Raw genomic sequence first — 72,089 nt, forward strand, 5'->3', positions numbered from 1 at the left:
TCTCTATTTATTGTTTCATAGAGCTACTTCTTGCTTTAAGACTGGCAGCCCATTAAGGTACAGCTTGTACTATAGACCCTCCATATGGACCATCTTGATGATCTACATAGACTTTGAACCCGCTATCGTGGACACTGGCGTGTGGATATATTTTAAACCCACACAAACAAATCTATATACGCTTGCTATATAGACACGATTCATTGTTCACTTAATATTTGAATATTTTAACTCATTGCATTATAAATTACCGTATTTTTATTTATTTTTAAACTCACAGTGAGCGCCATATCATCCTCCTTTACTTTGTTATGACATCATTTGCATGGTTTCCTATGGGACACATTCACATCTGAAAGGGTCAGGGACTTTTAATGCAAAATGGTGCTTTATTGGTTCAATATACTTCAATGGAGAAGCTGCAGAAAAGAATGTAATGCGTTTTTGCAGCAATTTGTGTTTTTTAATCTGCCCAAAAAAAAATGCAAATTGCAGTAAAATCCTGTGCGCAAAAATCAAAACGCACAGCAAAAAGCACTGCAGAAACAGATAAAAAGCAAACTGCCCAGGTGTGTACCGAGCCTTATGCTGACCTCACAGATCAATTTTCAGATGAGAATATTCAGGCGAAAAATCTTTGTACATTTGTTGAATGAAAGAATTTTGTTTAAAATTTTCACTTTTTTTTAACATTCTGTTTTTAAAATGGATGCAATTTCTGAACAAAAACCACATACACTGTCTGAAAATGCCTCTGACTAAGAAGTTTTCTATTATTTGCAAATTTTCCCGTCACTGTGGTCGAAAAATAAACATCAATTTGACCCACTTTTTTTTAAGGTTATTAATCGATTAATCAAAACAATAATCAACCAACTAATCGATTATGAAAATAATCTTTAGTTGCAGCCCTAGACAAATGCGACAAAAAAAAACGGGAAGACATAAATATTTACAAAAAAAAATTAAAACTCATAGCATCATTAAGTCCCGGATTTAAATATGTTTTTAAATATATTAAATATAAAGATGTTTTTACATCTTAAATCATACCCTGAGATTACTTTCAGACGATCTAGATCTCTTAAGGATAACTTGATGCAGAGCCACTACACCCCCTCCGGGGTTGCTTTAAATGAATCCAACAAGGGCACGCGGCCCTGCCATAAATGCAACTTTTGCAAATATATACATGCGGCCCGATCAATTACTTTGCCCAATGGCCGAATCTTTAAACCTAATTTTTCTGTCAATTGCCAGTCCGTCGGCATTGTATACATTATGCGAGTGCGATGCTTTTTACATCGGCAAAACAAAGAGACCCTTTTTTGTCGTATTAGCCCTTGTACACACGGTCAGACATTCTGACAACCAAATCCGTCGGATTTTGTCTGACGGATTTTGTCCGAAACTGTTGCATACACACGGTCCGACAAAGTTGTCAGGAAAATCCGATCATTCAGAACGTGATGACGTTATTTTGTTATGACGGGACTACGTTCAGGCTAGTAGCCAATAGCTTTGGTGTAGGAATTTGATCTGAGCATGCGTGGCACTTTGTCTGATCGGAATTCTCTACACATGATCGGACAAGGTCCGATCGAATCATGTTGTCGGAAAATTTTACTGACAAGTTGGAAAACTTGGTCCGTCGGATACTCCGACGGAAACAGTCCAATGAAGACCACACACAGTCGGATTATCTGCCAAAACGGTCCAATCAGACACATTCCGTCGGAATCTCCGACCGTGTGTACAAGCCTTTAGAGACCATGTTTCTCTCATACTAAAAAAATGCATGGAAACCCCAATCAGTCGCCATGTTGGTATGAACCATAATTTTGACAGCAGGAAAATGCATTTTTATGCACTAGAACATGTCCCAACTGGCCCGAGAGGAGGTGAATATGACAAGATCTTCCTCCAGCAGGAGGCCAGGTGGATATATGATTTGTCAGCACTAAATGATGCTATGAGTTTTAAATGTTTTTTGTAAATATTGAGGTCTTCCTGTTTTTTTTGTCGCATTTGTCCATTTATGATCCATGTACCCAATGCCTAAATTATAAGCTTGATCACTAAATTCAACAGGGTTTGATCACCCGATGTGCTCTGAACAGTATTGGGTAGGCCACATGGACACCCGGGGCACAGTTGTGGCGGGGCAGAAAATCGGCCGCTTGCTCACACTGTGCCTGACTTGAGATTTGGGATAGTTTTGAGCAGTGGATTTATGATGTGATATAATAGCACTCTTCAGAGTCAGGGTATCTAGAATTGAAGAGGATATCCAGTATCTAAGATGGCGCCGCCGTCGTAGGAAGTGTATTTATGCCCTTCTTCCAGTTTACCACAGTATCAGGTCGGGTGCATGCGCAGTATGGGAATATGACGTGGGATACGTCACTCCTGGAAGTTTTTCTTCAACACAGATAGGTTGATGGTACGCATGCGCAGTACCATGTGTATAGTGCTGTATGCACCATCACGCCTTATCCAGCCAATCCCCTGCTCCAGATGCCCCCTTCTCCTTATGCGTCCGCAACCCGGCGGTGACATCAGACGGTTGGGAGAGCTATTTAAATGCGGTCTTTTTACCGCCAATCTTCTGCTTCTGTCAATGCGCCAGTGGGATGCTATATCTATTCACCCCATGGTTTGTCAGTCTTTGAACATTCACCACAGCAGGTATGTCAAGGGTTTATGTTATGTTGTCTCTGTGTATATGATATATGCTGGAGGTCAATGATGAACTACCCCTTACTACGTGATTTTATACACTTTATAGAAATACTGCCTGAGGGCTTTCCATATATTGCCACTCCGCCAATGAGATCAAGTTGATATCACATGACTAAAACAGGCTTATACCCACAGACAAGGATATTTTCCCACATAGAATTTATCTGATTCTATGCAAATAACCAGGTAATAAAACCATTTAATCTATATATGATTTAAAGGTCTAATGACAGTAGATTGTGATATATCTACCTTTGAATCTCTATATAGATCATTATCAATAGCCCTCCTGTGGCTCCCTTATTCAGACATATTGGTGCTTGATTCCAAACCCTGCTTTCAGTGTCAACCATCGGCCTGCGGCCAAATTTTGTGAGGCAATTGACGAAACTGGCTTTTGTTGGTAAGATCATAGATGGACCTACGTTTTCTAAAAATGCCCAAATTATTTAAATATATGAATACTATATATTGATATAATTCTATTATATTCAATACCATGGTTACTACCAGAGTATGTTATCTTATTAAGTTACTGTCAATGGTAATGTATTTATGATATATTTCTTGATTTATATTTTCTTCATTGTTTTTAGTTTATCCACTAAGGGTACCTTTAACTCCTGAGGAAGCTCGGAGGAGCGAAACATGTCAAGTGGTATACTCTGTAGTGATAAATGATACATTTTTTTGTTCCATCATAGAGTACTGATGTGGATAACTTTTTTTTTTTTAATTGTGAATATTTTGTACTTTTGTTAATGAAATAAAAATGTGTTATTTTATGATATATACTCTGTCAATACTCATTCACTATATATTTACACAGCACCTTTAAAGTCCCGGGGTTCTTGCTTACCCCTTTTCCCCATTTTTATTTTTCCCTTATTGCTGGTGTTGTTCTGTTTCTGTAACACAGGCATCTGCAGCATTTATAGGTGGTGTAGTGTGCCTCCTGCACAGTATACAGCTGAAGGTACCCCTTATTGATGGTGTTGTTCTGTTTCTGTAACACGGACATCTGCAGCAGTTACAGTGACAGTAGGGTGCCTCCTGCACAGTATAAACCTGAAGCTACCTGTCACGATCGTCCTGGCGTCCCGGTCGCACATGGGAGAATTACCCACAAAAACCAGTTGTCGAGAACCCGTCGTTCCCCTTTGACGCGTGTTAGCGCGAACGGACGCACTTGAGTGCGCGTCGGCACGAACGAGCGCACGCGTGTGCGCGGGGTCACGAACGGGCGCACGCCCACTCGCGGAGGCACGCTGACTTGTCGTGCGACCGTTTTGGTGCCCTAAAGGCTTCTTAAGGTCTCTGCTCCATTCCCTTCTTGCTGTCCAGTCTACAGCGTGTTCAGAGATTCTGCTATTCTGTTACCTGTTACCCGTTGCCTAGATTCCTGTGACCCGGCTTGTTCTTGACCACGATCCGTTGCTGCCTGCCTTCGACTACCTGCCTGTCTGACCACGTCCCTGCCTCGTCCCCTTGTACTGTGTTGACCGCCTGTTGCCGACCCGGCCTGTACCCGACTCTGCTGTTCCTGCCAACCCGTTCGGATTTCCTGTGCCTGCTGTCTCCGCTGACGATCGTCTGTTTGCCAGTCTATCCACTTGTGCCTGCCGTCACCAGCCGATTGTCATCAGCCTTATCTACCTGCTGTCTGTGTGCTGCTGACTATCCGGACTTGCCTCTACCTGCTAGGCACTTGTGCCCTCTGAACTTTTGAATCCCTGTTACCACCTCCAGGGGTTCTTGAGCCAGGGGATACGACGGGCCGCTCCCTGCATTCCGGGCTCGCCTACTAGGTACGTGACAGTACTGGACAGCCATGTCCGAGCCTGCGCAGGGAGCCTCCCCCATGGACGAGCTCTGCCGCCACCTGGCTGGCCTTACCCAGGCAGTGAAGAGTCTACAGGAAGGTTATGGCAGATTGGAAGAACAAGTCCAGGCGCTATCTGCTACCTCGCCAGCTGCCCCAGGGGCCCATGCCCTACCATCAGTGGTGATGATGCCACCCGAACCCAGGGTCCCAACTCCGGAACGATTTGCGGGCGACCGGAATAAGTTCAGGGCCTTCCGCAACTCCTGTGAGCTCTATTTTGCCCTGCAACCAAGGACCTTCTCCCTCGAGGCGACCAAGGTGGGGTTCGTCATTTCCCTATTGACAAACGAACCTCAGGCCTGGGCACACCGTCTACTGGAACGAAAGGATCCGTCCTTAGACACCCTAAACACCTTCTTCCTGGCGATGTCTAGACTTTACGAGGACCCCCAACTTGCTGCGACCGCAGAGGCAGCCTTACACGCCCTGCAACAAGGTCGCAGGCCAGTGGAAGATTACGTGTTGGAATTCCGACGTTGGAGCGCTGACACGGACTGGAACAATGCAGCCCTGCGATACCAATTCCGCATGGGTCTGTCTGAGCCTCTGAAGGACGAACTGGCACGTGTAGGCATTCCCGAGACTTTGGAAGCTTTGATAGACATTTCGGTCCAAATTGACAGACGTCTGAGAGAGCGCCGCCAAGAGCGTTCCACCGCTGCTACTCGCCCCGTCTGGATGTTGCCACGAGTGCCCAGCTCCGCTCACCCAGCTCCTTCTGCTCCTGCCACAGTCACACTGGATCCTCCGGAACCTATGCAGCTGGGGCTACTCCGTCCATCCCTGACTCCAGAGGAACGTCAACGTCGCCGGGCCGGTAACCTCTGTTTGTATTGCGGAGAACCAGGACACTTTGTTCGCACTTGCCCAGCTAAGATGCGTAAGTGCCTCTTCATCCCACCTGTTCCCTCACCTGTGTTGTCTGATAATACCTCTCACCTGGCTGTTCCTGTTCTTTTGCAGCTTCCAGGAAGGACTATCCCAACCCACGCAGTTATTGACTCCGGGGCGTGTAGTGGCTTTGTAGACTCGTCCTTCGCCCTGAAGAACAAGATTCCCCTTAAACCTAGAGAGAAGGGGCTTTCGGTATTCCTGGCCGATGGGTCTACCCTGGAATCAGGACCAGTGACTCAGGAGACTGCCCCCTTATCTGCTACCATTGCCGGGACTCACCAGGAATTTTTATGTCTAGATGTCATTAAGTCTCCTTTGTTCCCCATCATTCTAGGCATGCCTTGGTTGAGAGCACACAACCCACGCATCGACTGGGCCACTGGGATGATTGAGTTCCCTTCGGTCTATTGCCTCCAGCATTGTGGCCCAGCTGTTAACAGGGACCCTTCGGCCCTCCTCTGTTTGGAAGCAGACGCTGAAACCCGGCAAGCTGTACCCAAGGACTATCATGATTTCCTAGATGTTTTCAGTAAAAAGGGGGCCGAAACCTTACCACCCCATAGGCCATATGACTGCCCTATTGAACTACTTCCCGGGGCAGAGATCCCTTTCGGAAGAATCTTCCCTCTATCCGAGTCTGAACTGAGTACCCTGAGATCCTACTTAGATGATAACCTTGAGAAGGGATTCATCCGACCTTCTACCTCCCCGGCTGGCGCAGGGATTCTCTTTGTGGAAAAGAAGGACCATTCCCTACGCCCATGCGTGGACTATCGGGCATTGAACAAGATCACCATTAAGAATCGTTACCCCCTGCCATTGGTACCCGAGCTTTTTCAGAGACTAGGTTCTGCTAAGATATTCTCCAAGCTGGACCTTCGGGGTGCCTACAACCTCGTCCGTATTCGGAGGGGTGACGAGTGGAAGACTGCCTTCCGTACCCGCTTTGGGCACTTCGAATATCTTGTGATGCCGTTCGGGTTGTGTAATGCCCCAGCTACATTTCAGCACTTTGTCAATGACATTTTTAGAGATTACCTTGACCTATTTGTAATTATTTACCTCGATGACATTCTGATTTTTTCCCCCACTTTAGCCGACCACCGAGAACACGTCAAGAAGGTCCTGACTCGTCTCCGTCTTCACGGCTTGTATGCTAAACCCGAAAAATGTGTCTTCGAACGGCAGAGCATCCAGTTTCTCAGCCTGGTCATTTCCGTAAGAGGGATTGAGATGGATCCCCAGAAGATCTCTGCAATCCAGGACTGGCCTGCCCCTTCCGATAAAAAGGGGGTTCAGTGGTTTGTGGGGTTCGCTAATTTTTACCGAAAATTTATCAAAGGATTCTCTTCTATCATCTCTCCCATTACCGGATTGACCAGACAGGGTCAGAAGTTCCGATGGACCCCTGAGGCGCAAGAGGCCTTCAAGATCCTGAAGGATTTGTTTGTATCGGCCTCCAATTTAAAACATCCCGATCCCGCTCTACCATACATCCTCGAAGTGGATGCTTTGGAAATAGCAGTTGGGGCGATACTTTCCCGGAGGCAGGGGCCCAAGTCCTTACTCCACCCGGTCGCTTTCTTCTCCCGCAAATTGTCGGAGGCGGAGAAGAACTACAACATCGGTGATCGCGAGTTACTGGCAATAAAGTCTGCACTTGAGGAGTGGCGCTATCTTCTGGAGGGTGCCACCCACCCGATCCTGGTTTATACAGACCATAAGAACTTGGAGTACCTTAAGACAGCGAAGAGACTGAAACCACGTCAGGCCAGGTGGGCACTCTTCTTCTCCAGGTTTTCATTCCATATCACCTACCGTCCCGGATCCAAGAATACCAAGCCTGACGCCCTCTCCCGCATGTACAGCCAGCCGGAGAGTCTGCCACCTACGGATACCATCCTCTCTACGGGGAACTTTCTTCTGCTCCAGGGGGACATAGTGTCTCAAGTTAAGCAGGCTTCCATAGGCACAACACCTCCATCCGGTATCTCGTTGTCATCCAGTAATGACCTCCTGTGGCATGAGGACAAGATTTTTGTTCCCCAGGAAGTTCGGACTCTGGTTCTGGCCTCCTGTCACGACCACCCATTGGCCGGCCATTTTGGGGTATTCAAGACTTTGGAGTTACTCCGACGTACATTCTGGGGCCACGGATGAAAGACGACTGCAAGAAATATGTGGAGGCTTGTGTCACCTGTATTCAGAGTAAGGGCAGCAAGTCAAGAGCCTGGGGTCTGCTGAAGCCACTGCCTGTTCCTGATAGACCATGGAGGATGATCTCCATGGATTTCATCGTTGAGCTACCCCCTTCGGAGAATTATTCAACAATTTTCGTCATAGTCGATAGGCTCACCAAGATGGCCCACTTCCTGCCTATGAAGGGCACCCCCTCAGCCACAGAGACAGCCAACACCTTCATTAAGGAGGTTGTGAGACTCCATGGCATTCTTGCCAACATCACATCTGATAGGGGGGTGCAGTTCACCTCAAGGTTCTGGAGAGCGCTCTGCGGAGCTCTGAAAATCGAACTTTGCCTGTCCTCAGCCTACCACCCGCAGACCAACGGCCAGACCGAGAGGACGAACCAGACGCTGGAGCAGTACCTACGTTGTTTCTTGTCCTTTTCCCAAGACGACTGGGTCTCGCTTCTGCCTTTGGCTGAGTTCGCCTACAATAATACAATCCACTCTGCCACCAAGCAATCCCCATTCTTTGCGAACTTTGGCTTCCACCCACTATTCCTGTCTGGCAATCTCCCCGAGTGTTCGGTACCAGCGGTACAGGAGAACTTTAACTTCTTTGAAGTAAATAACAAACTTTTGCAAGAAACCCTGACCAAGTCACAGGAATACAACAAAGAAGTGTTCGACAGAAAGAGAAGGGGGGAGCTGGATCTCAAGGTTGGGGATCAGGTCTGGTTGTCCACCTTGAATCTTAAACTGTCTTGCCCCTCCAAGAAGTTGGGCCAGAAATTTGTGGGTCCCTTCCCGATCAAGAGGAAATTGAATAATGTGGCATTCGAGCTCAAACTTCCTGAATCCTTCCGGATCCATCCAGTCTTCCACGCGTCACTACTCAAGCCTGCCCCGGATCCTTTCGCTGACAGAATTACCAGTCCTCCAGAACCCGTGATGGTCGATGGGGAAATTGAATTCGAGATTGAATCCATACTGGACTGCAGGAAGAGACGGAACCAGATTCAATTCTTAGTCAAGTGGAAGGGGTACGGACCTGAGGAGAACTCCTGGGAGCCAGAATCCAACATTCACGCAAAGAGACTAATCCGTGCCTTTAAGAACTCCTACCCGAGTAAGATGGCTCAATTGGGCATCCGGAGGCTGCCCCTTGGGGGGGGGCAATGTCACGATCGTCCTGGCCTCCCGGTCGCACACGGGAGAATTACCCACAGAAACCTGTTGTCGAGAACCCGTCGTTCCCCTTTGACGCGCGTTAGCGCGAACGGACGCACTCGGGTGCGCGTCGGCACGAACGAGCGCACGCGTGTGCGTGGGGTCACGAACGGGCGCATGGCCACTCGCGGGGGCACGCTGACTCGTCGTGCGACCGTTTTGGCGCCCTAAAGGCTTCTTAAGGTCTCTGCTCCATTCCCTTCTTGCTGTCCAGTCTACAGCGTGTTTGGAGATTCTGCTATTCTGTTACCTGTTACCCGTTGCCTAGATTCCTGTGACCCGGCTTGTTCTTGACCACGATCCGTTGCTGCCTGCCTTCGACTACCTGCCTGTCTGACCACGTCCCTGCCTCGTCCCCTTGTACTGTGTTGACCGCCTGTTGCCGACCCGGCCTGTACCCGACTCTGCTGTTCCTGCCAACCCGTTCGGATTTCCTGTGCCTGCTGTCTCCGCTGACGATCGTCTGTTTGCCAGTCTATCCACTTGTGCCTGCCGTCACCAGCCGATTGTCATCAGCCTTATCTACCTGCTGTCTGTGTGCTGCTGACTATCCGGACTTGCCTCTACCTGCCAGGCACTTGTGCCCTCTGAACTTTTGAATTCCTGTTACCACCTCCAGGGGTTCTTGAGCCAGGGGATACGAAGGGCCGCTCCCTGCATTCCGGGCTCGCCTACTAGGTATGTGACACTACCCCTTATTGCTGGTGTTCTGTTTCTGTAACACAGGCATCTGCAGCATTTACAGTGGGTGTAGTGTGCCTCCTGCACAGTATACAGCTGAAGCTACCCCTTATTGCTGGTGTTGTTCTGTTTCTGTAACACGGACATCTGCAGCAGTTACAGTGACAGTAGGGTGCCTCCTGCACAGTATAAACCTGAAGCTACCCCTTATTGCTGGTGTTCTGTTTCTGTAACACAGGCATCTGCAGCATTTACAGTGGGTGTAGTGTGCCTCCTGCACAGTATACACTTGAAGCTACCCCTTATTGCTGGTGTTGTTCCGTTTCTATACCACAGGCATCTGGAGCAGTTACAGTCGGTGCATTGTGCCACCTGCACAGTATACACCTGAAGCTACCTCCAATTGCTGGTGTTGTTCCGTTTCTATACCACAGGCATCTGGAGCAGTTACAGTCGGGGTATTGTGCCACCTGCACAGTATACACCTGAAGCTACCCCTTATTGCTGGTGTTGTTCTGTTTCTGTAACACAGGCATCTGCAGCATTTACAGTCAGTGCATTGTGCCACCTGCACAGTATACACCTGAAGCTACCCCCAATTGCTGGTGTTGTTCCATTTCTGTACCACAGGCATCTGGAGCAGTTACAGTCGGTGCATTGTGCCACCTGCACAGTATACACCTGAAGCTACCCCAATTGCTGGTGTTGTTCCGTTTCTATACCACAGGCATCTGGAGCAGTTACAGTCGGGGTATTGTGCCACCTGCACAGTATACACCTGAAGCTACCCCTTATTGCTGGTGTTGTTCTGTTTCTGTAACACAGGCATCTGCAGCATTTACAGTGGGTGTAGTGTGCCCCCTGCACAGTATACACCTGAAGCTACCCCAATTGCTGGTGTTCTTCAGATCCTATACCACATTCAGGCAGCTGCAGTAATTAGAGTCGGTGTACTGTGTCATCTGCTCAGTGTACACCTAAAGCTACCCCAATTGCTTATTGCTTTCCCATCTCCCTGCAGGCCATTACTATGTCTGGAAGGCCAACAAGGAGAGGCAGACAGTCACGAGCCAATAAATGAGGGAAAGCAGGCTCTGTGTCTAGAGACAACAGTGCTGGTCATGGACGCAGTGCATCATCATCAGCACGGGGCCATGGGACACGCTTGTCCTTATTTTAGGCAGCTGCACGTGTTGAGCCGCATCATGCTGAAGACTTGGTAGAGTGGATGACCAAGCCCTCCTCATCCTCTCTCACCCAGGCTCAGGGTACTAGCAAAGCAGATGCCAACGCATCCTCTTCCCTTGTCTGAATGTCATCAGTCACTCCTTCCCTAGACCCACCATGTCCTCCTGAGGAGTCCTCCAAACTGTTTGAGCACAGGGTTGGGTACATGCTCCAGGAGGATGCCCAGCGTTTTGAAGGCTCTGATGATACCCAGCTAGAGGAAGGCAGTAGCGTGAGCGCAGAGAGAGGGGATGCTCAAAAAGGACAGCAATCTGGCAGTCAGGTTCCACCAGCTGCAGCATACTCCCAGGTTTGCTCCAGTGATGAAGAGGAAGGGGATGATGAGGTCACTGACTCCACGTGGGTGCCCGATAGGAGAGATAAGGAGAAGGAGGAGGAGTAGGCACATCTCCAACGAGGCAGGATGCCCTCCAGGGGCCAGCTTAAGGGCAGCACACCGACTGAATTATACGCAGAGCTCCGCCTGTGCAGGGCGCTGCCTCTGCGTGTTATTCCAAAAGTTCTTTGGTGTGGGACTTTTTTGAGATGAGTGCATCAGATCGCACTACTGCTATTTGCAACATATGTCTCAAGCGTATCTCGCGTGGCCAAAACATCAGCCACTTGGGCACCACATGCTTGACCAGACATATGTTGACCTGCCATGCAGCTCATTGGCAAGCGTGCCTTAAAGACCCACACCAAGGAACAAAGCGGACCTCTCTTTGCTCCTCATCAGCTGGGATCTCCAACCCCACTATACCTTCAGTCCTCTCTGAAACCTGCACTGAGAGGAATGAAGGTGTAGAATTAGGTGTGTCACAGCCAAGTACTTGTGGGCACTCTGCTAGCAGTACACCGACGTCCAATTGTACCAGGTAAATTTCCCTACGCCAGCTGCTGGACCGTCGAAAGAAGTTCACTCCCAGCCATCCACATGCCCAGTGGTTGAATGCTAGCTTGGCTAAATTGCTAGCACTTCAACTGCTGCCTTTTCAGTTGGTAGACTATGCCCCCTTCCGTGAGTTTGTGCAATGTGCGGTTCCTCAGTGGCAGATTCCCAAATGCCACTATTTTCTCACGGAAGGCGATTCTGGCTCTCTACCGGCATGTGGAAGGCAATGTCCATGCCTCTCTGGACAGGGCGGTCAGCCACTGACTCATGGTCCAGCAGGCATGGACAAGGACTTGCCTATCTTTCACGGCCCATTGGGTCACTCTTCTGGCAGGTGGGAAGGATGCAGGACAAGGTGCAGTAGTGTTGGAGGTTGTTCCGCCACCACGCCTCCAAAATGCCACTACTGGTTGTGACACACCTCCCTCCTCCACCCCCTCCTCTTCTTCTTCCTCCATGGCCTCTTCCAGTGCTTTGTCCTCGGAACCAGCGTGCTCCGTAGGCGTTCAAGGGGCTACGCAAGTATGCAGGCAAAAAGATGCCATGCCGTGCTTCCGCTAGTTTGTTTGGGGGACAGGAGCCACACTGGGGCAGATATTTTGTCAGCTCTGCAGGGGCAGGCCGAGAGGTGGTTGAGGCCACACCAGCTTAAGCCAGGAATGGTGGTTTGCGACAATGGCACCAATCTCCTCTCCACCCTCCGACAGGGACAACTGTCCCATGTGCCCTGTGTGGCTCATGTCCTTAACCTGGTGGTGCAGCGTTTCTTGGGCAGGTACCCGGGCTTACAGGATGTTCTGAGGCAGGCCAGGAAAGTCTGTGTGCATTTCCGCCGATCATTTAATGCCAGTGCTCGGCTGGCTGAGCTCCAAAAGGAGTTAAACCTGCCCAAGAACCGCCTTATATGTGACATGCCCACCAGGTGGTACTCAACGCTGGCCATGCTGCAGCCGCTGCACATGCAGAAGAGGGCCATCAATGAGTACCTGTGCGACTATGGCACCAGGACAGGGTCAGGGGTGCTTGTTTTTTTTTCATCACGCCAGTGGGGCATGATCAGGGATGCATGCACTGTCCTGTCACCATTTGAGGAGGCCATGAGGATGGTGAGTAGTGACAGTGCATGCATCAGTGACACTGTACCTCTTGTCCACCTGTTGGAGCATACGCTGGGTGGAATAATGGGTAGGGCACTTGAAGCAGAACAGAGGCAGGAAGAGGAGGACTACCTTGTCTCTTAAGGCCCCCTTTATCCAGACAGTGTTCCTGCTGTCCCACCCATCACACAGGAAGAGGATGAGGAGGAGGAGGCTTGTGTCGGCATGGAGGTGGAGCCTGGCACTCAGCATCAGCAGTCTTTTAAGGATGATTTACAGTCCCAAGAAACACGTGGACTTGTACGTGGCTGGGAGGAGGTGTCTGCGGATCATGTTGTCCTTAGTGAAGCAGAGGACTCCGGACCGAATGCCTCAACTAACCTACGCTGCATGGCCTCCCTGCTACTGCAAAGCCTGCGGAAGGATCCTCGTATTCTTCAGATCAAGGAGAGGGACTGGCTGGCCACTCTCCTTGATCCACGGTACAAGGGTAAGGTCGCGGACCTTATCTTGCCGTTGCAGAGGGAGCAGAAGATGAAACATCTCCGGGAGGCCTTGCAACGCGTTCCTGGTCCTGGACAACGTGTTGCTGAGGCTTTGGTCAGTCACAGAAGGAGCGGTGGAGAAGGTGGCTGCCTGATCGATGCGTTCAGACAATTTTTTAGTCTGCTGCCCCAAGGTATGATCGGTTCCAGCAACCATCACCAGTGTCTGATTTACATGGTGTAGGAATACCTGGGGGCAAGGTCAGATTTGGACACCTTTTCCCACTGAAAATTCTCTGGTTTACTGGGCCTTCAAGTCTGCCAATTAATCTTGCAACTACCTAAGGGTGTGCTGGCCCTAACCCTCTGTCCCCCAAAAAAAGGTTTGTTAAGAGAAATAAACTTAAATACTGTACACCCACCATGCCTCATAACCCACCACATACAGAATGATGTCAGCTATCCCTGGCCCTGGAGGTTCTCATTAGATCAAAGGAGGCATGGGACCTTGCTACACCTACAAATAGGGATGCACCGATACCTGTTTTTTAAGAGCGAGTATCAGTAACTATACTGGTGCTCGAATATTCGCTGATACCAATTACTACATTCGTAATGGAGATATCACATTCGTGACGTGGCAAATTATGAAATCTCTCAATGCTGCGCATTCTCTTCTTCTTTATAATGCTATAATAATGAAGCTGCTTTACTGGTGATATTCACAGAGTTCTGGCAAACCTATTTCTTTTTTTTTTCTAGTGATCTCCAGAATAATATGTTTATTTTCTAGGGATCTCCAGAATAATGTTTTTTTTTTTTTTTTGTAGTGATCTCCAGAATAATTTTTTTTTTTTTTAGGGCTGGGAAAATTAAATATGAATTCCTCGATTAATCGTTAATTTTTTTTGATCGATCAAAATTATTTTGATCGGTACTCACCTTTTTGCCAGCTTCCGGGTCTTCCGAATGTTTCGTTGAGAGAGATCCGGTGACGTCACGGACATCAATGTAACCGGACCCCCTTCCCCAAGTGCCTCCATCTGCTAATGAAGGGGAGGGGAAGGAGTCTTGTGATGTCAATGTCCGTGATGTCACCGGACAGCCTGGACAGTGATGGTAAATATGGATGTGGTTAACTGGGATCATTCAGTGAGCTAAGTGTAGGCAAATTTGATAACCTCTGTTTTTAAAATAGTTGTAAAAAAAAACAACAAAATGTAAACACTCTGGTATATCTGTGTGACTGGCTAAAGTGATGCCTACTTGCCTACTATAAAGTGACTGACAGTCAATATACTAGATAAGTTTTATAATTAAATTTAAACTAACTTTCTATGTTTTTCTTAAAGTTTAATAAAAAAAATTACTTACGTTAGTGCTACAGTTTGAATTTAAAATGTATTTGTGTGAACTGTGAAGTTAAGTCATGGATTGTGGAAACTAACTAGTGTCGGGTGATTGTATATACTGACTAATGCAGAGTTGCAATGCAAGGAGATCAGCTAAAAGTAGGATCTGTATGTGCATTATAATTAATCAAAATTAGTCGATTAATCAGTTAAAAAAGAATCGATTAATCAAACATGAAAATGTTAATCAGTAACAGCCCTTTTTTTTATTTTTCTAGTGATCTCCAGAATAATATGTTTTTTAGTTTTGTGTGCCAAGTTACCACAACACCATTATTATCTTGTATTTTTTAACCTCAAAGATACAATACAGATACAGATGTTGGTGTCCCTTGTTAATTTGACATTGTATTTTTGAAATGTAGCTGCCTACTTACAAACAAAACTGTCCTTTTTGAAGTAAAACACGTAGCCAAGTATTTGTCAAACCAAAACATTTTTTATTAGATAGGGAGCACAAGGTCATATCAAAATAAAGAGGAAGGTAACGATGGAAAAACAGCTGGAATTGGTGAAGCCTTTGTACCCCAGGGCAGAAATCAATTATTTGACTGTCCAATAGGGATGGGCTTTATGTTCGGATCGAAAATGAGTTCCACTCGAACATTTGGCTGTTCGCCTGTTCACTGAATAGTGAACAGTTTGGGGTGTTTGCGGCAAATTTGAAAGCCGCGAAACACCCTTTAAAAGTCTATGGGAGAAATCAAAAGTGCTAATTTTGAAGGTTAATATGCAAGTTATTGTCATAAAAAGTGTTTGGGGAGGAAAACATTTTAGGGAGAAGTGATTTTAATAATGCTTAAAGTGAAATAATAAAAGTGCAATATTCCTTTAAATTTTGTACCTGGGGGTGTCTATAATATGCCTGTAAAGTGGCGCATGTTTCCCGTGTTTAGAACAGTCTGACAGCAAAATTACATTTCTAAAGGAAAAAAAAGTAATTTAAAACTACTCGTGGCTATAATGAATTGTCGGTACATAAAAGTTCATTAATAAAAACGACATGGGATTCCCCCATAGGGGAACTCCTGACCAAAATTTTAAAAAATGGCGTGGGGTTCCCCCTCAAAATCCATACCAGACCCTTATCCAAGTGTCCCTGGACAAGGTAATTCTATTATGAAACGCATAGGGTGGAGCGACGCGCTAACGTCACCTCTTGTCTACTGCTGGAGATCCAGGAAGGACGGGTTTGTTCTTGTGCGTCCGGCCAGCGCACTCGACTTAGGGCTCGTGCTTTCTACATTCTTGTAAGTGCAATTGTCTTTTAATTTCTCAATAAATCATGGGTTTTATGCTATTGGAGCCTCTCATCTCTTTTATATAATACATCATCGGGCTTGAGTCTATTGGAGGCGGATTGAGGAGTATGGGGGTATTACACCATGGAGTTTGCTTTTCGGGGAACACCTACAGGAAGGCTTGAGTACTGAGAGTGACACATATCCATCGAGGCTTTCTGTGACATCCTGTAAGGGGATGTCCTTTACACTTCAAAGTATTCAGATCGCCGTTTTCGGCGATTCTGAATAGTGTTATATTTTTAAATCCGGCGCCATTGGCAGCCGAGTAAACGGGAAGTGACGTCATGACGTCGCTTCCGTGTTTACCATTAGGAGACTGGAATGAAGCTGCTTACGGCTTCATTCCAGTTCCTCCCCAGCAGCTGGAGGCATAGGATCTTGCATCGGTGCTCCAGATTGAACGGGAGCACCGGTAAGGCCGCGTACACACGCGCGGACTGTTCGCCCAACTTTGTCCGTCCAACAGTTTCGGCAAACAGTCCGCTCAAACTTAGCATGGACGGACATGGCCACACACGACGGACGAACAGTTTGCTGAAACCGTGCGCGATGACGTGAACGGCACGTACGACGGGACGAAAAATACGACGTCCTATACACTGCAATGCAACCTTCCGACGTGGAAATCCTTTCTGAGCATGCGCGAGACTTAGTTGGCCGAACAAGCCTACACACGAGCGAACAGTCCGCTGAAACCTTGTTTCAGCGGACAGTTTTTCGGAATTTCCGTAAGACCTTGTTCGTCCAACTGTCCGCTGAAACTGTCCGCTGAAGCCCCACACACGAGCGGACTGTCCGCCCAAACACTGTTCAGCGGACAAGGTTGGGCGAACAGTCCGCGCGTGTGTACGCGGCCTGAGAGCGACGGGAGGGGGGCGCCCCCCCGCTCCTCCGGAATAACAGCCGAGTGGCTTTTAGCCGCATCGGTTGTTATGGCTGGAAAGCCGATCGCCCACTCTGAAAAACTGTACCGGGATGATGCCCGCATCTGTGTAACCTCCGGAAGGCGAGTACGCACATCTGCGTACGCTCGGCGGCAAGGGTTTAATGTCTTCTTCTTTCTCTGCTTTTTCTTCCATCTTCTTCTGGTCTTCGTTCGGTGTTCTTCTTCTTCCTCCATCTAGTTCTGCTTCTTCCTCCGGTCTTCTCGTCCGGCATCTTCCTCTGGCTTCTTCTTCTCTGCTTCGTCCTCCGGATGATCCACCTCAATGGGAGTCTTCTGCTGTGAAGCTTCTGTTCAGGTGACAGCTCTTATATAATGGAGGGCGGGGCCACTCGTGACCCCGCCCCCTCGGATGCACGGGGACTTCCCTATGGCTTTTTGTCAGGGGGGTTGCGTAATCGGGTGACCCCGCCCCCTTTGACACCGCGGGGCTGAAAAAAAGTAAGTAAGTATTTGTCTTGTGTTCCTATTATTACTTCCATGCTGGTCCATGTTCTTTTCTTTACTGTTGTACAGTTTAAAAGGCCAATTAGGAATCATTTGTGAGACATTAAACATCATTCGTCCAACAACTATTACAATGTTTTGGGAGATGCATTTGTTCAGGCCTATTTGTATTAAAATAAGTTCATTAGATTGTTGTCCAGATGCGTTTGAAACTTTAAAGAAGAAGTAAACCCTGATGAGTTTACTTCCTCTTTCATTCCCTGCAAAGGTAAAGCATAATGGACTACTATGCATCGCATAGTAGCCCATTATGTGTCACTTACCTGACACAGGAGCCAGCGAAGTCACCGATGTCCCCTGTAGTCCGGCGCATCCATCTTCTTGGTGGGTCTCGCTGCTCCACCGCTGTCATTTGGCGAAGTCGCGATTACGTCACTCCCGCGCGTGCGCACGGGAGCCGCCACTTTAGGCATATCGCCGTTGAGTGCATGCGCCGTAGACAGCGGTGCCTGTCTTTCGCCAAATATCTCCTAAACTGTGTAGGTTTAGGAGATATTTCTTGGACCTACAGGTAGGCTTACCTGTAGGTCAAAGTTGGTTGTAAGGGTTTACAACCACTTTAATGAAATGTCAACTTTGGTCAGTGTCAGGAGAGGACACTCAGCAGCTGTTTACGCATCTGCACGCAAGAGCTCTAGTGTGGGACACCATGACAACCTTGTTATGGTGTCCTACACTGGTGCTTCAGTGGATACTAGGGGTCTCTCCATGTGTGAAACTTTCACAAAGGTAAGGTAAGTATTCCAGCCTTTGAAAGGGAAAAAAATCATGTATTCAGCTTGGAACTCTGACAAAACAGACAATTGGAAAACACTTCCAAGCAATGTTTCATATTACTATTTCTACATATCTGTCTGCTAAGTATACCTTTTTTGTATTCACATAGGGGAGAAAAGAAGAGGGACATCTGGGGACACCAGTAACCCGGCACCTACTGAACATCCTGAAGAAAAGCAACTCACCACACACCCTGAAGATGTGGATGCTGATGTGCTTGAAGTACTGGGTGAAGTTGGAGAAATGGTGACGACCACAGGTCAGTGTCTGAGACCACAGCTTCAGGTAATAGATTGATGCCTGCATATTTTTAATACATGGTGTGTTTTTTTTATTTTTAGGGGATGTGGATGTTGTGGAAGAAGAAACTCACTTCAGCGGTGCAAGTGCACAAATCCTGATCAGTGAGATCATGGTTTGTAATCATGATCTGTAACAAATGAAACATTCATGGTGTTCAAAAAAGACTGAGCAACATCATAGATATATTGGGAAAAATCGAAACAAAAATAAAATTTTATAGTTGTCATTATGTTGTATGTGTTTTTACAGTTTTAAATGAATCGCAAAGCCAAATTTTGAAGATGTACACAGTGTGTCAACATGTGCTATCTCCCATCATGGCATATCAATGTACATGTTTTGTGGGTGTAACCCCTTCCTCCAAACTAATGTAGGTGAGAGGAAGGGGTTGCACCCCCGAAACATGTCCATTGATCCCCCATGATGGGATCTAGCATATATTGACACACTAGGGCTTATTTCAAACAGGCTTGTGATTACTCCCGCACATTGAAGACAGGAAGCCATTAGTTCAAGATCTTGGACTTTTTGGCTGACCCTACACTGACAGGAGTGGTTAATCCTATCATTGGGAGTTCTCGCAGTCACACTGGGCAAATCCAGTTCCTGCCCTCTGTTATTTGGTGCCTTGTTATCTCAGAGATTACCATCTGTCCCACCATTTAACAACTATATTGCAGGTCAATTCCATCCCTGCCACGTCCCCCTCATAGTTCATTGGTGATCGGCTCATACAAGAACCATTGGCCTGTTGTAAACCATCTTAAAAGGAGTACCATCCGAGATATTGATATACCATGAGAAGGTGGAGGAACTGGGCACAAAGCGATTGGAGATGGAGATACTACATGCACATAACCCCTTAAGGAAAAATGGATCCTGTGAGTGGGGACCCAAAGGGGGTGAACACGGAAGTCACTGGATTTGTGTGAATAAGCACCAAAGTCACCTTTCTCTGATTCGTCTGTAAATCTGTTATAAATCGACTGAGCACTTTATATCCACTTTGAAGCTTATAATTTGCACATTGCACCTTAATGGAACTTTGAGTACTGTATTTGCAAGACTTTTGCACATTTTTTTATACATTTTTGTACTTTTTTGCACATTTTTGTATTTTTTTGCACATTTTGCATTTTTGGCACTTTTTGGATAGTATATGGACTTTAATGTCACATTCAATATATCAGGGGTCTCTTCTCTTTTCTTTCTTTTTTTCACATGGAGATACAAATTGTGGATATAATGAACTTTATAGGAACACTCTGAATGAGGAGTTATATATCTAACACTAGATTAACACAGTCATTATTTTTATTTTTACCTTTATTTTATTTAGATTTTTCTGTGCTTTAAAGTTTCCTTCCTAGTGCTTATAGTTATGTACCACATCCCTTTGGTCTAAGCTATCCCATTATTAAATAATGCTTTTTATCAATAGGGTGTATGCAGAGAACGTAGGGTGTCTGTTACTGCGTTCTTTCTGTGTTTTCCCTTTGGTTATCATCATTTTTATATTTTAACACCTACTGCATACACACCCAATATAGGGGAATACTGTAGAAAATCTGAGTACCTCAATTTGGACATTGTAGCCTGTCAAAGATAAAAGGAGAACAAATCTTTAACCACTTAAGGACCGCCTCATGCCGATATACGTCGGCAGAATGGCACGGCTGGGCACAAGCATGTACAGATACGTTTCCCTTTAAGTGCCCAGCAATGAGTCGCACGCGCACTCGTGACCCAGTCCTGAACTCCGTGACCGTGGCCGTGGGACCCGCGGACACGATCGCTGCTGGTGTTCTGCGATTGGGTCACAGAGCTGAAGAGTGGGGAGAGCTAAGTGTAAACAAACCTCTCCTCGTGCTTTCTAGTGAGGCTGTTACTGATCGTCTGTTCCCTGTTATAGGGAAAGATGATCAGTGACATCACACGCAAAGCCACGCCCCCTACATAAAAAAACACACACACACACTTAACCCCTACACTGCACCCTAGTGGTTAACCCCATTCACTGCCAGTGACATTTTTATAGTAATCAGTGCAATTTTAATCACACTGATCGCTGTATTAATGCCAATGGTCCCAAAAATGTGTCAAAATTGTCCAACGTGTCCACCATAATGTCGCAGTCACAATAAAAATCTTTGATCGCCGCCATTACTAGTAAAAAAAAATTATTAATAAAAATGGCATAAAACTATCCCATATTTTGTAGACGCTATAACTTTTGCGCAAAACAATCAATAAAGGCTTATTGCGATTTTTTTTTTTACCAAAAATATGTAGACGAATACGTATCGGCCTAAACTGAGGAAAAATTTTTTTTTTTTATATTTTTGAGGGATATTTATTATAGCAAAAAGTAAAAAAATATTGAATTTTTTTCAAAATTGTCACTCTATTTTTGTTTATAGCGCAAAAAATAAAAACCACAGAGGTGACCAAATACCACCAAAAGAAAGCTCCAATTGTGGGTAAAAAAGGACGCCAATTTTGTTTGGGAGCCACGTCGCACGACTGCGCAATTGTCAGTTAAAGTGATGCAGTGCCGAATCGTAAAAAGGGCTTGGTCGTTTAGCTGCAAAATGGTCCGGGGCTTAAGTGGTTAAACAGTACCATTTGAAAGTATCCAGGAAAGCACTTGCACTACATGCTTTGGTGAATTCATCCATAAATATAACCACAAATGAGGCAAGTATAGTGTGTAAGGGTTTGGCAAAGTCAGCAGATAGAGTATTGGTATTGGTTGACTTAGCGGTTGAGAGTTATCTTGATATAGCACAGTCTTACCCCAAAGGGTCCCAACGCGCTTGGCGGAGTCCCTGGAGAAACCCAGGGACTAGGAGGAGACAGCAACAGGAAAGCAGCATGAAAAAATTGAACCAGAAAGGCTACACAGGAAAAGCTTGTGTGAAGAGCCAAGTCTTCAATTTCTTGCAAAAGTCTAGGATGGTAGGGGCCTCCTGGAGATCGGCAGGGAGGATATTCCACATCACGGCACCCTGGTGGGAGAAAGCTCGACCACCACGCCGGGTCTTCTTAGGCATAGAGATGTGGAGGAGGTCTCTTTTGCTCGATCTAAGTGATCTGCCCAGAACTCATTTGTGGAAACTTGTCAGGAAAACCTTTCCCGCAAACGTCTGAGTGGTGTGAGGGTCGGAAGAATACCTGTGCGCAGGAAAACCAATAGCGTGATAGGCGTACGCGCGGCGGTTTTTACGGCAATTGGCACCAATGGTGCTATTTAAAGGGGATCTTTGCCTTGCTGTCTTGCTGCCCGATCAACAGCGTTCCTGTGTACTCTGCTACCCTGTATCCGAATCGACCTGATCTGTATTGAACTTGGCCTGTTCCTGACTTCTCTGCTTGCTGCCTGCCCCCGACCTTGGCTTCTGAACCTGACTATTCTCTTGGACTTCGTTTTGGTACCTGATCTGCTCGCCTGTGTTTGACCCGGACTGTTTAACTATTCTGCAACCTGCCAGTTACCTGCCTACCGCTGCTGGACTACAGAACACCTCCCTGTTTTCTGCTGTATCCGGCCGGAGCCTTCTGCTGTGTTCTGCTACTACCTGCATCCTGCTGCTGGACTATAGGACTCCTTCCCTTTGTCCGCTGTATCCTGCTGCCACCTGCATCCCACTGCTGGACTACAGGACTCCTCCCCCGTTGTCAGCTGCATTCTGCCCGCGGCCTGCATTCCGCCACTGGGCTACAAGGCACATCCCTGCTGTCCATTGCTTCCGGTTGGAACCGCCTGCTGCGTCCTGCTGTCATCTGCATCCTGTGGCTGGACTACAGGACACCTCCCTGCTACTAATGGTCTCCTGCCTTCTAAACGGGCCATCCAGTCAGGCGCTCATGCTCCTTTGTGCTCCCGAGCCCCTGCACTCCAAGCTCTGCCTTAAGGTACGTGACAAAACTTGAACAGAGTTAACTCGGAGCAAGGCTTCTCCTGATTTTAAACATGATACAAGTTACTTTAAACAGAGTACGATGGTAAACCGGCAGCCAGTAGCCTTGCCGCAGAATTCTGGAAGAGTTGAAGCCTCTGCACTATTTTCTTTGGCAATCCCAAATATAATGAGTTGTAGTAGTCTAGGCAGCTGCCTATCATGGCACAGGTGATGGTTTTCTTGTCTGGTATTGAACAACACCCTCAGGAGTTTTAGCTGCCAGTGGCATGCACTGACCACCTTATTTACCTGAGAGACCAGGGTTAAACCTGAGTCTAAGACGAATCCCAAATCACGAACTTGGGAGGCCGCATCCGGAAGAGAACCAAATGCAGGAGGCCAAGGTGGAATATCTGGAGGAATAGCCAGATCACTAAAGGTGATCACTTCAGTTTTTCCACCATTGAGTTTCAAAAAATTGGTGGACATCCATATGTTGGTGGCCCCCAGACAATTGGCAAGTGTGTCATCAGCTGGCTGGTTCCTAGAAATCCTCAGGTAAACCTGGGTGTCATCCGCAAATACATGGTACTGGACGGCATGGGCCTTTAAGAGGTCAGTAAGAGGCCTCATATAAATGTTGAACAGCAGAGGAGACAGAGCAGAACCCTGTGGCACTCCGCAGTCCAAGGCGGTGTTCTTAGAGTAAAAGGAGCCAGTCTTGACTCCCTGAACTCTGTCCTTTAAAAAAGAGGCCACCCATGCTAAAGCCGACCCGCTCATGCCCAAAAATGATCTCACCCACTCCAGTAATATTGTACGGTTTATGGTATCAAACGTGGCCGACATATCCAAGAGAACCAGTGCTACTGAGTCACCTCTGTCCATACTGTGAAGGACATCAGCATAAACACAGATGAGGCTCGTCTCTGTTCCGCCGACAGGTCGAAATTCGGACTGGAATTCATCCTAAAGGTAGAAAGACTCAAGATAAGCCTGTAGCTGGATAACCACCCAGTGCTCCATCACCTTTGCCACAAAAGGCAAGTTGGAAATCGGCCTATAGTTGCCCAGGATGGCAGGTTCCAAGGTCGGGTTCTTCAGCAGGGCCAAGACCACGGCCTGCTTCAGAATGCCCGGGATGGTGTCTGTCCTGAAGCAGCCGTTAACTATCTCCCCAATAAAGGTGGCAAGAAAAACAGTGGTTCTTTAACCAAACTAGCAGGACAAATATCCAGGGGGAAGGAAAATGGTCTCAAAGAGGCAATTTCCTCATTCACCTGTTCATCAGTTACCGGTTGGAAACAGGACAGTCCAGGGGCCATCACTGTTCGGGCAGATGTCGTCCTGCACAATCTCTGGCCTGATGATATTGTCTCTAATGGTCTTAACCTTAGAGACAAAGAAGTCAGCAAGCTCCTGGCACCAATTCTGTGACTCCTTAGGAACAGAGCTGGTTAACTCAGAAGGGATCTTAAAGAGTTCAGCCGTGCTGTTGTCTGCCTCCCTAATTCGCTCCTGGAATTAGGTCTTTTTAGCTTCTCTTATAGCCCTCTTATAAAAATAGAGGGCCTTCAATTGCAGCTTTTTATCATCTTCCAGATAGAACTTCCGCTAGTGTCTCTACCTGGACGGAGCACGTTGTTTGGGGAGCCTAAGCTCCTTTGTGAAACATTGCGGGCTCTTGCTCAGGGGACGGGGGTTGAATTTCATCCTACGGGGTGCTACCACATCAAGGACCACTTCCTGGAAATTACTCAGCTTCTCTGCAGGATCAGCCAGCTCAAAAAAGATTGACTGGTTGATATCCTTAGCCACAAGATTTCCAAATCTGTTGGGAGGAGGGAGGGTTTAAAATGAGTTTGGGCCCCAAAAAATAGCCTCTTGCACTCTGCCTGAATTTAAAGCCAACAATAACATTTGGACACATTTTAGGGGGTGTTTAGGGTAAGAACTAAAATTAAGCTGACAAAAAAACATTGTTAATTTACTAGGCTAGGTGTGTATGGGCCCAGGATAGCATGCTGGGGAGGTTAGTGAAGGCAAATATGCATGACGTACAAAAAAGCAGCATTAAAAGCTTACAACATGCATGAGGACAAAGAGGACATTCACAACATATTACAATCATGGTAATTATGGAATGAAAAAATTAATACAATACATTAGCAAACATTAAATACTGATGTGATGTTAAAGGATAAAACTTACCCGAATATAGTCCTTCTGCAGGACTGGAATAATGATTCCCAGAGCCTGTGGGGAGATCCCAGTCATTAACTTGATGTCCTGGAGACTTTTCCCCATTGCCAAGTACCGCAAGCTGGCGACAGGCCTTTGCTCGGGAGAGATGGCTTGCTGCATGCAGGTGTCCTGCTTAGTAATATAAGGGTACAACAAAGCCAATAGACGATGAAAGACGGGGTCCGTCATCCAGAGATAATTCCTGAAATCATCAGGATTAGTCTTCTGGAGCTCCCCCAGCAAAGGCATATGACAGAATTGGACATGATTAAGCAACCAATTCTTGGTCCAAGAACTCCTCCTCCCCCTGTTCATGAACTGGACTTGGGTCATAGCAATAACCAAGTTAAACAATAGCATGATCTCTCAAATGAGAATGCCACATGGCTAATAAACGAATGGCTGCTCAGAATTAGCTGACAGAACGCAATGAAAATCAGAAACGACCAGACAAGCACACACTGAAAATCAGAAGCGAGCTATAAATAGAACGCACTGAAAAAAATAAATGCTCTGTCAGGCATGCATTGAAAAACAGATATGAACTGACAAACACAACCTGAAAAGCAGAAACGAACTGAAAAGCACGAGGCTGAAAAGCACGAATCGTCACTCACCAAACTTCTACTAACACGAGATTAGCAGAAGGAGCCCAAAGGGTGGTTCATGACTATTGAACTTAATTTTTATGGGCTCGTTGTACGTCTTGTATGCCACTACATTTGTAATTGTTGGCCAACATTTGTGTGACCGTGTGTATGCAAGACAAGTTGGAGCCAACGCTCTTTGAACAAAATTCAACGTTTTTGTTGTCTTAAAGTACGATCATGTGTACGGGGCTTTAGGGTGGTCTGAAATACGTTCAGGGTTAAAGGTTGTATTGCTGCACTAGATATGTCAGAAAGTGTCTTCAGTGCAGTAGGGTGGGTGAAGATTTGAGAGCAAATTTTTAATAAAATGAGTCAGATATGGTTAACCTTGATATTGGCACACATACACCAAGCACAGGTGTAACTGGATGGACTAGTGTCTTTATTCAACCTTACCAACTATGTATCTATAAAACTATGAAACAGGACTACCAAATACCCACTGCAGATGTTACTATTAAAATAAATACAATATATACACTTTTTTGGATATACGTTAGTTTGGCAAGGGGTTGGGTTTGGGGGTTGGAGCTGGACTGAATGTGCACAGTGTTTTGGGTGCACACTTATTTAATTTTTTTACAACAATGCAATGAGGGGCTGTGAAAATAATTCATATCTTGAACAGACTTAGCAACAAATGCTTGATGCACTCTAATTACAAGCTAAAATCTAAAATCTAAAAATAAAGACTCCATTAAAAGAAAAGAAGTAGCTAAGTTGTTGACAATTGGAGAGCTAGTTATCAGTCAGTGGTTGTGGACAGATATTGATAGTAGTCACCATTTAAAGTGGACCTTCTATGAAAACATACACTTTGGCCCTGGCTTATGATGCGCCTGGGAGGAGAGAGTGACGTCACTGTACTTCACTACTACCTCCTGGCATGAATGCACTCTCAAAATCCTCCAAAAATGCACTTCACCCCATTGTAGGGGCATATTCTAGTGGGCTTTTGAGTGTTCAGCTATCCCAGGAGGCAGTGATGAGGCACGGTGATGCCATCCATGCCTCCCAGAAGCAGTTGGAGCCAGGGCTGAGGCAAGTAATTCTTCTTTTTTTTCCCTAAGCAAAAGCTTCATTTTGAAATGGCCTATGCGGGCAAATTGGCTTTGCAACATGAGAGGATTTCAATACAGTGGACCTTCCATTTAAATGGAAGGTCTGCTTTTAAAAAAAAACTTAAGAAATAATAATTTCTTCACAGAAAAAATTTCTTCACAGCTTTCCTTGGTGGACACACCGGGTACGCTGTCCATGCACACAGAATGCAGGACTCGGCCCCACTCCCTGGCACAGCGTCATTGGATTTGATTGGCAGCAGCGGGAGCCAATGGCTGTGCTGCTATCAATCTATCCAATCAGGACATGAGACACCAGCTAAGTTGGCATGCTCGTTCCCGACCGGAGGATTACAGTGTTCAGGTAAGAAGAGCAGGGGGCTGCAGCACCGCAGAAGGTTTTTCACCTTAATGCATAGAGTGCATCAATTTAAATCAATTGTATAGATGTATCGGCATACAGAGTAGCCGCCAGAGCTCCAGTCCTTCCCAGCTTACAGAAAGAGCAAAAATGTCAGGATAAAATTCCTACTCACTCCCAGTATCAGGCTCCTCCCCTACATGTTTCACCCATTCTGATCTCATCAAGGGAGAAGAGGGGGAGGTCTGTTTTATTTTATTTGCCTAAACAGCTTTTGAAAGTACCTTGATTATTCGTGTCAAATAAATGTAAGTGTGCTGCACCTGTTTGGAAGATCTTTGGAATTAATACAAGCTGTGTTTGTCTAATCTTGTAGTGAGATAGGTGTGCTGCCCCAACGGGGCATAGAATTTATATAGACTGTTTTCCTAACCAATTTCTATGGATGTTTATATTTACAGTATTTATCGGCATATAATATGCACTTTTTTCCCCTTAAAATCAGGGGAAACTCGTGGGTGTGTGTTATACACCAATCCCCCGCAGTTGTGAGCTTGTAGGCGGCTTTCAGCCGCCTTTGGCCCTTCTCGGTGGCTTTCGCCCACCTTCAGCTGTTCTCGGCAGCTTTCGGCAGCCGAGATTGGCCAAAAGTCGCCGAGAGCGGGCGAAAGCCACAGAGAGTGGGCGAAAGCCACAGAGAGCTACCGAGCGCCGCCGAGATACACAGGACATCCGACTCTGTATCTCAGCAGAGCCATTTTTAAAAGGCAAAGCTGCAAATGAAACTGACAAGGCTGCAAATGATGGACAAGGCTGCAAATTACACTGACAAGGGTGCAAAGATAGACAAGGCTGCATGACAAAGCTGCATATGACACTGATAAAAGCTGCATATGACACTGACAAGGGGGCAATGATGGACAAGGCTGCATGACAAAGCTGCATATGACACTGACAAAGCTGCATATGACACTGACAAGGCTGCAAATGATGGACAAGGCTGCATGACAAGGCTGCAAATGATGGACAAGGCTGTATGACAAGGCTGCAAATGACATTGACAAGGGTGTAATAATGGACAAGGCTGCAGATGGACACTGATAAGGCTGCATTGATGGGCATTTAAATGTACGTTTTTTTCCTTAAACTTCCCTCCTAAAAGTTTTTCTCCTTAAAATTCCCTCCTAAACTTGGGGTGCGTGTTATAGGCCGGCACGTGTTATATGCCGATAAATACGGTAATTCACATGCTGCCATCTAGTGACCTTTTGTGGTAATGCACTTGTTTTCTCATGTTTCTTTTCCCTGATGTTATGACACACTTCCTTTGTATGTAATGCTCCTCCCTTTTTCCAGTGATTGTACTTCCTGTGTCATGGATGCAGCTACAAGCAACATGTAGCAGGGCACATGTATTCTGCTTTGTAAGCAGACAATATCATCTTTTGACCGCATAAATACTACAACCTATTCATCTGTTTGTATCCTGTCATCTGCTGTAACCTGATGTTCAGAATATAGCATCTTGTGGATGGAATCGGTATTTGGTGAGTTCAAACTCTGATGAGTATTGTCCACAGTAATTTTATGTTATACAGGCCAGGCATAGAGGTCTCGCAAGGGATAGTCGCTTTGCTACAATCAGAGTCAGAATAATAGGCATGTACTTCTGGTAAGTGTGTTTTCCTGTATTAGTGGTGGTGGTCACCTTGGATGAAGGATTTTTCTACACATCTACACATGGAACGATAATACTGGTGATGGGAATTTTATAGTCATTACACAGTTGGATTGCTTCATTTGAAAATAATATTAGTTTAAAAATATTTTTATGTATTGTTTGGTATTACTATTTGATTAGAGTGCTCAAGTGTCAGATGCTGTTTACTCTTACTCTTACTATGTCTAGACAAAAAAGGCATATCACATAATTTGCAGCAATTCTTTAAGTCCAGCTCTAAAAGAACACAACATTACAATGATATCCCATAATATGGGTACTGTATGTTATGTGATATTCGTATTCCCAATAGCATACAAAGGCAATGGCAATTGCAAACTCAATATAGAAGTCCATTCCTGACTATGTCGTCGCCTAGTGATAAAATGCTAAATGGCAAAAGTTTGTTAAATGCAGAGATAGTATGATCTTGCTTGTAGGTTGTCTGCCTCCTGTAAAAAAAAAAGAAAAAAAAAAAAAGAAAAAACCCAGAAGGATCACATCTTCACTAACTATTCACAATACATTACATTAGGACCCACTGCTCCCAGTCTATGAGTCTCTGCATTCATCTCCCACAGGCTTTCTTCTTGGAATACACACCTCCAACACAACTTGCCTTTCTCTGTCCTTCCAGTGTGAAGACACACTTCTACTGGGCCCACAACCAAAATGTCCTAGCAGCAAATCTCCAGGTATCAGAAGGGATCTCCTCTGTTTCAATCTATTAGTGTCTTGGGTCAGGTACTTGATTACTTTGATAGTTCACAGATCTCTATAAAATACAGTTCTTTTACTTTAGTTAATCGGGATTGTTTCATTCCCAAAGATTTTATAGTAACTGTACTCAAACATTGAAAAGTCAGTACTGTAAATGTCCAAAAGTTGTCTGTACAATTTGGGAGGCAGCGTTTCCAAGTATTGTTTTGTGATTTCCTCATTAGTACGACTATCATTTGAATGCTTCATAGTGGGGTATTTCAGATCCTTTGGTGCCCCAATAGTCTTCAAAACAAAATCAGCTTCCCAAGTAATGCTTTCAATCTTCCCAATAATGTCATACTGGATGTTGCATGGATCACACAGATGGAACATTGGCTTCCAGTGAGTGTCTCTGTAATAAGGCTCTTCTTGAACTATAAAGCGGACAAATTCCTGAAAGGTAATATTTTCCATAGCACCGACATTCATTTTAAGTTTATTTCTTATTATTTTAGCAAAAAATTTACTGTAGTAAACATTATCATCATGTAGAAACTTATCTCTGTAGGCTGAAACTACCCTCTCCAAAGGATTTCTAACAAACATGATTTTGGTGTAATTGGCAAGAAACATTTTTTGCTTTGATGTGGAATAAGAGCTTAATTTCCGCAGTAAAGATGAATTATGAACCTCATAATGTTTAAGCTCACTTACTGAAAGCTGCAGAGAGCGATTGAGTGAAAGAAGGATCCTCTTCCAGTTGGAACAGCCCACCTTTGGAACCTCACAATAGATAAATCTATGGCTGTGTTCAACATACAACTGTGCACTAACTTTTTTGTCCAGTTTAAGGGAAGTGTTGGTGAAATTATTCCTTTCGCAAACAAACTTCACAACAGATTGTCTGTGTCTGTAAATCATTTTCAATGGTGTTGGGTCTACAAAAGAAATTACACATTGTGAAACACTTATATTTAATTTGTAGCTTTTTTTACAGAAACAAATTGAACACACACCTGGTAGATAAACCATGCAACAGTTATCATCACAGTATCATTTGTTTAACCGCAGCTTACTCTAGCTGGAAAAGGTCAATTATTTCAAACTACTTTACATTTAATGTTGAGCTCCAGCCAGATATAAAAGACAAACATGGATGTAACACTGCTCAATAACCCTTTTAACTGCCAGCGATGTATGTCATAATGTTGGTGGGGGTGCTTTACACACACTCCCCCTGTGGCTAGGGCAGAAGCTAATGGAGCATCATCTGCACTTCATTAGCTTCAGTGGAGTGTAGAGTTGAGATCAGGGGTTTAATGGACCACTGGTGTCTCATTAAAGAGAACATATCAAAGAAAAAATGCTATCACACAGGAGGCTATTAATCTTAAATGCAATAAAGTGAAAAAAATTAACAGTACACCCAAGCACCTAAATCCCCAAAAATGTTGAGCTTTCCCCTCCACGATGTACATGCACATATGTATGTAAATGTACACATTGGGGATGTCTATGTAGAAAAAGTAATTTTGCTACACATGTTACAAATCGGCAAACACCCCAGTGTGAGAGCAAGATTCCTATGCCTATTATTAGGGATGGGCTGGATGCTTGAGTCGAACGTAAGTTCAACTTGAACATCGATTGTTCATTTGTTCGTAGAACAAATTAACAAATAGGGCGCTCCCGAGAAGTTCGCCTGCTCCGGAGTGCCCCAAAATGTACTGTGAGATCGCAGTGCATTGACGAATTCTAATTAGCCAAAGCAAGCACATGACCTGTATGCTTTGGGTGCCTTTGGCCAATCCTGGCTCAGGGGCTAAGTCCACGCTCCACACTATATAAAGCTGCTTACACAGCGGCCATATATAGTGTTTATGAATGGAGATTAGGCAGGGTATTTAGTGTACTGTGCGGCCAGTCAGCTTGGTGTATATTAAGCCCCATACACGCTATCAGATTTTCTGCTGATTTTTGTCTTCAGATTTACCAAAGCTATGTACTGCAAGGGCCTGCCTGATTGCATACACATTGAAACTCCTAAGGTTTGACCTCATATTATATGGTTTTGGTAAATCTGAAGGAAAAAATCTGCAGAAAATCCAATAGTGTGTATGGGGCTTAACACAGTGTAATGCAGAGTATATATGACAGTGTAGGGCAGAGTATATAACACAGCATACTGCAGAATATATAGTACAGTGTAGGGCAGAGTATATAACACTGTGTACTGCGGTGTATATAGCACAGTGTAGGGCAGAGTATATAGTACAGTGTAGGGCAGAGTATATAGTACAATGTAGGGCAGAGTATATAGTACAGTGTAGGGCAGAGTATATAGCACAGTGTAGGGAAGAGTATATAACACTGTGTACTGCGGTGTATATAGTACAGTGTAGGGCAGAGTATATAGTACAGAGTAGAACAGAGTATATAGCACAGTGTAGGGCAGAGTATATAGCACAGTGTAGGGCAGAGTATATAACACAGTGTAGTGCGATGTTTATAACACAGTGTTGTGTAGTGTGAATAGCACAGTTGCAGTGCTAATGAAGTGTTGGCGTGTACAACACTTCTGTGTCACCACTGATCCCTTTTTCTTTTTTTCTTTTTTTTTTGCAGTATCAGGTTCTGTTGCTGCATTATTAGTACTCGCCCTTCTGTGTCACAAGTGTTATTCCTTCTGTGTCAGCACAGCAGTGGTATACTTTTTTTTTTCTTGATGCAGCAGTAAAAAAAAAAAAATCTGCACAATTGCTGCACCCCTATTTTCTTTATTTAAACGTTTATAGTGCACCAAGCACAAAAGTATTGCACCCAAGCACCATATTTCCATTCCACACTCTATAATGAAAAGTTATAAAAATCCCCCCCAAAAAAATCATCATGTCTGAAAGGCCAATAAGGAGAGGCAGACACTCACAGGCCACTAAAAGAGGGCAAGCAGCCTCTGTGTCTACAGTGAAAAGTGGTGGTCATGGACATGCTACATCCTCTGCAGGTGGAGCACACATCTCCTTTTTTCCAGTTCTGGCTATGTTATTGAGCCACAACATGCAGAAGAGGCCCATTTTTTATGCACCTGTTTGACAGGTGCATGTAATTTAATTAATTTTTTTCTCATTGTAAACAGCAGGGCCCATTCCTGCACCCAACAAGAGTAACCGTCAGAGGTTACAGTGTTCAGGCACCACCAAAATTAAATAGTAAAAAAAAAATGGGAGAAAAAATGGCGTGGGTGACCCTTTGGGTCTGGTATGGATTTTAACCAATTCCTTACCAGTGCATTGTAAAATCACACCACTCCCTCCCTCCTGCAGCCCATCAGGGTACCTGAGTACCTGTTTCCAGCCCAGTAAACTACCCAAGTACTTATCTGCAACCCATCAGAGTACCTGAGTACCTATCTGCAGCCCATGCCCCATAGAATATACATTGGGGTGTTCCCAAATGTCTTTCCAAAATTGGGTCACTTTGTGGGCAATTCCTCTGTCCTGGTGCTCCGGGACCTTCAAAAGTGTAAAAGGTAGGAAAAAAATTAGATGTGTAATTTATGCTCCTAGAACGCCTGACGGTACTCCCTGCATGTTGGGCCTCTCTAGGTGGCCATACTCTAGGTGGGACGACTAGTAGAATGTGTTTTGGGGTGTAATTGGAAATATACATATGCTTTGTGTGAGAAATAACTTGTTAATATGACAATTGTGTGGAAAAAATTACTACCCCAAAAACTCACTATGCCTCTTACTAAATACCTTGGACTGTCTACTTTCCAAAAAGGGGTAATTTGAGAGCAAGATATGTATTGGCCCAAATTTATGAACAAAAATTGCTTATTTGTGTAGCAGTACCTCCATAGGGGCTGTTGAATGTAGTGGTCTGCCTGTCACCCTGCCCAGTCCATACACTTGCTGTTTTGTATTTTTATTGAGGGGATTATCTTAGATGGGTTTAGGGAAAATTATGAGATGCCCGATGTGAATCAAAGTAATTCGTTTTGGGACAACTATGTACACTTCCTCTTGCACATAACTTCCTCTTTACTCCTCAGGTCTTTCTCTACCTGCACATCGCTTCCTCTTTAATCTTCAGGTACAGCTAGCATGAAGTGGCTAGGCCTGATACTGACTCAGCCAGGCCCTAGCAATTGCCTTTTGCAGGCAGAGACCATGGGCCCCTATAGTGTAGAGAAATTTCAGATGCTAGCTGTCCCACATGCGGCTACTGAGCCCAGTAATCCCTGGCCAGCCATGGCACTGACCCATTATTGGCCAAAGGCACCCTGATTTTAGCAAAGCATGTAAATTCAACCAATTAAAACAATATTGCAGTTGTTGTTCTACATTTATGCAATGTTGGTTGAATATTCAGAAACTAGAGAAAAATCAAGAACCATTTACTATCAATTATTAGCTATGTAGCGTAGCATGTATAGCCACTTATCTGGAACATGCATTTTGAGAACTGGTTATTACTTTCCTCGCCACTATAAGGCATGTGCAGGGAAGGTCCTGTATCCATGTGACCATTATTCAATGCCCAAAGCTGTGATAGATATGGTTAAGTATTTGAATAACAGGAGGTAATAAACAGAATATGTAATTCCAAAAGAATATGACGTTTGACATGTGTTATGAAAGGTCATTCACAATTATAATGACACAGCAAAAGGAACAGAGCAGATACAACTCCAGATATCAATTTTCTACATCACTTTGTAAAATGAATGTAAGCATGCAAGCAATGTTGCCCTTTGAAACAATGTCCTTTTTCTTTTTCTTTTTTATGACGAGGGAGATAGAATGAAGATTTCTCAATATGAAATATTATTAAGCATTTGGACTGAATCAGAAAAATGTATATTTTTTATAATTAGCAAGTACTACTTACAAATGAAACTGTAGAATTCGCTCCATTTAATGTCTAGAGTAAGGACAAATGAAGCAGAGAAGACGGCACATAGAAATAACTTTTTAAGAGTCACTTTTCCCATGTTAGGTTGGTGCACAACTATTAGTATTAGTCAAATCTTCAGTACAATCTTCAATACAAAAAAGTCTGTAAATACAAAAAAAAATTATTATTGAGTGTATTTAGAATTTTCAGTAGACAATTTTCTAGCCATTAGAAAAGAAGAGGTATTCAAAATATTAAATGTGCACTTTGTGGGGTGTTCAGGATAACACTTTAAAGTGGTCAAGCTGGATAATTCATTCCGGAAAAGGGATCAAAGGATTTATTCGTTTATGGACACTGGTCATCAGCTATAGATTGGTCTGTGTATGGGGTAATTTGCACTTGATGTGTTGTTTATTTATTATATGCACTTTTGTTTAATGGAATGTCAATTTATTATATGTGTCTTAATTAAATTAAAATGCCAATTTGTTATGGCTTATAGATTGGCCTGTGTGTGGGCAATTAGTATTTTACACATTTCATATAATGTTTATTTACTGTATTTGGGTTTTGATCAATTACACACTATATGGGTTTAGAACTATTCTTTTTGTATTTTTGTCTTTTAAATTTGGTATCACAAATTTAGGTATAGACTGCTTTACCTGTTTATTGTAACATTGAGCCCAAGTGAAGATTTTTCTTATCACATATTTCAAAAAATCCCCTTGTCAAATGTGCATAGCCTATTTAAGTGCATGAGCTGCCCCATACCAACACATGGAATCTCGTCAAAATCACCCACACAAAATCCCAATAATTGTGAACAGGCCTGCAATGCTGATGGGCATTATTTAACTTAAATTAAAGTTGTTTATACAGTATATGTTAATACACTATTGTGAGTATTATTTACATGCAAATAATAATGAAGACTAGTGAGAGGATGAGGAAGATGAAGACAGTTTTCTGAGAGCAAACTCACTACAGTCAAAGCATTTTAGATGTTTTAGATTGGAGGTCAAATATTTCTGATGCCCATGGATTGCTGTAGGCACTAGATTTTTGCTCCCCAATGGAGAAATGTTTATCCCAAATGTTCATGTGGATTGCAATACACAGGGGATTGTATATCTCATGTCCTGTAGATGCGGTACCTTTTATGTGGGGAAAACAACCAGCCATTTTTGTTCTAGAATCAAAGATCAGCTACTTCTGACTGTCCAGTGGCAGTCTGGAGGCCACTCTTCACACGTGTGTCAGCAGACCGCATTACCCCTTGAGCAGGGCTCTACCAAGGCTTATTGCAGAAACCCACACCGTTATCAAGAGTTGTTGGGACTGATGCACTTGCCCATTCTAGTACCTCAAGAGACACTGCATGCAGACACCTTTGTCTTGTTCTTTTACCCAAGCCTTTAGGACCTGGTGCTAAACTTACTCCCTTGTAGCAGCACCAGCATTCCTCTTTCCACAGGTTACTGCAAGTACACTTTGCTGCACATTGGGGTTAATTTACTGAAGACAAATCCACTGTGCACTACAAGTACACTTGGAAGTGCAGTCGCTGTAGATCTGAGGGGAAGATCTGAAATGAGGGGAAGCCCTGCTGATTTCTATCATACAATCATGTGCAAGTAAAAATGCTGTTTTTTATTTTCCTTGCATGTCCCCCACGGATCTACAGCGACTGCACTTCCAAGTGCACTTGTAGTGCAAAGTGGATTTGCCTTTAGTAAATAAACCCCCATGTTTGTTAAGACATTTCCAGTCTACTTCACCTTCTTCCGATTACCAGGATAAACACTAAAGAGCTAGCTGAAGACAAAAAGCTTTTCTTTTCTCTGAGGGACTACAACAAATCCTCTCCTCGCTAAGGGATCAAAGCAGTTAGTGCCATAAGGACAAGTATTTTCACCCTGGACTCTATTTGCTAATTGAATGGGTTTAAGTTCTCAAGGGTTTAGTAGTGTAATCAATTTAAGAACAGTGTTGTAACTTTCCTGTCTCATCTGGCATGTGGTGTTGAGGCACAGGAGGGAGCAGTGGCATATAATTTAAAGCTTGCTGCTCAAAAAGGAGGGAAGAAAATGATACAAATTTTGTTTTGGGTACAGTGTTGCATGACCAAGCAATTTATATATATATATATATATATATATATATATATATATATATATATATATAATCTATAGATGTAGGTTCTTGTTTCCACCAGCAGAGAGAAGTTGGGTAGATGCCACACTCCCAATTCTGGAGGCATAATAATGGTCTAGCACAGTGGTCTTCAAACTATGGCCCTCCAGTTGTTCAGGAACTACAATTCCCATCATGCTAGTCATTTCTGTGAATGTCAGAGTTTTACAATGCTTCATGGGATGTGTCGTTCCGCAACAGCTGAAGAGCCGTAGTTTGAAGATTCCTGATCACTCTAGCATCTCTTGAAAAAAGGTGTTTTTTCATGTGTCTTGTATAATGCTCAAGATATATAATTAGGAAAATACAAGTACAAGAGGCACATCTCATTCCAAATTTGGCACTTAAGATGGTCATGCACTATGCAATCTGATTGGCCAATCTCTGTACAACTCGATATTTAGGCAAAATAGGTAATAGGAAGACACATTTGAACAATGAATTCAAATTATAAGTCGAATTTATTTAAGATCTAACTGATTGTAGTGTATGGTTGCCTTTAAAGATCAGGATCTGAAAATATAAATTTATTGGGTTTAAAAACACGTCTCTGTTCTTTGTAATGTATTGAAAGATTTGGGTAAAAAAAGAAAAAAAGAAATAAATACATTTTTCAGCTTTTAGCGCTGTAGCATTTTGAATGACAATTGTGCGGTCATGTGACACTGTACTCAAACAATTTTTTTTTATCATTTTGTTCCCACAAATAGAGCTTTCTTTTGGTGGTATTTGATCACCTCTACGATTTTTATTTTTTGCATAACAAATAAAAAAAAAAAGACAGAACATTTTGAAAAAAAATACGTTTTTCTTTGTTTCTGTTAATTTTTTTGTAAACATTACATTTTTTCCTTCAGTGATGGGCACTGATATGGCTGCACTGACAGGCACTGATAAGGCGGCACTGATAGTTGGCCCTGATGGGTGACACTGGCATGGAGCACTGATGGGCACTCTTAGGCGGCACTGATGGGTACTTATGGGTGGCACTGATGGGTCGCATGGATGGGCACTGATGGGTGGGCACAGATGGGCACTGATAGGTGGCACTGATGGTTTGCACTGATGACACTGATGGGTGGCATTGCTGGGCATCAGTGATGTCTTTTAGTACATACTGGTGCCAATCAGTGCCTATTTGTGGGCACCGATTGGCACAGATTGGGCATTCATTTGAACATGTGGATGGCCATGGGGTACATACCTGGCCATCCACATGTTGCCCCCTTCCCTGGTGGTCCTAGTGGTGTCCCTGGTGGTTAGACATGTGCATTTTGTTTCTTTCCGAATCGAACTTCGGACGAATTTTCATTATTCGGACATTCAGATGCATCCGAATTACCGAATTACAATGCTAACGAATTCAAACGAAATTCGAATCAAATTCGAAAAATTACATTTTGCGACCCAACTTTGGGGCCATGTATCTCTGGGCCACTTATAGCTAGGACCCCTAAATTTGGTATGCAAACACAGTAGAACTATTACTACAACATATCCAATATTTGGGGTTTCTAGCTCTAAGTGACCCCGAGATACGTGGCCCCAAAATCGGATCACAAAATGTCAAGCACTTTTGTGTAGCAGAGAATTACATTTTGCGACCCGAATTTGGGGCCCCATAACTCGGGGTCACTTGGAGCTAGAAATCCCAAATTTGGATATGTTGTAGTGCCAGTTCTACTGTGTTTGCTTACCAAAGGGGTCCTAGCTATAAGTGGCCCCGAGATACGTGGCCCCAAAGTCGGGTCGCAAAATGTCATTCTCTTCTGCAGAAAAGTAATATAAATGAAATAAGATGTGTGTGTTTTTTTGCACTGGTACACTGCAAGTATGAGAAGTTGATGTGACAGATGTATATAACTAACTAACCATCTTCCAAAATTTCTAATTCAAATAGAAAAGATTAGAAAAAAATATAATTTAATAGAATAAAATAGAAAGAATATACAACCATCTTCTGAAATTCAAATTTCAAATCGAATAAATTTGAATTTCAAATAGTATGAATTCAAAATTTTTAATTAATTAATTTTAAATTTGGACAGAAAAGATTATAATAAAATAGAAAATAGACTAGAAAAATGATAGAACAGAACAGAATAGAATATATTATATTTTATTCTGTTCTGTTCTGTTCTGTTCTATTGTTTTTCTAGTCTATTCTTTTATATTCTATTAAAATCAAAATCATTATATACTAAATTCGAATTTCGGAAGATGGTGGTTTTATAATATATAAGAAGGCCAGTATGGTGGCCTGAAATTATGGGAGGAGCCCGGAGGGGTATTTAACCAGCCCGTTCGGCTGTGTTCCTTGTCGGTTCCTGTGCTCGATAGTTGCTACGTCACAGATCTAGGGCCAACTGTTCGAGACCATTCGTTAGAGTGAGTTAGTGTTCGTGAGTTCCCGTGTTCGTTAAAAGTCCTGTCTTCGTCCTCGTGTTACAAATCTGTTTTTTGTCTTCGTGAGCGTTCGTGTATTTGTGTGTATTGAGTATCGCAATACTCAAAACTTGCCGGTGTCGTACAACGCATTTGGTCCGGCTGTCGCAGGTAGGGCTTCGGCTCCCATTTCTCATTTCATGTTATTTCATGTCACTAAACTGTGATACGTTGAACTCACGAACCACTCACTGAAATGTCACCATCGATTTTTCCGATATTGTTTCACGCATTCGTTACCTCTAACATTTGTGCTCCTTACTTCTTGAAAGAAGTCGTGGTCACCCGTCCGTGACGCCACATCGAGCATTTCATTTCACAACCTTTCGCTATACTGACCAAATCACTGGTCTCTACGTCCGAATCGTTCGGATCATTTCGAAAATTCTCAATCAGACGTTCTAAGTTCTAATTAACCGGATCATTTCAATCATTTCACAATCATTTCATTTCATTTCATTTCGGTCACGAGTCGCGCTCCGATTCGAATCTAGTTGCATCTCCGATGCACCGATTCGCTCCAGTGTGCCCCAGTTATCGGTCTCATTTCAGTACATGCTCCAGAGACAGAATCATTCGCAGGTTCAGGCATGGTTTTCAATTCTTGTCTTTGTCATGGCATATCATTTCTGGTCACCTATCACGCTCTGTTACGAATCCAGTCGCATTCTACTGATGCACCGATTCGCCTCGCTACGTCCAGTTGTTTGGCCTCATTTCTGTACATGCTCCAGAGACGGATTCTTTACCGAATCATTGGGCCAGTCGTTGATTCCGGTCTCTGTCATGGGTGTCACTTATTACGCTCCGGTTCGAATCTTGTCGCAGTTGCATGCACCGATTTGTTCCGGTGTGCCCAGCTGCTTGGCCTCATTTCTGTACATGCTCCAGAGACGGATTCTTTGTTGAAACCATCGGTCCAGTCCTTGATTCTTGTCTCTGTCATGGCATATCATTTCTGTCACTTATTACACTCCGATTCGAATCCTGTCGCAGTTAGCATGCACCGATTCATTCCGGTGTGCCCAGCTGCTTAGCCTCATTTCAGTACATGCTCCAGAGACAGGGTTCACTATCAGATCATGAGCGCAGCTGTTGATCCTTGTCTTTGTCATGGGTATCATTTAGTTTCACCTATCACGCTCCGACACAAATAGTCACGCCTGTGCACTAATTCGTCTCGGCGTGCCCCAGGACAGGCCTCATTTCAGTACATGCTCCAGAGTCCGTTTCGTGCTCAGTCGCAAAATTACGGCATGGCGATCCGGGCCTCTATCATGGCGGACTCACTCATTTCACTGTCACCTCCTGCACCTCGGTTCAAACCCAGTTGTTTTACAATGTTCAGGTTCTAGCCGAGGAGCCGTGCTCATTTGGCCTCATTTCACTAATTGCCTCATTTCAGTACATGCTCCAGAGTCCGGCTCGTTGTCAGTTGCGTCTGCGACACGACCGAGCTGCGCCTCTGTCATGGCAGATTCTCACCTAAAGGCAACATTTCATTTTGTGTTTGTTCGTCTCATTTCATGGCAACATTTCATTTGTGTTTGTTTGTCTCATTTCATTTAATTTCATTTCATTTAAAAAAATGTTTTTAAAAAAATAAAGAAAAAGAAAGGAAAAAAAAAAATAGAAAAGAATTAAAAAAAAAAAAAATAATAGAAAAAAAAAAAAAAAAACATTTCATTGTGTGTGTTTGTCTCATTTCATTTCATTTCATTTCAAAGCTCACCACTCCCATTGGAGTCACCATTTGGCCAGTTGTCTGTGACAGGTATGGAGTTCTCAACTGGTTTTGCCTTTGTGTTTGCAGGTCAGTCAAGTCCAGTAGCACCCTCCATGCACTGATTCGTCTAGGCATGCCCCAGTTTTCTTGACCTCATTTTGTTCTGTGCGCCGCAGTTCAAACTCATCGTTAATCACAAAATACCAATTCTTGTCTATATCACGGCAAACATTTCATTTATTTCATTTCACATACTCATCGCTTACCGAGTCGAATCCACTCAAACCAGCAACGCATTGATCCGCACCCATCATTTCAGCCTTACGGGTATAACTCAACAATTCATATCAGATTCATTTCATATACTCCACGATCGTTTGTGTCAGATTTATCACATATAACCAATTCATAGGATTCATTTCACACCTACATCCGATTCATATCGGATTCATTTCGCACACATCCAAGTACAACTTTGTGAAAGTTGTTGCTAACACTCATCCAATCACAAACGTCCTGCAGTCACCGCAAGCACACCCAGGCATAACTCCCTGCAATCATGGCAGACTCACATCCAAGCATAAACTTCTTGCAATCGTTGCAAGCACGCATCCAAGCATAGACTTCTTGCAATGGATGCTAGCACACATCCTAGCATAAACTTTGCAGTTGTCGCTAGCAAGCCCCAGGCACAAACGCATTACTATCCTTGCTGGCAAGCAGTTCTGGCTGGCTCAGTGCATTGCTGGGTAAGGCCTGGATACTTTCCTAACGTACGTAGTATAACAGGGTGCTATATTGTAGGTAGGTTGATCCAGGGAGAAATCTGATTGCCGCTCGAGGGATCAGGAAGGAATTTTTTCCCCTGCTGTAGCTAATTAGAGCATGCTCTGCGGGGTTTTTTGCCTTCCTCTGGATCAGCTGTGGGGATAGCATTGGGTGTGTCGGGTTGTGCAATGTTGTTTGTCTAAATTGTTGATTTTGTCGTGGGCTGGGTGGACTTTTGTCTTTTCAACCTAGCTAACTACACATCCTAGCATAAACTTCTTGCAATCGTAGCAAGCACGCATCTTGGCATAACTTCTTCAGTCTTTGCAAGTCATACTGCTCAAAGCCCTGTGTCCGGACGTCTGCGACACCACCGAGTCCAGCCACCACAAACATATCTCCAGTGACGTTAACTCCCTTGCTATCATTGTAAGCACACATTTAAGCGCAACACTTGCTATCACGGCTAGGCGTGCAACTTAGCATAACTTTTAATCGTTGCAAGCACTTTTGGTGGCACTCAGCCACACATCATTTTCAGAGGTACTCATTTGGCCACTTGGCCCCAGTGACATTTTTCATACGAGCCACTCGCCGTTCCTGACGCTCATTTCTCCCTTTGGGCAGCTGAGTTCAGCTTCCGTTCTACACCAGAGGTCAAGTTGCCACACGCAGCTGGCTTCTTCTCATAACACTGTCAGGCTATATCTAGCCAGCATCCGACATTTCTATCCTTACAGGACCCCGGTGAGCTGTCTGTTTATGGCCCATACAGTAAGAGCCCCTCTAACTGGTATCCAGAAACATCAGCCCGTAGCTAACGCTAGATGCTTGCCTATCACAACTGCCATCTTTAGGGACATGTAGAATATCCTCGCACGCCAGTTTCCCCCTTGACAAGCTGACCCTATCAGGTCAGTTTTTCAAACACTTCACCCACACACAGGGGTATACCTAAAAGCAGCTTCAGTCTGTTTCGAGTATGCTCAGTTCTGCAATATGGTCATTCCCCAGGGATGATCTTTATGTCATGCATCCTCGTCTTACCCTCCCAGATTCAGGGCCCCTGTCAGACACTTAATCTGGACGCCACGGATCTTTCAATGTCAGAGGTTCCGTACTACGTAGATCGGTATATCATGTTCATACTGTCTATCTCGCCCCTATCACCCCAGCTAGTGACAAATGTAGCGACCATCACAGGCTTTGCTGCAATTTTTGGCCACCATTGGTATACAGGACCATGGCCTACAGAAATTTTCTTAAACCCCGGGTTTACTCGGATTTCCTCTCTCTTTAACTACACCCCATCATGGTAGCTCTGTCCCATAGTAACAGCCGCACAGCTCTGGGGTCATTGCTCGACAGGGCACTATGGCCTTCACCACCGACAACCAGCAGAGATTATTGCAAAGATAGGTCTAAATCCCTAGCAGTCATGTCCTTCCTGTGTAGGCTGGTACAGCTGTCGTTATAAATTCAGTTTAAAGTTGACTATACATTGTTCCTGGCCTAGAGCAATCTCACAGCAGATGCGCTGTCGTGTTTGACTGGAGCCGATCCAGTGTCAGCCATTGTCCTTGGTCGGTCTCACCTAAACCCCGATTTAGCACAATATCTACAAACAGTGACCAAGCTCGTAAACGTCTCACTTTCTCGCAACATGCTCAACCTACCAGACAGCCTGGAGGGCCTTCAGAAATTCCGGACACACCACTCCTGTGAAACTTCCAACATCAGGCAGATACTGGCCTTTTTCTCATACTGTCATACCCAGCTGGCCCTATCCCATGACACTATTCGGCTATACCTAGCCGGGATGCAACATTTTTTGTCCATGCCGGACCCCGCAAACCCTTCTTTATTCATGTCTCACGCTGTTTGAACCATGCTTCGTGAAGTCCAGGAACTCCAACTGATGGTCGGTGCCAAATGCTTACCCGAACGGGTGACATCCTTAAGGGTATACCGACCATCCTGACTACCTCTTCGTTTGGTCTCTCCCCTAGCATGGTCCTACAAGCAGCCAGGTGTTGGCCTACTACAGGTCCCTGTGACCTGGAAAGTTCACCTGCGGTAATCCAGCAGGCCGAGAGCTATGTAGACGCTACTTAGCCTGCTACAATGATCACTTAGTATTTCACCTAGCGGTTTCTGAAGAGCAGCAAGTAAGCTCCAGCGTAGACATCCACTTTACAGAATCGGTAATAGCGGGTGTCCAGTTGCCACACTCAATCAACTGTCGACGCTACTCCCCCAACAGTTGGACTCCAGTCCCCTTTTTCCTTTCTCGTCAAAGCCCTTGAGTACTGGTCAGTTTATGAAACACATCAGGGTACTTCTACGCAACTTTCACCTGAATCCTATCCGGTACTCTCGTCACTCCTTCCGCACTGGGGCAGCCTCAGCAGCATCCCATCACGGGGTCCCAGACAATGTCATTGAAAAGCTAGGTAGGTAGGAGTCTGCCTGCTTCACCCAGTACAGCCACAATCCTCAAGTGGAAGTGGCTCAGGCATTTATTAAACTCACTCAGTGATCAAACTCAATCAATAAAGAGCTATCCCCTACCTGAATGTTTTGCCCCCTTATTTTGGTATACCGTATGTTAGACCAAGGCACACTTTCAGGTCTATTTCAAGTGGTAAGTTTATGTTTACCCTGTTTGTCATCCTTATCCGTACCGGATATAGGGCTCTGAACCATAAATAAGAAGGCCAGTATGGTGGCCTGAATTTATGGGAGGAGCCCGGAGGTGTATTTAACCAGCCCGTTCGGCTGTGTTCCTTGTCGGTTCCTGTGCGCGATACCCACCCTCCCATCCCCTTTTTAGGGCATTTCTCAAAGCATCATACTCCTCACGAGAGTACTCATTTCACTTCATTTCATCTTCATTTCATTAATCCTCATTTCTTATCTAGGGTATGCCCCCTTATTTTGGTATACCGTACGCTAGACCAAGGCACACTTTCAGGTCTATTTAAAGTGGTAAGTTTATGTTAACCCTGTTTGTCATCCTTATCCGTATCGGACATAGGGCTCTGAACTATAAATATATATTTATTTCCGACATTCGAATTTTGTATAGAATGAATTCGAATTTGAATAGAAAAGATTAGAATGGAAATAGAGAATAGACTAGAAAAATAATAGAACAGAATAGAATATAGATACTATCTATTTCATTTTTAATTTCTTTTGAAGATTACTATTTGTTTCCATAAGATCTCCTGCAGACTATTAGCACCTATTTAAATTTTTTGCAGATTTCCTTCAGACTATTAGTATCTATTTTGTTTTCTAACCAGATCTCCTGCAGACCATTAGCATCTATTTCTTTAGCAGATCTCCTGTAGACTATTAACAGCCATTTCACTTCTTTTTTTTTTTGCAGATCTCCTGCAGACTGTTAGAATCAATTTAATTTTTTTTTGGAGATTACTATTTACAGTGCCTTGCGAAAGTATTCGGCCCCCTTGAACTTTTCAACCTTTTGCCACATTTCAGGCTTCAAACATAAAGATATAAACTTTTTATTTTTTGTGAAGAATCACCAACAAGTGGGACACAATTGTGAAGTGGAACGAAATCTATTGGATTTTTGAAACTTTTTAACTAATAAAAAAATGAAAAGTGGGGCATGCAAAATTATTCGGCCCCCTTGCGTTAATACTTTGTAGAGCCACCTTTTGCTGCGATTACAGCTGCAAGTCGCTTGGGGTATGTCTCTATCAGTTTTGCACATCGAGAGACTGAAATTCTTGCCCATTCTTCCTTGCAAAACAGCTCGAGCTCAGTGAGGTTGGATGAAGAGCGTTTGTAAACAGCAGTTTTCAGCTCTTTCCACAGATTATCGATTGGATTCAGGTCTAGACTTTGACTTGGCCATTCTAACACCTGGATACGTTTATTTGTGAACCATTCCTTTGTAGATTTTGCTGTATGTTTGGGATCATTGTCTTGTTGGAAGATAAATCTCCGTCCCAGTTTCAGGTCTTTTGCAGACTCCAACAGGTTTTCATCCAGAATGGTCCTGTATTTGGCTGCATCCATCTTCCCCTCAATTTTAACCATCTTCCCTGTCCCTGCTGAAGAAAAGCAGGCCCAAACCATGATGCTGCCACCACCATGTTTGACAGTGGGGATGGTGTGTTGAGGGTGATGAGCTGTGTTGCTTTTACGCCAAACATATCGTTTTGCATTGTGGGCAAAAAGTTCGATTTTGGTTTCATCTGACTAGAGCACCTTCTTCCACATGTTTGGTGTGTCTCCCAGGTGGCTTGTGGCAAACTTTAGACGAGACTTTTTATGGATATCTTTGAGAAATGTCTTTCTTCTTGCCACTCTTCCATAAAGGCCAGATTTGTGCAGTGTACAACTGATTGTTGTCCTATGGACAGACTCTCCCACCTCAGCTGTAGTTCTCTGCAGTTCATCCAGAGTGATCATGGGCCTCTTGGCTGCATCTCTGATCAGTCTTCTCCTTGTCTGAAAGTTTAGAGGGACGGGCAGGTCTTGGTAGATTTGCAGTGGTCTGATACTCCTTCCATTTCAAAATGATCGCTTGCACAGTGCTCCTTGGGATGTTTAAAGCTTGGGAAATCTTTTTGTATCCAAATCCGGCTTTAAACTTCTCCACAACAGTATTACGGACCTGCCTGGTGTGTTCCTTGGTCTTCATGATGCTCTCTGCGCTTTCAACAGAACCCTGAGACTATCACAGAGCAGGTGCATTTATACTGAGACTTGATTACACACAGGTGGATTCTATTTATCACCATCAGTCATTTAGGACAACATTGGATCATTCAGAGATCCTCGCTGAACTTCTGGAGTGAGTTTGCTGCACTGAAAGTAAAGGGGCTGAATAATTTTGCACGCACCACTTTTCAGTTTTTTATTTGCTAAAAAAGTTTCAAAAATCTAATAGATTTCGTTCCACTTCACAATTGTGTCCCACTTGTTGGTGATTCTTCACAAAAAATAAAAATGTTATATCTTTATGTTTGAAGCCTGAAATGTGGCAAAAGGTTGAAAAGTTCAAGGGGACTGAATACTTTCGTATGGCACTGTATTTCCATCAGATTTCCTGCAGTATAATAACATATATTTCATTGTTTGCAGATCTCCTGCAGACTATTAGCATCTATATTCTAATGCAAAAAACTAAAACTAAAAATGAAATAGATGCTAATAGTCTACAGGAGATCTGCAAAAAAATGAAATAGATGTTAATATACTGCAGGAGATCTGATGGAAATAAATAGTAATCTTCAAAAAAAAGAAAAATTAAATTGATTCTAACAGTCTGCAGGAGATCTGCAAAAAAATAAGTGAAATGGCTCTTAATAGTCTACATGAGAGCTGCTAAAAAAAAGAAATAGATGCTAATAGTCTGCAGGAGATCTGCAAAAAAAATGAAATAGATGCTAATAGTCTGCAGGAGATCTGGTGAAAAAACGAAATAGATACTAATAGTCTGCAGGAATCTGCAAAAATGAAATAGATGCTAATAGTCTGCAGGAGATCTTATTAAAACAAATGGTAATCTTCAAAAAAATTAAAAATGAAATAGATAGTATCTATATTCTATTCTGTTCTATTGTTCTAGTCTAGTCTCTATTTCTATTCTAATCTATTCTATTCAAATTCAAATTCATTCTATACGAAATTCAAATGTCGGAAATATATATATAACCATCTTCCAAAATTCGAATTTAGTATATAATGATTTCTATTTTAATAGAAATGATTTTAATAGAATATAAAAGAATAGACTAGAAAAACAATAGAACAGAATAGAATAAAATATAATATATTCTATTCTGTTCTGTTCTATTCTATCGTTTTTCTAGTCTATTTTCTATTTTATTATAATATTTTCTATCCAAATTTAAAATTAATTAATTAAAAAATTTGAATTCATACTATTCGAAATTCAAATTTATTCTATTCAAATTAGAATTTCAGAAGATGGTTGTATATTCTTTCTATTTTATTCTATTCAATTATTATTTTTTTCTATTCTGTTCTAATCTTTCGATTTGAATTAGAAATTTTGGAAGATGGTTAGTTACTTATACTTACTTTATATATATCTGTCACATCAACTTTTCATACTTGCAGTGTACCAGTGCAAAAAAAACACACACATCTTATTTCATTTATATTTATGGTATCAATGAAGTTGTCAGCATGCCTGATTGAAGAAGTCACAGATGTCGATCGCAAGGCAAGTGCATATGCTATATGTCATTGTCCACTTGCCAACAGTTGTGTATTGTATTTGTCCACTTGCCACGTCACCTGCCACAAGTTGTGTATTGTCCACTTGCCACGACACCTGCCACAAGTGCCACGATACCTGCCACGAGTGCCACGATACCTGCCACGAGTGCCACGTGGCCTGACACGAGTACCACGTGGCCTGACACAAGTGCCACGTGACTTGACACGAGTGCCACGTGGCCTGACACGAGTGCCACGTGACCGGCCACAAGTGCCACGTGACCGGCCACGAGTGCCATGTGACCAAGTTGTGGATTGTCCACTTGCCACGTCACCTGCCACCAAGCGACCCCAGATATGGGCAATATGAAAGTACTTTTCTGCAGCAGAGAATGACATTTTGCGACCCGAATTTTGGGCCACATATCTCGGGGTCACTTATAGCTAGAAACACCAAATTTGGTATGCAAACACAATAGAACTAGCACTACAACATTGGGGTTTCTAGCACCAAGTGACCCCGAGATACATGGCCCTAAAGTCGGGTCGCAAAATATTTTCGAATCCGGTTGAAATAGTTTCGAATGTGACTGATTTTTCGAATTCGGCAGAAAACTAAACGAAATACGAAAACGAATTTAACGAATTTAACGAATATAACGAAACGAAATTAATTAATTAACGAATTAAAACGAAACTAAATGAAACAAATTTTTTCCTTTTGCACATGTCTACTGGTGGTCCAGTGTGGTCATCCGAGGGGGGCTGCACTGATAAACAATCAGCGCAGAACACCCTCTGTCAGGAGAGCCCCCACTTGGCTCTCCTCTACTCACGTCTGTCAGATGCAAGTGAGGAAAAGCCTATCACTGGCTTTTCCTATTTACATTGTGATCAGCCGTGATTGGACACGGCTGATCACGTGGTAAAGAGCCTTTACCAAGATCGGTGTAGCGGTGTATCAGACGGACACACCACACCACCGATCCCTGCAACGCGTGCCCCCACAGGTGCGCGGCGGCTGTTATCCTGAAGGATGTCATATGATGCCCAGACAGGATAACTGAACCACCGCCCGGCCATCATTTTGCTATAGGCTGGGCGAGAAGTGGTTAAAGAGATTAGATAGATAGATAGATAGATAGATAGATAGATAGATAGATAGATAGATAGATAGATAGATAGATAGATAGATAGATAGATAGATAGATAGACAGACAGATAGGTAGATAGATAGATAGATAGATAGATAGATAGATAGATAGATAGATAGATAGATAGATAGATAGATAGATAGATAGATAGATAGATAGATAGATAGATAGATAGATAGATAGATAGATAGATAGATAGATAGATAGATAGATAGATAGAGAAGTGATAGGAATGAGATTAGCATCAAAAGGGTTAATTAACTGAGAACACCTACTACTGTAATTGCCTAACAAGACACATTCAATGAGATGAAATTAACCAATTGTATTGGGTGTGCGTTATTATCAATGAGAAAACCGCAGTTACCCTAGCGACAGTTGCAGCTTACATATGCGGGTATTTATTATCACTATTTGCACTTCAATGTGCGCTGGTTCACACATTCAATTAATGACTTTTCCGGCGCACCAATTAATGTATGAACTGGTGCAGTGCCTTCTTAGTAAATCACCCCCAGTGTGTGATAATCACATGTTGGTGGAATTTAACTATCCCCTGCCTGCTGTATAGACAAATGATGGTGGAGTGGGACCCTCCCTTGTTCTCTCTCATATCACATTGCCCCGATCTCACCACGCTTGCGTGCCCCCGGGCGTGCTTGTGTGGCAATCGTGGGCATGCCATGTCCCTGGGACATGGCACAACCCTGATCTCAGTAAAGAGCCGCTGCCGCGGCTTTTTACCCATGTGATCAACTGTGTCCAATCACAGCTGATCACATGTAAACAGGAAAATACTGTTTATCGACTCTCCTTGCCTTACACTGACAGAGCGTGAGGAGAGACCTGTACAGATAATCAGGGTACTGATTATCAGTGCAGCCCCAACATTGTCCATCGGTGATGTAAATCTATGATGTCAATATGTGCTCATCAGTAATGCCAGTCAGTGCTGCCTCTTAGTGCCCATAGGTGCCTGCTCATCAGTGGCGTCCATCAATGCCAGCCTGCAGTGCCCATCGGTGCCACCCATCAGTGCTGCATATCATTGTTGCCTATCAGTGCTGCATATTACTGCCTCCTCATCAGTGCCCATCAGTGCAACCTCAGCTTTGCATATCATTGAAGGAGAAAAATGACTTATTTAAGATATTTTCTGACAGAAACTAAGAAAAAAATGTTTGGTCTTTTTTCATATTTTTAGCAAAAATATAAAACCCAGTGGTGATTAACCACTTGCCGTCGTCATACTGTGGCAGGTCGGCACGATCCTGCAAACCGTCGTAGGTGTACGTCGGTCCCTTAAAGCTGGATAGCTGGTGCGCGCGAGCCCACTGCACTGTGGGGGTGGGGGGGCGATGTGTGTGGCCAGCGATCGCGATGACCTCCGGCCACACGCGATTGCGGGCCCGAGAGACAGAACAGGGACATGTGTGTGTAAACACAAAAAAAAAGCTGTTCTGTGAGAAGAGGCAGATCGTGAGTTCCTACTAGCTAGGAACCACTATCTGTCATTTCCTCCAGTCACTCCCACCCCCCTACAATTAGAATACACTGAGGGAACACAGTTAACCCCTTGATTGTCCCCTATTGTTAACCCCTTCCCTGCCACTGACATTTACACAGTAATCAGTTCATTTTATAGCACTGATCACTGTATAATTGTCAAGTGTCCCAAAAATGTGTCAAAAGTATCCGATCTATACGCCATATTGTCGCCGTCCAGATTAAAAAAAAAAATCGCAGATCGCCGCCATTACTAGTAAAAAAAAATAATCATAATAAAAATGGCATAAATCTTTCCCCTATTTTGTAGATGCTTAACTTTAGTTCAAACCAATCAATATACGCTTATTGCGATTTTTATTACCAAAAATATGTAGAAGAATACGTATCATACGTATCATTTTTATTTATTTTTTAAATTGGGGATATTTAAAACGTGTTGCTCTTTTTTGTTTATAGCGCAATAAATTAAAATACCACCAAAGGAAAGCTCTATTTGTGGGGAAAAAAAAGACGTCAATTTTGTTTGGGTACAACATCGCATGACCGCGGAATTGTCAGTTAAAGCGACGCAGTGCCGAATCACAAAAAAAATGGAGTGATCATTGAGCAGCCAAATCTTCCAGGGCAGACGAAGTGGTTAATACTACCAAAAGAAAGCTCTATTTGTGTGGAAATGTTTTATTTAGGTACAGTGTTACATGACCACGCAATTGTCAAAGTGTGACAGCGCTGAAAGCTGAAACTTGGCCTGGGCAGGAAGGGGGTAAAAGTGTCCTGTATTGACATGCACACTAATATATATATATATATATATATATATATATATATATATATATATATATATATATATATATATATATATATATAGCAAATCGACGGGGTGGGTCACAGTGGTGGCATTCGATGGGGGCACAGTGGCACCATTTGATGGGCACAGTGGCAGCATTGAAGGGCACAGTGGCAGCATTTGATGGGCACAGGGATAGAATTTGATGGGCACAGTGGCAGAATTTGATGGGCACAGTGGCAACATTTGGCACAGTGACAGCATTTGATGGCACAGCGGCAGCCTTTAAAGGGCACAGTGGTTGCAATTGATGGGGTTTTTTTCAGTATTTTTTTCAGTTTGTTTGCACCCCTCCAACCAAAAGTTTTTACCAACCAGCACTGTATAGATAGATAGATAAAGACAGCTTACCTAAGCTCCACTTGTTTTGTCCACCTGCTCCATAGAGATGTGAGCTCTTCTACTAATTTCCAGTCCACACCTACTCTTCTCTTCTCATTGTGAATGTAGAAGCACACGTTCTCCAATGCTGTATTCATGTCATTATTGCATTCATCCTATTGTTTTAGCCTCCAGCATAGTTCTGACCTTCCCTTTCTGCTGTTACACGTGTAAGGTGGACAATTTTGCTCGCCAAAAGCAGTAGAATTGTATTTCTAGGCTGATTCCAAATTATGTTATTGGGGTGGTTTCCTTTCATTATAACAGAAATATCTCAACCTGATACTGCAAGCAAGGAAAAATAAAATTGTGGCCATAGCCGAAAGATGGCTACAGCGCGGTTGGCTTATTCTGGGAGGGCGTCTATGGACGCAAACATCCGTGACCGCTGGGTCCATCACGGATCATGATAAACGGCCGCTCGTAGTGGCCGTTTACCACGTGATCGCTCCGTCAAGTGACGGATCGATCACTTGTAAACAAACCGGCATCATGACATGCCGGTTTCTTCCTCCCCTCTCTGTACCGATGTGTACAGTGCGAGGGGAGAGGGGAAAGATCGTTTTTAGCAGTGCTGTGGGCTGGATCTGTAGTACTACTGTGCAATAATGTGCAATACCCTGCAATACTCTGCCAATACTCTGCAATACCCTGCCAATACTCTCCAATACCCTGCCAATACTCTCCAATACCCTGCCAACACTCTGCAATACCCTGCAATACTCTGCCAACACTCTGCAATACCCTTCCAATACTCTGCAATCAATTTTTTTATATTTTTTTTTTACCGAATTTTCAGTCTATTTTGATTTATAGCACAAAAAATAAAAAAAAACAGCGGTGATTAAATACCACCAAAAGAAAGCTCTATTTGTATGGAAAAAAAGGACACAAATTTCATATGAGTACAGTAAGTAAAGTGTGAGAGCACCGAAGGCTGAAAATTGGTCTGGTTAGGAAGGGGTTTCAAGTGCCCAGTGATCAAGTGGTTAATTCTTGCATGAAAGACCGAGATATATATTTATATTTCCATCTAGAGTGAATAAAAAATAAACCCCCAATACTCCAGCTAAGGAAGCCCTTTCATTTGGTTTCCTATTAAAAATAAAAGCAGAGAAACCTTCTCTACATTTTATTTATTTATAACAGGTTCTTATATAGTGCTGTCAATTTGCGCAGCACTTTACATATGTATTGTACACTCACTTCACTACTTGCCCTCAAGGAGCTTACAATCTATTTTCCCTAATTCCCTAAGGATCCATGTACACTGGGCTGGAAAAACATTCTTACATACCAGAGCTGATTTAGTTAGTTCAAATTTAGACACCATTTTTTTTATTTATTTTTTGCTGGCCAGGATAGGGAGTTTTTTTGGGGTTTTTTTCTGGCTAAAAAGACTGAAAATGTAAAAAAAAAATAGTTTTTTCATAGTTTGTTATAAAAAAAATTCAAACAGGTATTTTTTCTTCTTCAGTGATGTGTGCCGATGAGGCTGCACTGAGGAGCACTGATAGGCTGCACTGATGAGGTGGCAATGATGAGGCGGCACCAAAGGCATGCACAGGGGGTGTGCCCGAGCACACCCTAATCACTAAGTGCATATTCCCCCTACTGCCCAGGCTTCCCCCTGTGTTGCACCCTTTATCCCAGCAGTGCTGCTAGCTTCCCTCCTCTACTCTCTCACCGCTCCTAAAGCACCCCTGCCCATTGAAAACAATGGGTATACACACTGCTCCTACAGCACTGCAAAGATGCTGCTTGCAGGACTTTTTTTATCGTCCTGCAAGCGCACCGCTCCAGTGTGAAAGCCCTTGGGAGTGAAAGTCCTCGGGTGTGAAAGTCCTCAGGTGTGAAAGTCCTCGGGTGCGAAAGCCCTCAGGCTTTCACACAAAGTAGCTAGGTCAAATATTTATTAAAAGGATCCTGCTATCTTCCATTATTGAAGCCCAATCTAAACCTACCACACTTATCTCTCACCTGAGTACACAGACATCCCCACTTAGCTCCCCTCCTGAAAAGCAAACAGCTAGACAACAGTTGAAAGTGAGAATTATAGCTGTAATTGTCATCAATTCAAAGTCTTTATAGTCTGTCTGCAATTCCTTAGAGCATTACATGCCTACTAGATTACAGCACAAGTCATACCCTTACCCATTTCAATATATTTAACTCCACAAAGGAAATAGGGACAAACGCCATATATTTTTTTCTGTATTAAGCAATCAATTACAATTTAAAGCCTGGAAATGCTGACAACCAGAAAATTATTTTTATACTGTATATTGTTTTTTTTATTTATAATAGAATCATATGTGGAACATACAATAAACATGTAAGAAAGCTTTTTGAATGGCACCAAAATGCACCTCAACAATGCATGCGATCATGCAACATAATAGGTAATAAATACACTGCAATAGGGTTGTATATTGCTTTAACCAATGTTTGTGCTTGCACACAATGCAGCTGTTGACATTTTTTCTGCTTTCCCTTCAGTAGAAGTTGGTGAGGCTGAGTTGATGGGCACTGGTGAGGCTGAGCCTGAATGGAAGAGACACCAAAGAGGAATAGCCCACCTACTACAACAGGTCATTTTAAGGAAAATTCACAATAAAAAAATTGATTTTCCAATACTGACACTCTTCATGGGCAATTTTCATTACTAAATTCCATAAAGAGGGTCAGTAGAAGGTGTTAATCAAAAACCTGTCATTTGAAATGTTGACACTACAAGTTGCAGAGTTTCTAACAAGCCCTTTCTACTGACAGCGTCTCATTTATTTAACCACTTGCCGATCAGCTGCTGCAGTTGTACTGCGGCAGAATGGCACGGCTGGGCAAAATGACATTATGTGACGTCGCTTTGTCCTGTGGCCACTAGCGGCTCCCGCGATCGCCACTGACACACGGAGAACTGGGATCTGTGTGTGAAACACAGTTTCCGGTTTTCTAAGGGGAGAACAGGCAGATTGTCTATTCATACAGGGTATGAACATCTGCCATCTTCCCTGTACAGTCCACTCCCCTCTTCAGTTAGAACACACACTAGGGAACACAATTAACCCCTTGATCGTCCCCTTAGTGTTAACCCCTTCACTGCCAGTGACATTTTTACCGTAATCAATGCATTTTTATAGCATTGATCACTGTATTAATGCCAATGGTCCCAGAAATGTGTCAAAATTGTCCGATGTGTCCGCCATAATGTCACAGTCCTGATAAAAATCGCAGATCGTCGCCATTACTAGTAAAAAAAAAGTATAATAAAAATACCAAAAATATGTAGAATAATACATATCGGTCTAAACTGAGGGGGAAAAAAATCACTTTTTTATATATTTTTGGGGGATATTTATTATAGCAAAAAGTAAGAAATAATACATTTTTTCAAAAATTACGCTATTTTTTTGTTTATAGTGCAAAAAATAAAAACCACACAGTGCCGAATCACAAAAAGTGCTCTGGTCAGGAAGGGGTTAAAATCTTCTGTGCTGAAGCAGTTAAAGGCTCACTCTAGGACAGTGATTTAGAACCTTGGCATCCCAGATGTTTTGGAACTACATTTCCCATGATGCTTGAAGACACTGCAGAGTGCATGGGCATCATGGGAAATGTAGTTCCAAAACATCCGGGGTGCCAAGGTTCTCTATCACTGCTCTAGGGTCATAACCTCTATACTGGTTATGTTTAGAGTGCCCATTTAAATGATCACTATAGGACGCTGTAGTGGTTATGGTGCCAGGAGTGTCCTGTCAACATCCCACATTATGATTAAATGTCAAGCACTTTTTTTCCCTCCATCTGCCTGTGTCAGGCTGGATTTACATGTATGCATTTTTTTGTGCATTTTGCAGATTGGCATTACAGAACGTGTTCCATAGGAAACCATGTTTAATGGACGGAGGTTCAAAAAGCACTAAAAATCCATAGGTGTGAATCCAGCCTTGCACTGCTTGTGTTCAAGAGCTGTTGAATCCAGCTTCTTGGGCTTGAAGCATCGGCTGAACACTCTCTCTTATTCCACGTACACGCGACCGGACTTTCCGGCAGAAAAGGTCCAACGGAATAATTTCATCGGATATTACGATCGAGTGTGGGCTTCAGCTGGCTTTTTTTTTCAAAAAGTCTGATGGACCTAGAAATAGAACATGTTTTAAATCTTTCCAATGGAATCAATTCCTATCTGGAAAACCGTTTGTCTGTATGCTAGTCTGACGGACCAAATATGACGCAAGGGCGGCTATTGGCTATTGGCTATTGAACTTCCTTTTCTAGTCCCGTCGTACATCATCGTACTTTGGTGTGATCGTGTGTAGGCAAGTCCGTTAGAGTTTATTCTGACGGAAAATCCAGTCGTGTGTACGCAGCATTAGGCCTGCTTCACACTTATGCAATTTGTGGTGCGTTTTCAATTTTGCAAAAGCACACTACACAGTCCATTTAACAGGGTTTGCTGTGGATGTAGTTCACATCTGTGCATTTTATGGAAAGGGCCAGGGACTTTCTTTTTATGGTTTTTGGTTCCATAGACTTAAATGGATCAAAAGCAATTATTGCAAAAAAGCAAAATGCACATGTAATATGCAAACTGTATCCTGCATCGGCATTAATTGGGCCTAAGGCCTGATTCACACCTATGCATTTTTACTGCTTTTTGTATTTTGCAGATTTGCACTACAGAACGTGTTCCACAGGAAACCATGTTAAATGGACTGTAATGCAAATCTGCAAAATGCAAAAAGCACTAAAAATACATAGGTGTGAATCCAGCCTTAGGGAATGTCTACATATCAAAACTTTTACATCCGCCTTTGAGAGCTCAAAGACCAGAAACGGTGTGAGCCAGGTTTCGGGAGATAAAAAATGTGTCATGCGGCGATTTAAAATCTTACAGTGGTATGTTGCCAGCAATGCCAGGGCACTCTTTGAACCTCAACCACTGCATCAGGTAATAGTGTGTGTGTATACTTTTACATACAAGAATGGCAAGAAAAAAAACATACTAAATCCACATATGAAGTGGTGGAAAAAGATAATTTTAGATTTAGACCTGTATAAAATAGATATACCAAGTTCAGGAAAGCAAACTCTAAATTAGAAATTTCTTCATTAGGTATGGATATCAGAATTTTTTTGCGCAAAAAAGGGGCATCAGGAAAAGCTGAGCCTCAGCAGGATGAAGCCGTGAGCACCGATCAAATTGCAGAATGTGATGACAGCATTGTACTTGCTGGGGAAGACACTTCTAGTACCACAGCAGGCACAGAAGTTGGTGATGGATCCATTGATCTTATTGCAGTTTGTGATGTTACAGATGTAGGAGATGTGGCTAGTGGTCCCACGCAGCTTAAACTACAGCAATATCCTTATGAATTGTTTGGTTCACAAAAGTGATCATTGAAAAATATAATTGGCTAGAATATTAAAAAAAATACTGCATTCTCTTTTACTTGTAGAAATGTTAGCCCAAAAGGCAAGAGGCGAAATCTGCATGCATGATTAACCACACAAGGCTTAAGAAACTGGAAACGTGCTTTTGATTCCTTTAAGGAGCATGAAAGGAGTGCTCTTCACAAATCTAGCACGTTGGCATGGGTATCTTGTAAAGATACTAAACTGCATGGAAATGTTGTAGAACAAATAGAAAAAGCTAGTGAACTCCAAATTCGAGAAAGGCGAGAGTATTTAAAACGAATTGTTGCAACCACAGTGCTTCTTGGCAGGCAGGATATCACATTTAGAGGTCATTTAGAAGGGGATGGAAGCATAAATAGAGGCAATTTTAAAGAGTGCTTAAATTATTTACGTAAATTTGATCCTTTCCTTCGAAAAGTACAAGCCTTCAGGCAATGCTACGTATTCTTCACCTTCATCACAAAATGATTTCATACAGTGCTGTTCCAAAAAAGTATCAAGTACAATTGTTAGTAAGTTAAAGAAATCTGGAATGTATTCCATAATGGCAGACTAAGCAAGGGAAAAAAGAAAACCGCAACTTGTTGTCTGTGTACGTTACGTTGAACCTCACACAAGTACTGTAAAAGAACATTTCCTGGGACTTTGTGAGCTGAAAGATTTAAGTGCAAATTCAATAACAGAATCTTTGAAAGATTGCCTCATAGTTAATGGTTTAGTCAATTTCCTCTGTGTTGCTTAAACATACAATGGAGCTGCAGTTATGAGTGGCGTAATTGGTGGTGTACAGGCAAAGTTTCATAAACATCCTGAAGCTATTTATGTTCACTGTTATGCCCATGACCATGACCTTGTACTCTGTTATACCTGTAAAATGATCCCAGAGGCTTTTTTTCTCCAAACACTAGAAAACCTTTATACATTTGTTTAGTGTATCTTTTACACAGCACCAAGTTCATTGATGTTCAGGCCCAACTTGGACTAAAAAAAACAGAATTAGTACAGCTGTCAGACACACGTTGGTCTTGTCAGATACGATCCATTACTGCCTTAACCACTTAAGCCCCGGACCATTTGGCTGGCCAAAGACCAGAGTATTTTTTGTGATTCGGCACTGCGTCGCTTTAACTAACAATTGTGCGGTCATGCGACATGGCTCTCAAACAAAATTGACATCCTTTTTTTCCCCAACTGTACAGCTTTCTTTTGGTGGTATTTGATCACCTGAATGCATTATTTTTAACTTTTTGCTATAATAAATACCCCCAAAAAATATATACATTTTTTTCTTCCTCAGCTTAGGCCAATAGGTATGCTTCTACATATTTTTGGTAAAACAAAAATGCAATAAGCGTTTATTGACTGGTTTGCGCAAAAGTTATAGCGTTTACAAAATGGGGGATAGTTTTAAAGCATTTTTATTAATAATTTTTTTTTATTAGTGATGGCAGTGATCAGTGATTTTTATCATGACTGCGACATTATGGTAGACAGATTGGACATTTTTGGCGTTATTTTGGGACCATTCTCATTTATACAGCGATCAGTGCAATTAAAAGTGCATTGATAACTGTGTAAATGTGACTGGCAGTGAAGGGGTTAACCACTAGGTGGCACTATAGGGGTTAAGTGTGTCCTAGGGAGTGATTCTAACTGTGGGGGGGAGGAGCTGTGTGTGACACAACACTGAACACCGCTCCCGATCACAGGGAGCAGAGATCAGTGACACTGTCACTAGTTAGAACGGGGAAATTCTTGTTTACATTAGCATTTCCCTGTTCTTCCTCTCCGTGAGACGATCGCGGGTATCCCCGTGGACATTAAATCCACTGGACCTGCGATCACACTCACTAAACTCTCGGTGGGCGCACACGCTGCTGACAGCGCACGCGCACTAGCAAGCCGCCTCTTAAAGGGCAACGTACAGGTATGTGATTCTGCCTGTGCAGTATATCTGCGTGAGGAGGTCAGGAAGCAGTTAATATGCAACTTTCCAGCTGTTCAGTGTCTTAAAGAGGATAAATCTGCGATAGCCACTGGCTTGTTGATTAAATTGCGTATGTTGTCAATGCACTATTGCTTTTTTGCGTTTGAATCATTGCTGGGTACTACTGAAGGTTTCCATAAGTTGCTTCAGAAGGAAAACCTAGATTAATCTACTGCATTAGAGTATAAAAAAGATGTCTGTAGCTCATTAAGATCTCTAAGAAACAATGCCAAATTAAGAGACATACTTCAAAAAGCTGTTTCTTTGTTTGACACTGAGAATCCATAAACATCCAGGCAAAATTAAAAAAACAAAAATGATGGAAGAATTTTTTGTACGAAGCCAGGCCAACATGGGATCATGTGTAAAGTGAAGATGATCTTAGAACAAAAATCTTTTACCCTTGCTTGGACCGAATGCTCTCTGAACTTGACCATCGTTTCTCAAGCATTAAAGGAAAATTTGGTCAAGGGCATTAGAGTATAAAAAAGTAGAAAGTGGGCATGCAACCCACTTTCTATATCTTTTCTGTCAGAAGATGTAAAGGCACTTGCACAACATTACAAAATTTACCTGCATTATAAAGAAGTAGCTGTTGCTAAAAACTTCTTTGAACGTAAAAAAACAGGAAGGTGTGTTACTAACAGTACAGCACATTTTCAAACTTTTGGATCCCTTAATGTTTCCAACGGTGAAACAAATCATGCAAGCTGTCCTAAAAATTCCTGTGAGCAGCTGCTCTTGGGAAAGATCATTTAGTGCTTTGAGACGTCTTCATACATGGCTGAGAGGTACGATGGGGCAATCAAGGCTTCATCATCTTGCAGTTCTTTCCATTGAAAAAGGTGTTTTGGAATTTGTGTCTGAATCTGTAATTTATCATTTTGGTAACAGACAATCACAAAGGCATACCTTGGTTCTCTCAAGAGTAACTCAAGAGTAACTATTATTCCGCGTACACACGACCAGACTTTCCGGCAAACTAGGTCCAACGGACTTTCAGCGGAGTCCCAAACGGACTTGGACACACACGAATGGACCAAGTCCATTTGAAAGTCCATTCATTTTGAACGTGATGATGTAAACGGGACTAAAAAAGGAAGTTCAATAGCCAGTAGCCAATAGCTTCCCTTGCGTCAGACCACCATACAGATGAACGGTTTTCCCGATAGGAATTGAGTCCTTTGGACAGATTTGAAACATGTTCTATTTCTAGGTCCGTCAAATTTTTTAGATGAAAAACGATCGGATTAGCTCACACACGATCGGATTGTCCGACGGACTGATTCCGTTGGACCTAGTCTGCCGGAAAGTCCGGTCGTGTGTACGCGGCATTACAAGCACTTGCGCTTCCTCAGTAAATTGGCTCCTGAAACTGTAGCATTCTAAACCTACAGCCTGGTAGTTCAAGAATAACACTACAGTAAAGTGGTTGTAAACCCTTACAACACACTTTGACCTACAGGTAAGCCTAGATTAAGGCTTACCTGTAGGTCCAAGAAATATAACAGAAGTAGACAGTGGTGCGCCGTGGTCAACGGCGATATGCCGCAAGTGGCGGCTCCCGTGCGCATGCGCGGGAGTGACGTCATCACGGCTTCGCCAAATGACAGTGGCGGAGCAGCGAGACCCACCGAGAAGATGGATGCGCCGGACTACAGGGGACAGCGGTGACTTCGCTGGCTCCTGTGTCAGGTAAGTGACACATAATGGACTACTATGCGATGCATAGTAGTCCATTATGCTTTACCTTTGCAGGGAATGAAAGAGGAAGTAAACCCATCAGGGTTTACTTCCTCTTTAACCACTTTCAGACCGGACCATTTCGCTGGTAAATGACCAGAGGTCTTTTTACACTTTGGCACTGCGCTGCTTTAACTGGTAATTGCGCGGTCATGCAATGTTGTACCCAAACAAAATTTGCGTCCTTTTCTTCCCACAAATAGAGCTTTCTTTTGATGGTATTTGATTGCCTCTGCGATTTTTATTTTTTGCGATATAAACGTAAAAAGACCGCAAATTTTGAAAAAAAATGATATTTTCTACTTTTTGTTATTAGAAAAATCCAATAAACTCAATTTTAGTCATACATTTAGGCCAAAATGTATTCAGCCACATGTCTTTGGTAAAAAAAAAGTCAATAATTGTATATTTATTGGTTTGCGCAAAAGTTGTCACATCTACAAACTAAGGTACGTTTCCTGGAATTTACGCAGCTTTTAGTTTACGACTGCCTATCTCATTTCTTGAGGTGCTAAAATGGCAGGGCAGTACAAAACCCCCCCAAATGACCCCATTTTGGAAAGTAGACCCCCTAAGGAAATTGATAAGAGGCATGTTGAGCCCATTGAATATTTTATTTTTTTGCCTCAAGCGATTGAATAATGACAAAAAAAAAAATTTTTTTTTTTTTTTACACAAAGTTGTCACTAAATGATATATTGCTCACACATGCTATGGGCGTATGTGAAATGACACCCCAAAATAAATTCTGCTGCTTCTCCTGAGTATGGGGATACCACATATGTGGGACTTTTTGGGAGCCTAGCCGCGTACGGGGCCCCGAAAACCAAGCACCGCCTTCAGGCTTTCTAAGGGCGTAAATTTTTGAGTTCACTTCTCACTACCTATTACAGTTTTGAAGGCCATAAAATGCCAAGATGGCACAAAACCCCCACAAATGACCCCATTTTAGAAAGTAGACACCCCAAGCTATTTGCTGAGAGGCATGTTGAGTTCATGGAATATTTTATATTTTGCCACAAGTTGCGGGAAAATTACAAACTTTTTTTTTTTTTTTTTTTTTTTAACAAAGTTGTCACTAAATGATATATTGCTCATGCATGCCATGGGCATATGTGAAATGACACCCCAAAATAAATTCTGCTGCTTCTCCTGAGTACGAGGATACCACATATGTGGGACTTTTTGGGAGCCTAGCCGCGTACGGGGCCCCGAAAACCAAGCACCGCCTTCAGGCTTTCTAAGGGCGTTACAGTTTTGAAGGCCATAAAATGCCAAGATGGCACAAACCCCCCCCAAATGACCCCATTTTGGAAAGTAGACACCCCTAAATTTAGGGGTACACTAGTCAGACTAGGTAATAAATGGCGGGTGCCCTGAAACTATAAAAAAATAACTAACCAACCAGCGTCACCTGTAACAGTTATATGGTGATCACTGGTGAAAGGGTTAACTAGGGGGCAATTAGGGGGCTTTATGCGGTAGTATATGGGGGTCCCTGGCGCTATAAAAAGCTGCAGCGAACCTAAATACCTACCTGCCTAACTAGCGTCACCTGTGACACTAATACAGCGATCAGAAAAACGATCGCTTATTAGGCTGGGTTCACACTGGAGCGATGCGGGAACGCCACGAATGCGCGGCGGGTTCCCGCATCGCATGCCTCCCGGCGGCAGTTCACACTGCCCTATGCGAACTGCTGGGAGTGTCAGTGAAATGTTACTGACACCCCCAGATCAGTTCGCATATCGCAGTGCGATCTGCAAACTCGGATCGCATGGTGTGAACACCCATGCGATCCGATTCTGCTGCGGGCCAAAAAAAGGGTCCCGTGCGAATTTGCGGCGGGTGCGGCGGGTGTGGCGGGTGCGGCGGGTGCGGCGAATGGCTGAACTCGAATCGCACAGAGATCGGATGTGATTTGCACTGCAGTGCGGTGCGAATCACATTCGTTCTCATAAACCGCTGCAATGTGAACCCAGCCTTAGTGACACTGGCGACGGGGGGTGATCACGGGGTTAAACCTTTATTGGGGGGGTTAGGGGGGTACATTAGAACTAAAGGGGGCTAACTCTAACTGCCCTAACAGTTATTACAGTCACAAATGACACCAATGCAAAAAAAAAAATAAAAAAAAAAAAAAAATGACATTGGTGTCACTGTGACTGGGGGGCAGGGGTAATTGGGGGGGTGATCGGGGGGTAAAGGGGGGGTGTGAGTGTGCCTGGCATGTTCTACTGTGTGTGTAGAGTGTTGGTGCAACTTACTGATCCGCTCTCCTCCGTGTCGGAACGAAAAATACCGACACGGAGGAGAGAATACATCACTTCCTCTCCTGTGTTTACATTACAGGAGAGGAAGTGATGTCACCGGGGATTTCTATTCGTCGGGAGCGATCGCGAGGGGGTGGCCATGAATGAATGGCCGTCCCCTCGTCCGGGATCGCTCCCGTACGAATACCGACCGCCGCAGGCACCGGGCGGGAGGCAAGGGACGTACATGTATGTCCTTATGCCTGCCCGTGCCATTGTACCGACGTACATCGGCGTGCGGCGGTCGGCAACTGGTTAATGGTAGGTGGCTATTTTGGATGCTATCTACAGTATCTCACAATAAGGACACGTACACTGCTCACATTTTTGTAAATATTATAGCTTTTCGTGTGACACTGAAGATATTACACTTTGCTAAAATGTAAGTTGGTGCGTGTACATCTTGTATAAGGTTCTAAGACATTGGTTGTTATTTTTGAGAGGACAGCAAAATCACACTGTTATACAAGCTATACACTCACTAATTGTAGCAAAGTGTCATTTCTTCATTGTCACATGAAAAGAGAGAATAAAATATTTACAAAAATGTGAGGAGTGAACTCTTATGAGATGAAATGATTTCCTACAGTGATGTGCTGTTCAGAAGACAACATCACCATCACCAATCCAATTGTTTGTGAATTTAATCGAATGTATGTAATGTATGCCATAGTAGCAGACAAAGCAAGGAAGGGATAAAAGAAGGCAGCAACTTGGTATCTGTGTAAGCAATGTTCAACCTGACACAAGTGCTGTAAAATCTTTCAGTTCACAAAATCCCAAGCAATGTTCTAAGAGCAGATTCAATAACAGAATCTTTAAAAAGATTCTCTGCAGTGTCAATGGTGTAGACAATCTCGTCTTGTTGCTCAGACATAAAAAAATTGGTTGCTGAAACTGGAATGCTAATGCTATACTGCAGGCAGCAGGGTGGGTCAAAAATGGCACTTCACGGATTGTTTACTTGATATGATTAGCGATTCAAGTTTTTTTAATATTTGTAGTTTACTAAAATAAATTGTTTGCATTTATTTTATTTGAAGTGTTTTAAACTGGTGTATTTCACATCAGTGAGTACCTTGCACTTTTTTTTTTCTTTTTCAATAAACTCCAAATTGTAGTGAACCAAAATCCAAATGGCAAAGATTAAAGAGGAAGTAAAGCCTCATCAATAAAAATAAAAAAAATAACCCCTGCAAGACAAAAGGAATAATGAGCTAGTATGCGTAGCATACTAGCTCATTATTAATTACTTACCTGAGATCGAAGCCCCCGAAGTGGTCCTCATTTCCCTCCTCCGATGCCGCCATCAATCCCAGAGTGACTATCACGGTGGTATCACGGCTCCAGCCCTGTGACTGGCCAGAGCCGCTATAATGTCACTCCTGCGCATGCGCGCTAGTGTTGCCACTAACGGCATGATCGCCGTTAGCAACAGCACGCTCAATGCGCCTGCGTGCCGTTATCTACATCGCATGCACTGTAGACAGCGGTGCCGCTATTTCTGCAAATATCTCCTAAACCAGTGGTCATCAACCCTGTCCTCAGGACCCACTAACAGACGAAGTTTGAAAGATAACTGAAATACATCGCAGGTGATATAATTTGCTGCTCTGTGATTGCAGTATTCTGGTCTGCATCTCCCCAAGGTAATACATAAAACCTGGCCTGTTGGTGGGACCTGAGGACAGGGTTGATGACCAATGCTCTAGACCTTTTAGATTTGGGAGATATTTCTTGCACATACAGGAAAGCCTTAATCTAGGCTTACCTGTTGGTTAAAGTGGTTGTACACAACTGGGTTGGGATCGACCCCTTGCTCGGATCGGTGATCAGGCGAGTCTCATAGACTCGCCGATCACAGGGCGCGCAGGCCATACAGCTTTAGTTTCTCTGCATTTTATTAGGAGTTGAATTACTTGTTTGACCATGCAGGCAGCCCTAATTACACCTCCCCTTTGATGTGGCTGACACAACCATCATGAAAAAGGGTTTCATTTCCCATCAGATTTTGATCATTGTAGAGGTTTTTTTATCTCCTTCTCTGTAAACTGAACCTCAATCACATATCGAAGGCTCCTGCGGCCAGGTGAATTACACTGCAGGAGATGAGAAATTTTAAACACAATGGAGTTGATTTAATAAAATGGTAGAGTGCAAAATCTGGTGCAACTGTGCACGGTAGCCAATCAGCTTCTAACATCAGCTTGTTCAATTAAGCTTTGACAATAAAACCTGGAAGCTGATTGGTTATTATGTACAGCTGCACCAGATTTTGCACTCTCCAGGTGTAATAAATAAACCCCAATGTGCAATAAAGGAAGTCTATTGGCTACTGTGCACAGCTGCACCAGATTTTACACGCTACCATTTTAGTAAATCAACTCCATTAAAATTTCTCATCTCCCGCACTGTAATTCAACTACAGGAGGAGCCTTCTGTCCTGTATGTGATTGAGGTTCAATTTACAGAGAAGGAGATAAAAAAAAAACCCTCAGTGATCAAAATCTAATGTAAAATAAAACCCTTTTTTCATGATGGCTTTGTCCGTCACATGAAAGGGGAGGTGTAATTAGGGCTGCCTGCATGGTCAAACAAGTATTTCAATTCCTAAATGACAGAGAAACTAAAGGTGTATGGTCTATACACAAACTGATCCAGCTAGTTGTTGTGTTGCCTGTAATTATCACTTTTAGTAGTGAATTGATGTGTATTTTGCAACAGTGAGTACCTTGTACTTTTAAGTAGTGCATTGATGTGTGTAAGCTGCTTCTGTTTGTATTCGCTGTTGATTACTTTGCGTTTATTAAGTATAATAAACATACAACTGTTTACAAATGTGTATGCATTTTTTTTTTCTTGAGTCTGACTTTTCTCTTCTGCCAATGTGTTTTGATGTGGGCACAAAGGGGTATGTGTGCAACTGTGCATGCAGATATTAAATTTTTCTCCCTGTATGAGATTACTACCATCTTAAATATAGGTGTATATAATATTCAGAGTTAATTGCCAATTAGCAACTATTCCAAGATTTGATGTCATAATGGGTTCACTTTAAGGTGGGGCATTCGGCAGGGGTGAGGGGGCATTTGGTGGAGCTTGGGGTGGTCTTACTTTAAAATGTGGGAGGGGTTATCAAATTTACCCTCAGGCCCGAAGCCCCTGGTCTTTTTCACACCTAGCAACACCTCTGGCAGGCAGCTATACAGGTAGAGGGCCTTTAGGCTGGACGCCGCAACTGTATTTGTAGAAAGGCCGTGTCCTATGACAACTGAACTTTGAACAGTCAATAGTGATCCATACACGTAACTCACAGTAACCCGTTATAGATCTTCAATCACATCTCATTGTATCCCACTGTAGAGTTTCACTCATTGAAAAAATATATAATAGCTGCGCTTAGGAAGCAGAATATTTTTAGGTTGCTGCCACCCTCTAAGCCCTCAGCCCCTGTTAGGGAGCTATGGCTGTTTAGTTATTTATAATGTTATTATAGGGCTTATGGCACTACCTATACCAGAATGACTAATTTATCTATAATATAATACCCAGGTTATATTTCCCAGTGCTCGTGCCAGTGTATAAACAATGGAATTAGCTTATCCACACACCACGTTACCAGTCATATATGCACTGTACTATTGTAAAGGAGATAGCAACCCAAAAAACAAGAAAAGGAAGGGGAAGGAGCAGGCCCGTACTGGGACAAAAAATAGGCCCGGGCATTTTGGAATGAGCAGCCCATGACATCTTAACCGGCCCCTTTCCCACTTTCCATCCTGATGAATCCCCCTGGGGAGGGTGAAACCTGGCAAAGGGGCGAGGGGGACAGGGAAAGAGCGGGGGGGGCAGAGAGCACAGGGAAGAACCTTGAGAACATGGGGTGGGGCGAGAGCACAGGGAAGCTGGAGAGCACTGTGGGGGGAGGCGGAGAGCATGGGCGGCAGAGAGCACAGGGGAGAGGCAGAGAACACAGGGAGGAAGAGGCGAGCACAAGGGGGCCTGAGAGCATGGGGGGCTGGAGAGCACAGGGAGTGGGGTGTTGAAGAGCACAGGGGGAAGCAAAAACAAAGGGTGGGGCGGAGAGCATGGGGGGAGGTGGAGAGCACAGGGGGAGGCGGAGATCATTGGGGGGCTGTAGAGCACTGGGGGGAGATGGAGGGCAGCGGAGGGCACAGGGGGGCAGCAGAGAGCATGAGAAGAGGAGGAGAGAACAGGGGGTAGGCGGAGATCAATGGGGGGGCTGTAGAGCACTGGGGGAGAGGCATAGGGCACAGGGGGGCAGTGTAGAGCATGGGGGTGGTGGAGATCACGGGGGCTGGAGAGCACTGGGGGGGCTAGAGAGCACTGGGGGAGAGGCAGAGGGCACAGGTGGGCACCATAGAGCATGGGGGGACTAGAGAGCACTGGGGGGGGCTAGAGAGCACTGGGGGCAGCGTAGAGGATGGGGGAAGTGGAGAGCACAGGGAGAGAGATGGAGGGCATGGGGGGGCAGCGTAGAACATGGGGGGAGGTGGAGAGCACAGGAGAGAGGTGGAGAAAAGAGGGGGGCGGTGAAGAGCACAGGGGGAGGGGCAGAGGGGGCAGCGTAGAGCATGGGGGGAGGTGGAGAGCACAGGAGGGAGATGGAGAGCACAGGGGGTGAGGCGCAGGGCACAGGGGGATGCGTAGAGCAAGCAAGGGAGGTGGAGATCACAGGGGAAGGTGAAAAGCACAGGGGGAGAGACGGAGGGCACAGGGGGGTAGCGTAGAGCATGGGGGAAGTGGAGAGCATGGGGAAAAGACGCAGGGCACAGGGGGACAGCATAGAGCATTGGGAGGTGGAGAACACAGGAGGGAGATGGCAAGAACAGGGGGGCTGGAGAGCAATTGGGGGTACTAGAGAGCATTGGGGGGATGTGAAGTGCACAGGGGGGCAGCGTAGAACATGGGGATGAGGTGGAGAGCACAGGAGGGAGGTGGAGAGCACAGGGGGAGAGTCAGAGGGCACAGTGGGGCAGCGTAGAGCATGGGGGAGGTGGAGAGTACTGGGTGGAGGTGGAGACAACCGGGGGGCTGTAGAGCACGGGGGGAGAAGTGGAAAGCACAGGGGGGCAGCGGAGAGCACAGGGAGAGAGACGGAGAGCACAGGAGGGCAGCGGAGAGTATGGGGGGGTGGAGAGCACAGGGAGAGAGACGGAGAGCACAGGGGAGCAGCGGAGAGTATGGGGGGGTGGAGAGCACAGAAGGGAGGTGGAGAGCACTGGGGGAGGTGAAGAGCACAGGGGGAGAGCGTAGAGCATGGGGGGAGAGCGTAGCGCACAGGGGGAGAGCGTAGAGCACGGGGGGAGAGCGTAGAGCACAGGGGGAGGTAAAAAAGCACAGGGGGGAGAGGCAGAGGGCACAGGGGGGCGGTGTAGAGCATGGGGAGGTGTTGGAGAGCCCAGGAGGGAGGAGGAGAGCACAGGGGGGGCTGGATAGCACTGGGGAAGTGGAGGGTACAGGGGCAGCGAAGAGCATGGGGGAGGTGGATATCACAGTGAGAGAGAGGCAGAGGCCACAGGGGGGCAGCAGAGAGCACTGGGTGGGTTAGAGAGCACTGTGGGGGTGGTTAGAGAGCACTGCGGGGGGGGTAGAGATAAGCAGGATAGGAGGACTAGTGGGGTGGTTGCATATAGAAGAATTATTCTCTCCATCTTCCTCCCGCAGTACCTGAAAGCCTGCGAGAGGGAGAGGAGCAGAAGCAGGCATTCAGAGACTGCGGGAGTAAAATGGACAGAATGATTCTTCTATATGCAGCCGCTCCAACTATTCAGGTTACAGGTTGCCACACTTACTTTCTCTCTGATTCGACTGCATCAGGCTCCCCTTCGTGGTCACGCCCCCGGCTCCAACGGCTAAACTATATTGGCAGCCGTGGCTCCTCCAGCTCCTCCCCCCTTCATGTCTCAGTCCCCCTTGTGCCGATGGCTGAGCCTGAGCTGATCTGGCAGCCGGGCGGCCGCGGAAAGGTTATGGGACTGGCGCGGGCTTAAAGAGCAGCCTGCCTTGGCCCCGCAAACAAGGACAAGCGACCTGGTGGCCCCGGCGCACCGGACAAATGCCCGTTTTGCCCTATGGCCAATCCGGACCTGACCAGAGACTGCGGATCTATTACAGGAGATGACCAGAGACTGCGGATCTAATACAAGAGATGACCAGAGACTGCAGATCTAATACAAGAGATGACCAGAGACTACAAATCTAATACAAGAGATGACCAGAGACTGCGGATCTAATACAGGAGATGACCAGAGACTGCGGATCTATTACAGGAGATGACCAGAGACTGCGGATCTATTACAGGAGATGACCAGAGACTGCGGATCTAATACAGGAGATGACCAGAGACTGCGGATATAATACAGGAGATGACCAGAGACTGCGGATCTATTACAGGAGATGACCAGAGACTGCGGATCTATTACAGGAGATGACCAGAGACTGCGGATCTATTACAGGAGATGACCAGAGACTGCGGATCTAATACAGGAGATGACGAGAGACTGCGGATATAATACAGGAGATGACCAGTGTTGTGAATTCATGAAGAAATGCATTTAAAATTCACTGGCAGAGATGAGAGATTTCAGTAGGCCTAAAAAAAGGTGGATGAACTATAGTGTTGATATTATTGAACTGTGACCTCTTGGAGAACTTTAAAAAGCAAAGTACAAGATCTCACAGGTTTTTCCAAATGTTATAGGGATTAGCTATCTTTTAAAGTTCTACAAGTCTGTATTGAGAAATGTGTTGCCTGAACAAAAGGGATGTTTGGTCACAAACCCCAGAAAAAAATCTTATCTAGCTCCTTGAATGGACAAGGAAGGCCATGCAAATATATATGGCAAGGTTTGGGCTATACTTAGGAGTACCTGTGACCAACAGTCATTAAACCTGAATGACAAGAACAAATATCCCATTGTCTCAGAAAGTGAGAGATCAATAAGCCAAGTAGTCAGTATTGTCCTAGCTTCTCATGAGACAATGGCAGGAGAGATTTACACGCTAGGATGATAACAGTTTTAAAAACCGAGAGTCGAATGACAGGTGCATGTATCTGGGGTGTTGTGTCACAATGTTGGAGTAAGATTCATATACCAGTATCATCCATATTTTTCTAAGCCATTCAAATTATATATAGGTCACAACAGAGATATTATAATTTTAGTATCTAATGATCTAAAGAACTTTGTCATAAAGAAATTATATATGAAAGTGTGATCATAAGTAGAAGTGTTTTAGCAACGAATTAGTATTATGAAAAACATAGAATCATGATTATAACTGTATAAGAATTTAACCTATGTTTAGATAAACAAATATTGATTGGATACCCAAATTATACATGTATCCATATAGATAATAATTGTATGTGATATTGTTTGATATATATCTAACCTGTGTCCTTTCTAAATGGACTAAACATTAATAGATATACATTGATATGCATATATATCACCATTTTATGCAAGTGATTAATCAATAATTATGTTAAGCGTATTTTATATTATACTATCATTCCTGAACACTCAAGATATATTCGTTAGAACATATATAAACAATGAACGCATATTATAGAAATAAAAATATTAACTTAACCACTTGCCGACCGCCGCACGACGATATACGTCGACAGAATGGCGCGGGCAGGCATATGGGCGTACCTGTACGTCCCTGCCTTCCCGCGGGTGGGGGGCCCGATCGGGCCCCCCCCCCCCCGGTGCCTGCGGCGGTCGGTATTCGTTCGGGAGCGGTCCGGGATGAGGGGGCGGCCATTCATTCATGGCCACCCCCTCGCGATCGCTCCCGACGAATGGAAATGCTCCGTGACATCACTTCCTCTCCTGTAATGTAAACACAGGCAGAGGAAGTGATGTAATCTCTCCTCCGTGTCGGTATTTTTCGTTCCGGCACCGAGGAGAGAGGATCGGTGAGTTGCACCAACACGACACTACACAGTAGAACATGCCAGGCACACTCACACCCCCCCCTTCACCCCCCGATCACCCCCCCAATTACCCCTGCCCCCCCAGTCACAGTGACACCAATTGCATTTTTATTTATTTTTTATTTTTTTTGCATTGGTGTCATTTGTGACTGTAATAACTGTTAGGGCAGTTAGGGTTAGCCCCCTTTAGTTCTAATGTACCCCCCTAACCCCCCCAATAAAGGTTTAACCCCGTGATCACCCCCCGTCGCCAGTGTCACTAAGGCTGGGTTCACATTGCAGCGGTTTATGAGAACGGATGTGATTCGCACCGCACTGCAGTGCAAATCACATCCGATCTCTGTGCGATTCGAGTTCAGCCATACAGATAGTATGGCTGAATTCGCGCCGCACCCGCCGCACCCGCCGCAAATTCGCACGGGACCCTTTTTTGGTCCGCAGCAGAATCAGATCGCATGGGTGTTCACACCATGCGATCCGAGTTTGCAGATCGCACTGCGATATGCGAACTGATCTGGGGGTGTCATTAACATTTCACTGACACTCCCAGCAGTTCGCATAGGGCAGTGTGAACTGCCGCTGGGAGGCATGCGATGCAGGAACCCGCCGTGGATTCGTGGTGTTCCCGCATCGCTCCAGTGTGAACCCAGCCTAATAAGCGATCGTTTTTCTGATCGCTGTATTAGTGTCACAGGTGACGCTAGTTAGGCAGGTAGGTATTTAGGTTCGCCGCAGCTTTTTATAGCGCCAGGGACCCCCATATACTACCGCATAAAGCCCCCTGATTGCCCCCTAGTTAACCCTTTCACCAGTGATCACCATAAAACTGTTACAGGTGACGCTGGTTGGTTAGTTATTTTTTTATAGTTTCAGGGCACCCGCCATTTATTACCTAATAAAGGTTTAACCCCCTGATCACCCGGCGGGTGTCATTTGTGACTGTAATAACTGTTAGGGCAGTTAGGGTTAGCCCCCTTTAGTTCTAAGGTACCCCCCTAACCCCCCCAATAAAGGTTTAACCCCGTGATCACCCCCCGTCGCCAGTGTCACTAAGGCTGGGTTCACATTGCAGCGGTTTATAAGAACGGATGTGATTCGCACCGCACTGCAGTGCAAATCACATCCGATCTCTGTGCGATTCGAGTTCAGCCATAAAGATAGTATGGCTGAATTCGCGCCGCACCCGCCGCACCCGCCGCAAATTCGCACGGGACCCTTTTTTGGTCCGCAGCAGAATCAGATCGCATGGGTGTTCACACCATGCGATCCGAGTTTGCAGATCGCACTGCGATATGCGAA

The 72,089-nt window shown here is 44.0% G+C and overlaps 1 pseudogene; it reads right to left on the bottom strand.

Moving 5' to 3' along the window:
* Positions 1–29,301: 29,301 nt before the first annotated feature.
* LOC143962273 (carbohydrate sulfotransferase 9 pseudogene) lies at positions 29,302–30,129 on the bottom strand (annotated as a pseudogene).
* Positions 30,130–72,089: the final 41,960 nt, after the last annotated feature.

Source organism: Lithobates pipiens, unplaced genomic scaffold (genome assembly GCF_037356315.1).
Source record: "Lithobates pipiens isolate NorthernLeopardFrog02 unplaced genomic scaffold, aLitPip1_a1.2 Scaffold_8, whole genome shotgun sequence".
Lineage (NCBI taxonomy): Eukaryota > Metazoa > Chordata > Amphibia > Anura > Ranidae > Lithobates > Lithobates pipiens.